General features: G+C 42.8%; 1 protein-coding gene across 16 annotated transcripts; it reads left to right on the top strand.

The window, feature by feature from the left end:
• The first annotated feature begins 238 nt into the window (after positions 1-238).
• On the top strand, positions 239-45338 carry ZNF195 (zinc finger protein 195). Of its 16 annotated transcripts, none has more exons than XM_073008223.1 (8): positions 239-379; positions 9517-9673; positions 12337-12463; positions 12958-13085; positions 23700-26645; positions 28421-35872; positions 37507-37640; positions 38136-40463. In XM_073008223.1, exons 1-5 carry the CDS (start codon positions 377-379, stop codon positions 25145-25147), a joined length of 1863 nt encoding a protein of 620 aa, XP_072864324.1. In that variant the 5' UTR covers positions 239-376; the 3' UTR covers positions 25148-26645; positions 28421-35872; positions 37507-37640; positions 38136-40463. The 16 variants fall into 16 exon arrangements, with proteins under 16 accessions (XP_072864324.1, XP_072864440.1, XP_072864415.1 ...); XM_073008339.1 differs by having other exon boundaries at positions 23700-28517; positions 35789-35872; XM_073008314.1 differs by having other exon boundaries at positions 23700-28517; positions 35144-35872.
• The last annotated feature ends 15610 nt before the right edge of the window (positions 45339-60948 follow it).

Raw genomic sequence — 60948 nt, 5'->3', positions numbered from 1 at the left:
TCACACGTGAAATATAAATATCCTCTAGGTGGGGCCGGACAGCGCAGGTAGGAAGCCCTGCCCCCAAAAACCGCGGCCAGCACCTGTCCTTGCTGTCTCATTCGGCCCATTGTCTGATTACAGCTCCTGTCACTCAGGGCCTGAGGGGGCGGGGCGTGATACCCTATCCAATCAGAGGAGCAGGGGCGGGGACTGTCCAATCAGGCACGCGTCTGGAGAGGAGAGGCCGGCTTCCGGGATCTGGCGGGGCCTTTGTCCAGACAGAGTTCCACTTCCTGTCCCCGCCGCTCTGCGTCCTCTGCTAGCCGTTGGCCGTGTGACCCGCAGGCACCGGGAGATCCAGAAGTGAAACGTCAGGCTCCCTGGAGACCAAGAGATGGTGAGTGTAGGGGCTAGGCCTCCTGAGAGACAGGCAGGGGCGGGCTGGAACCCGCGGTACCGGCTGGGGAGGAACCGGGCTGCCCGGGTGGGTTCCGGGCTCCGCGAACCCGAGGCCCTTCCAGCTGCACCATGGCGGCCGGGCCCCGCGCGCCTTGGCGCATCCCTGCAGAGCGGCTTTGGCCCAAGCCCAGAGCCGTCTCCCCGCGGCTGCTCTTCGCCCGCAGACCCGCATCTCCCCAAGTTAGGAAGGGAGAATCCCGACTCCGCGGGTGGTTTGTGCATAAGAGGATGATCTGTAGCCCGTGGGGGCCCCAGTCCCTCCTGTCTCCCGAGGGAGTCCTTGCAAAAATGTGAAACAGTTTTATTTGAGCAAAGAGTGATTCATGAATGGCAGAGGACCCAACCATGTTTTTTTGGTTTGGCGGTCCCACCAGCAGGCCTTGAAGGAAAGGCTTTTATCAGGTGCGTGAGGAAGCAAACCACATTCATTAATTAGTTTGGTACAGTTACGTCATCTCCTGATTTGAGCTAGCTAGGTTGAAATTTTCTGGTCTTGTACTCAGAGAGTAATTAGAGATTTGTGGTTGATGAAGCCTGAATTTTGTTTCTGCAAGATAGTCGTTTGCAAGAAACGCATTTAATTTTTTTTTTTTTAACATAAGAACCCAGGGCACTAGAGCCACCTCAGTCGGATTGCCTGCTATTTAATTATTCTTATTATCTTTTTTGAGACAGAGTCTCGCTCTGTCGCCCAGGCTGGAGTGCAGTGGCGCCATCTCGGCTCACTGCAACCTCCGCCTCCAGGTTCAAGTGATTCTCCTGCCTCAGCCTCCCGAGTAGCTGGGATTACAGGTGTAAGCCACTCCGCTGGCCTAGTTAATTATTTTTAACACTCCAGGGAAAACTGGTTTTTCCGCTGCATTTTCCAAATGCATTTCAAGCAGGGTCTCAAAAACACCACCATGTTCTTCAGGCCTAACTCTAGCCTGCAGTAAAATACTAAATTTCCTGTACCTTCCAGATTCTCCCAAATGCTAACTTCCCCTTTCTAATTCACAACATTATTAACTATTCATCCTTGGCTGTAATTTTAGGCACAGTATTGTAATGAATCATTTTTTCACAATGCATTGGATGGCTTTTTTTTTTTTCTTTTCCTTTTTTTTGAGACGGAGTCTTGCTCTATCGCCCAGGCTGGAGTGCAGTGATGTGTTCTTCGCTCACTGCAACCTCTGCCTCCCAGGTTCAAGCAATTCTTCTGCCTCAGCCTCCCGAGTAGCTGGTTTTACAGTCCTGCACCACCACACCTGGCTAATTTTTGTATTTTTAGTAGAAATGGGGTTTCACCATATTGGCTAGGCTGGTCTTGAACTCCTGACCTCATGTGATCCACCCACCTCAGTCTCCCAAAGTGCTGGGATTACAGTCGTGAGCCACTGCGCCCAGCCTGGACAGCACTTTTTAAGAGATTTGTTTTCTGTTTGTAATCATTCCACATGACAAGAAAGCAGAGAATCATACTCTGACACTATTGTAAAAAATCTTTGTGCCTCTTCTTTTTATTTTCCCTAGGCACAGACACCGTACCAGAATGTCTTTGGTTTGAGGTTCCACTTTGGAAACTTGACAGGGTGATTTGCTCTCAGCCACCCTCTGGACTTTCTCCTCAGTTTCAGTATTGTCTAGGGATAACACAGGATGCCCACCATGGCCGTGTCTGCTGCAGCATCTAGTGAATTTCAGGCCCTGGGTTATTTCTCAAAGGACAGCCTGAGGTATGAAGTGTGGCCTCTCCAGGGAGCAGCTGGATGCCCTGGGCTGAGAGAAATCTCCTGGTCCACTCTTCCTCTAACGCTTAGGACGTTAAGATTGTCTTCACCCAACCCAATTTTCAATCCTTGGAGATACATGGCTGATCAGCCAATCAGATGCTGCTGTCAGAGGGAAAAGACCGAAATCATTTCTGCCCTTTGGACTCTCAGATTTGTGAAGGGAGACAGAGTGTTTCAAAGGACAAGAAAACCCCACCTCCATGAGATGGTGCAAAAACCTGTGAAGCAAAATTCACCTGGGACACTCAGTGGGGCACAGTGCAGTGTATCATGGGGGGTGGCCAGTGAGCACTTCAGTGAACAGGATGGAGGTGGGAGAATCTCTCAAAGAATAGAATAGCCTGACTTAACACAAGTCTTTAGCTGTGTCTGTGTTCCAGTCGGCACTGCCACTCTCTGTATCTCCTTGAAATAATTTGTTCACTTACTGCAACTTTGGTTTTGTAATTATAAATTTACATTTTATCAGTAGCGCTTGAAAGGTAAGAAAATACTTACAAAGGATGTGAAATAGGTCAATTTCAGGAAAAAAGTTAAATATCTAGTCATACATACCTTTTTCTTCTCCTGATTAAGGGTAGAAAGTTACTTAGGTCTGTTCTTTTGTGGAAGATGATTTCCAACAGAATCCCAGGGCTTTGGGAATGCTACCAGGGAAAATAAAATGCTTCTTGGATGGCTGTGGAGAATGTTTACATTTTCTACAAAAAAATTATGGTAGATTACTTGGTAAATTACATAGATTCATCAGAACATGAGCTCCTCTTTTTGCCAGATGAATGTGTTATTATGAATATCTGTTTTATATCCTGTTCTCTACATGTCTGAGCTTAATGCTAAGTTGTGGGAGACAGAACTTAGCACTTCTAAAAGTGTTCCCATATGACTGCTTACTATATGATTTGTTATGGAAATAGTTAAACAACAAGTTTATTGTCTGAAAGCAATAAATAATTCTGCTTTTTCTGTGGAGGTGAAAGCGTAAGTGCCTTACAGTTTCCTTTTCTTTTGTAAATGCTGTTTGAGTGATTTTGTTGGATATTTCCAACAATGGGTATTACTTAAAACTAAGTGGATAGCCCAGATTGGGAAATTGAAGCCCAAGGACAGTCATTCCAAGCTAAGGCCAATATTCAGCCTGCAAAAGAAAGCAATTGAAGGCCTGGCTCAAGCTTGTCCAACCCACAGGCCTGGGCCACATGCTGTCCTGGGCTTTGAATGTGGTCCAACACAAATTAGTAAACTTTCTTAAAACATTATGGTATGTTTTTGTGATTTTTTTTTCCAGTTCATCAGCTATCGTTAGTGTTAGTGTATTTTATGTGTGGCCCAAGACAGTTCTTCCAGTGTGGCCCAGGGAAGCCAAGATTGGACGCCCCTGGCCTAGCTAGTGCTTCCCGAGGAGCCTCCCCTGCAGGTGCCCCAGCCTGCTCACAGCAGCCATGGAAGGAGAGAAGCTGCAGAGCCTGGGAGCATTGGGGACCCACAGGCAGATGCAGTTAGAGTTGGGATGGAAGGGATTTGGGGAGGTCTTCCTGGGTATGGAATCGTTATTATCCTGGGGCTGTTTCTAGACTTCGTCAAATAAATTTAGCTTTAGGTAGGAAGTTACCGAACTCTAAAGGAGGATTGCAACAGGGAGAAGGTGGCAACTATCATACCTTTGAGGATCTCAAAAGTTAGGCAGACACGGGCTTTTTTGTGTTTTTATAGGGAGGAGGGAAGACAGGATAGAGGGTGGGAAAACCAGATTCTAGATCCTAGAATGTTTTACTCTGAAATCTGTGTGTTCTTAGGAGGGGCAAGAAGGAGGGGTTGTATGCTGGCTCAGACTGAGGGTAGTTCAAAATTCAGGGGCTAGAGGGAAGGAGAGAAATTTTAGCAAGTTTTGATAGAGAAGTGTTTTGACCACTGAAGACAGAATTGTTCAGCTGTTTATGAGGAAAAAATGGGGATTTTCAAGAGTCTGTATCTGGTACTGTGGTAGGTAACAAAGTGAGCGTCGTCTGGGTCATATTATAGAGGGGTTTCTCTTCATTCAGCTGCTCCTGGAGAACACAAAGAGGGAGCAATTCTGCTGCTCAGGCCTTTTGACCGGAATCCCTTAGGCACTCCTCCTTCCCCACCCTTTCCCTGGCTCTGTGCGGCTGTTCCGTTTGGCCGTTGCTGATATGTATCTTTTATAGTAAACCAGTAAATATAAGTACAGTGTTTTGCTGAGTTCTTTGAGTAGTTTTATCAAATTACTGAACTTGACAGGAGGTTATGGGAGTACCCTGTTTATAGGCAGTAGACATCAAAAATATAAATATTCGAAGTATAAATGGGTGCCCAAGGCTTGTGACTGGCATCTGTAGTGGCAGTGTTGTGGGACTGAGCCCTGAACTTGTGGGGTCTGGGCTGGCTCTAAGTGGTGTCAGAATTACAATATTCAACACTTGGCCAGGCACAGTGGCTCATACCTGTAATCCCAGCACGTTGGGAGGCCAAGGCAGGTGGATCACTTGAGGCTAGGAGTTGGAGACCAGCCTGGCCAACATGGTGAAACCTCATCTCTACTAAAAATACATCACCGGGCATATGGCACATATGTGTAATCCCAGCTACTCACATCTGTAATCCCAGCGACCCAGGAGGCTGAGACATGAGAATCACTTGAGCCTAGAAGGTGGAGGTTGCAGTGAGCCAAGATCACAACACTGCACTTCAGCCTGGGCGACAGAGCAAGACTGTCTCAAAAAAGAAAAGAAAAAGTTAGACACTCATTGGTGTTGAAGAATTGCTTGGTGTTTAGCAAACACCACACACTTGGAGTCTGAAGAAAGACATCACAGGGGCCCGGGCTGGAGGGAGACTCTGGATGTCTGGGGAAGCAAGGCTGTGTTCTGCACACAGGCTGTCGCGTGGCACGTTGTCCTGTGATTCCAGGTCCCTGAGGGTGAGAGGGAAAAGTTCTTAGAACTGACACCCTCCTCCCCAGCTGTCATCACATGATTCCCGCCCACTTAGGAACATGGACTTGCCGTGCCCCTTCGAAGAGGGGGCATCCCCTTCCAGAATTCACTGCAGCACCTTTGGTTTTAGAATTCCTCACCCAAAACCCACACACGTGCCTTCAGGACTGCTGGTGTATCCTCACCCCCAGAAAGGGAATCTGCAGCAGCAGCTTCTGCCACCAGCCCATGCCCCTGGATCACCCAGTTGTAATCTCTTCCGCCTGCAGCACAAAGGGATCGGTCAGATCATAGCCCCACCTGGGCCGCTGTCAGTCGGATCGTAGCCCCACGTGGGCCACTGTCTGTAGCACAACCAGTTTTGCTGCCAACTTTGCACTGTCTGTCACCTGTGGATTCTTGAGAGCACCTTTCTCTCCTGATTTTTTTTGCACACAAACCCCTTTTATGTGCACATGGTGTGCCCAAGGCCACCCCTTCGGTGCCTGAATCCAGTGCCTGCTGTAATTAACAAGTTCAGAATTTCAGGTCCATGGCCCTAGACCTGGCTCTTGCAGGAACAAATACAAATTAGAAATAAGAGGCTTAGTTCTCTCACTTGAAAATAAGGAGATGCCGGGCGCGGTGGCTCAAGCCTGTAATCCCAGCACTTTGGGAGGCCGAGACGGGCAGATCGCGAGGTCAGGAGATCGAGACCATCCTGGCTAACACAGTGAAACCCCGTCTCTACTAAAAACACACACAAAAAAAAAACTAGCCGGGCGAGGTGGCGGGCGCCTGTAGTCCCCGCTACTCGGGAGGCTGAGGCAGGAGAATGGCGTAAACCCGGGAGGCGGAGCTTGCAGTGAGCTGAGATCCGGCCACTGCACTCCAGCCCGGGTGACAGAGCAAGACTCCGTCTGACCAAAAAAAAAAAAAAAAAAAGAAAAAGAAAATAAGGAGAAAGGGCCGGGCGCGGTGGCTCAAGCCAGCACTTTGGGAGGCCGAGACGGGCGGATCACGAGGTCAGGAGATCGAGACCATCCTGGCTAACACAGTGAAACCCCGTCTCTACTAAAAAATACAAAAAAAAAAAAAAAAAAAAAAAAAGAAAATAAGGAGAAAGATTTTTTTCTTCTCCCAATTCTGAAAGGATTTACTTTAGGACACTTTAACATGCAAATGTTTTCTCTGCTTTTTTGAAATATATGTAAGTCATTTAAACAGCTAAATAAGTCTTTTGTCATTCTTTTTAATTCATGATTATCTTTATTTAGGACCTGAGAACCATTGCTTAGTTTTTGTTTTTAATTTGGCAAATATTTATTTTTTTCCATTTTCAGTCTTTTAAAGTAGACGCAGATTTGCTTAGAAAGAAGCTGATTTTAAGAGTACACAGCATAGGATTAAGCTCAGCGATACGGAGGGATGAAGGGTAAAGGATGCCAACTGCCTTTGACAGAAAGCCAGTCATCCAAGGTGATTGCTTCAGGTCTGGAGGCTGAAGGACACACACTGCAAAGCAAGGACAGCTCAGTGTGTCAGCTAGACCGTGGGGTTTGCGGCCATAGCTTGCATTCTATTTCTTACTTAGGAACAACTAGCATAGTTATGTGTCATTTTTAGTAGACAACTTGCATCCACTTAAACAGTATTTTCTACAATAATGTGAATATAAAGGAACAGTATTTATTTTAGAAAAACCTCTTAAACAGTAATTTTAATACCAATGTTATTCATTCTTTTGAAATATGATGTGTTTTAACTGAATTAAAATTACGGAGAATTTTTAAATACAACATACATCATGACCAGTATATTAAAGTTATTCATACTGAGATACTTATATTTAATATCCAAAGAAAGTTCGCTCCCAAATTTTTCCATTTTCTACTCAGAATCAGCCTGCATCTCTCCCACCCGGGTGGCCATAGAGGGCATCCGTGCAGGGTCACCAGGAACTCTCTCACCAGCGCCTGGAGTCTTTTGGACATTCGGGAGTGCACTGTGCAGACGGGGCTCAGGCTGACAAAACGGTCTATCTGTGCTTCTTTCATAGAAAAAGAGAAACGAGTCACCCAGGGTTTGTTCCTCCCCTCAGAGAAGAAACCTCGTTGGTATCCACATGGGAATTACTCCAGTTTTCTGGTACTTGAGTAAAAAACAAAAATGAGATCTGGAGATTCAAACTGATAAACTAACTGATTCCATCTTGTGTAGCCATTAGGAAAACAGAAGGCAGCCATGGTCCCTGCAAGCCAGAAACTTTCCATTTCCAGTAACTGGATAAATCATTGAATTCAGCATCGTGGGGTTAGCATGAAGAAGGGAGTGGTCAAAGGGACTTTGGCTTCATTTGGGCCGTTTTCCTGATGTGGTCGTTGTGAGTTCTGATGTCGCGTTGAAGGGATATTCGGATAGAAAAAGTGGTGGTGGTATTATTTCTGTTGCTTTTGCCCTGCTAAAAATAAATATTTAGCTTCTACCATATATATCCTAGAAAACCCTAAAGGTTTGGTTTAAATTCCTTGTTATTTTGTGTTATAAAATAGGGAAGTGGCTAACATAGATTAAAATTATACAAATCCTGGGATTTAAGTTTTTGGGGGGCAGTTTTAGGAAAAACAGAATTGTAAATACTCTAGTAGCATAGAGAGCAGAATCCTGCGTGCGGCCCTCTCCCTGCCCAGACATGCCCGCACTCCCCTCCTCTGAGCCTCATCCAGGTCTGGCCTCACCCTGGACTCTGCTCCAACAGTTAACTACAGAGTTAAATCAGAGTTTGGGGTTTAACTACAGAGGTAAATCAGAGTTTGGGGTTTAACTACAGAGGTAAATCAGAGTTTGGGGTTTAACTACGGAGTTAAATCAGAGTTTGGGGTTTAACTACGAAGTTAAATCAGAGTTTGGAGTTTAACTACAGAGGTAAATCAGAGTTTGGGGTTTAACTACAGAGTTAAATCAGAGTTTGGGGTTTAACTACAGAGTTAAATCAGAGTTTGAATCAGAGTTTAGAGTTTAACTACAGAGTTAAATCAGAGTTTGGAGTTTAACTACGGAGTTAAATCAGAGTTTGACTCCTGCTGCCTCTCCAGAACTAATACACAGAATTTTCTGAAACCCCAAAGCAGATAAATGGAATAAAAGAACTCTCTGTTTTAGGGCCTTAATTTTTTTTCTTTTTTACTAACACCAGTGCTTTTAGAGGCATCGCATCCAGCAACCTGTTTCTCAGTCCTGTGGGTCTAATAGTTGCTTCACAAGCCCCAAGAAAGTGAGGATAAATGCAACAATGGAAAGTGCCTCTGCACTATACTTCATCCTCTCTGTATCCCTTCCATCGGTCTATATGGAGCTTTTATCATTACACTTTTAAAAAGTTAATTATAGGAAAATAGAAGAAGAGCTGCAAAGCCTGGGTCCTTCGTCTATATCTTGAGAGTTGCGGGACACTTGGTTCTATCACCCAGGGTGTGATGAGGATTGGCTCACATGACGTGAGGTGCCCAGCACAGTGCTGTCACATACTTCTGAGCACATAGTGCCTGCTTAATAAACGCTGCATTTATATGTGTGTACACATTGTTTTCCAAATGCAGACAGACTCAGACATTGCTTCCTTCTCCAGCCCTGGAAAACTTTCAAGAGCCAGAAAATAATGTAATCTTTCAGAATGGAGATTGACTGTCTCCATTCGCACCACAAGAACTTGTGTTGTGGTCAGAGGGTTGGGTGTAAGGGACCGTGCTGGGGCTGCTTTGTTTAGCTGAGTGTTGATGATCACAAGTCTTGGGGGAGCAGCATCACCATTAATGGCGGAACTGTTAAAAAATCCAACCCATGAACCCCTTTGAAATCTTCAGGATCACTTGACTCAGGGTGGGGCCAAAATTACCAGAAGATCCATATGCACATTGAAGCTTGAGAAGCAAGGCTTAGCTAAATGGTTCTCAACCTGGCTTCTAAGTAAATCACATGGACAACTCAAAAAAAGGCCCTCACCATTGCCTCCCCACAGATTCTGCCTATTGGTTTGGGTGGAAGCACCAGTGCTGTTTAAATCACATGCCTCATGGGATTCTAAGGTGTGGCCAGAATCAGTGATGGGGGATTTCAGATGCATTTGTACAAGTTGAGTTCAGCCTTGGTTCCAAAGGGAGGTCACAGGGCCTTCTCTGCCTAGGTTTCAGAGGCTGGCTCAGTACAGCTTATGCTCCAGTTGCCAAAGCAGAATTGCTTTTGTTTAGCAGGGGAGGGAACCTGAGAGCCGGAAGAGAGAAAGTCACATTTTGATCTCCACGTAGAAGTTTCCTGTTGCTGAATGTCTTTTATAAAGAACAGAAAAGCGTGGACTTTTTCTGTATTTCTAGGTCTTTCCGTTGATGGGTGTGGTGGTCGCAGGTGAAGGGGTTGTGCTGACACCTTTAAAGGCATATTCTCATGATGCAGGTGTGATTTTCCAGAGATCTTTCCTAAGAGGAAATCCCAGAGAAGCAGGAGAAAGAGAAAGAAATGGCTGGTGCTCAGGTAAATGCATCTCAGGTCAGGGGTTGTGTCCACTTTTGCTCCTGAAATGTCATGTGTTTAGAATTTGGAAACCTTTACTTCTCTACTTGTGGTGTTTCTGCATAAATTTGTTTCAGCTACTTTTTTTTTTCTTGTAATAATGAAGGGTCTCTGAACATATTTTTCTGCATACCAAAGCCGTCTCTCTGTTATCTTCACCTTGACTTCTTATATGCCATGAAGAATTCTCACCATGACTTTATGACCTGCAGTATTAAAAACGTTCACTTCGTGGCACCGAACGTGTGGATACCCAGCATTCCTCTCGAGGATGAGGGGCGGTTTTTGGATGTCAGCAAAGAAGGGAAACGTGCACTGTTTAGGTTTCATCTGGATGCTCCATTAGCTGTATGCAGAACAGGACTAAGAAAATAAACATTTAAACCTGATGACATTTATTGCCCAGAATAACTCAGAGCATTCTGGAAAAGAGAAAAATGAAAAGATACTTGCTTTTTAGAATGCTAAAGAAAGACTATTTTAATACACTATTAGAGATTACTGCTGGGCGCAGTGGCTCACGCCTATAATCCCAACACTTTGGGAGGCCTAGGCCTCCACTAGAGACCAGGAGTTCGAGACCAGCCTGGCCAACATGGTGAAACCCCATCTCTACTGAAAAAATACAAAAATTAGCCAAGCATGGTGGCACATGTGGGTAGTTCCAGCTACTCCGGAGGCTGAGGGACGAGAATTGCCTGAACCAGGGAGGCAGAAGTAGCAGTGAGCTGAGATCACACCACTGCACTCCAGCCTGGGCTACAGAGTGAGACTCCGTCTCAAAACAAGAGAGTACAGAACCTGGGAGATACTTGTCAGAACCTGGGAGGTATTTATTTGTCAGAACCTGGGTGTAGGGAGACCCCCTGAAACTACTGCTACAGAATAAAAGATGAAACGCTCCTAATTGTTGTAAATACAAAACTGCATGCAGGATTGTGTAAAGACAATGCCGGGTTGGGCTGCCAGAATGAGCCAACAGCACGTGATGTGCTTCCCCCTGCAGAGAGCCTATGAACGGACGTGCAGTCAGAGAGGTTTCACATCACCAAGATTCCTATCCCAGAAAAACAGAAGTTCATAGCTCTGGAAATGGAATGCGACCCTTGTGGAGAGCCTATAAATGGACACATGGGGGGCACCTGTCCACATGGATAAGACAGGGCTATAAACGCCCTTATCTTGCCACAGCTTTTCTAGGTCTCTTTAGGGTGAAGGCATACTACCTTCTGAGAATTTGTGGTCTAACCGTTTGTCTACTTCTACGTCCTGCTTCCATTGATTGTTCGTAACCAGCTTTTGCCGCCATTATTACTGCTGTTTAATATCTTGCTAATCATAGGTTATGGATAGACTGTGTTTGTGTTTTAAGGCTCTGTTAGAAATTGCTGATGCACACACTGTATTGTAAATTCTTATCTCTGTGTACTGTACTTCTGCACACCAATGTTATGTTAAAGAATTACTTCATTCCCATGTGACCATCTCACCTCATAATCAAACGACCCTAAATCCCTCACTAACCTACCCCCATCCTCACTAAACTTAATAACAAATGCTGGTATATCCAGTGCATTGGCAGCATCGCAGGACCAGAAGGTGGTGACCCCCCCGGACCCAGCTTTCACTATCTTGAGTGTGTCTTTTATTTCTCGACCTGCTGATCCACTTGGGAACAAAGAAAGAGCCCCGTTGGCATTGCAGGCTGTTGGCCAGATCCCGCAATACCTGGGAGATATTTATTTGTTGCTTGAACTTTGCATAACAGTAAGTTTCAATATGATTCGATTCAGATTATAATTGACCTTTTGGCCAATATCACACCGGTAATATGTCCTTCTCTGTGCGTTGGCACATGATAAAAATCTGTCCTATTACAGTTGATATTAGTTTTATTCAGTTGGTGAAAGAGCTCTCTGACAGATTTTTCCATTGTAGAGTTCATTTTTTTCTCTTTAAGTACCTTGAGGAGATTTACTAATTAGTGTGCATAAATAATCACATTTAATCTGAAAGGTCTTTGCTTCTTAGATTCTTTTTGCATATGCCTTGCTTTAGAAGATGAAGAATCTGATCTCTTTGTGGTTCAGAAAAACTGGGATAAACCCATGCTCTGCCACTTACAGGATTTTGACAAAATATTGTCCTTGGGCCCAAAGGACTGGCATCACTGGTGAGCGCATTAGAAATTCGGAAACTCAGGCTTGACCTCCGATTTCCTGAACAAAATCTGCACAAGAGCTCTAGTTTATTGGACACATTAAAATTGTAGAGACAGCTTCTAACTCACCATGACTTTTGCACCTGAGAAATATACACACTTTATTCATGTGACGTAAATGTAGCACTCAAAAATGGACATGCCTTTGTTGACGCCCTTAATTTTATACTTCATCATCCAGAAAAGTATTGTATGTACACTGCTTATGTGGATCTTAGGCAATTCTCTTTCCTCAGAGTTAGAGAATATTCTTGTGCTAAAAATTACCTTATTTTATAATTCCAGTCACTTGTGTAAGTTAGAACCAGTTCTCTTCACTCGCTCATTTCACCTTGAATCCAGTTAAGAACTCTGCCCAAAGCCACTTGGTAAGTATTTGTTGTTGTTGTTGTTTCTTCTTCAGACACTGTTGACGTTCAGGGATGTGGCCATAGAATTCTCCCTGGAGGAGTGGAAATGCCTGGACCCTGCTCAGCAGAATTTGTACAGGGATGTGATGTTGGAGAACTACAGAAACTTGTTCTCCATTGGTGAGGATAACTTCAATACGTAATTCCTCATATGCCCTAAAGAGTTCCTTTCGTTCCTTTGCGGAATGGTTTTTGGGAGTTTCTGCATTGCATGAATGAGTTTCAGATCCCTGCTTTTAAGAAAAACATGGGGAATTGTTGATGTTAAAAAAAATCTTCAAAATGTGGTTCATTTTGACATAAACTTCCTTTTTTTTAACTGATTTGTATCTTTCACTCTAGTGATAATTCCAGAGATTCAGTGGCATGAAATATTGTTGCCCACACCTTAAAGTCAAATTTCCACTACCAGTGTTTTATTTCAGCAGTACTGAGTGGTGAAACTGAGAACCCACAGATTTACAATACTTACTGAATATTGTTTATGTCAGGAAGCATCATTTTTGGATTAATTTTCTAGAATCTTCTATAATGTTCACTCTACTAAGCACAGTACAAGGTTGGTAATTGGAGAATTTCAGCAAGAGTAATGTCACTTTTTTCTAATAAAACAGGTCTCACCGTCTCGAAGCCAGGCCTGATCACCTGCCTGGAGCAAAGCAAAGAGCCCTGGAATGTGAAGAGACAGGAGGCAGCAGACGGACATCCAGGTGGGTGGGCGTGAACGAAGCAGGTAACCCAGGTGAGAGGTCCAGAGGTCGAGGAGGAAACCAGAGCCAGAGCTTAAAATGTGGTTTGGGAAGCTCTGCTCTAGTGGAGATGGTTTCTGAGAGCCTGAGTGTCTTTCTCTTGCTGTCCCCTAGGAGCGTCTTCTGTCTCATTCTCTTAAATTTTCTACAGACTCCACTTCCTGTTTAGTGATCTTCCTTTATAAAAGTTACAGTAAAAATCAGATCCTCCTCCTGACGAGTAAGGGCCTGTATGGTCTCATGTCTTGCTCTGCCACTGCTTTTGGGAACACGCATGTACCTGCCTATGTTTGAGGAACTCTGTTAAAGGTTTTTTGATTTCCTTTTTGCATCATGTCTGAAGTGTGCAAGAGGCGTGGTGATGGTGTTTGGTTCAGAAATCCCAGAAGTCCCATAAACAGATGTTGTGTGCTTTCTGCTTTATGATTTCGTATCCCACAGAGATTTCAAATGGGAGTCTACAGAAATGTATACTCAGCAGTTTTCTCCAAACACTAGGCATCTGCCCAAATATGAGATGATCTAATGTTGTTGTACTTCAAAATTTTATTTTTTTTTTTTTTTAGCGTGAACTGAGGTTGGTCATTTAAACTCTATATTCCCTAATTCCCAACTGTAATAGTTATAATATTATCATTTTATAATTTCTTCTTTTTTAGTATGAGGCTTATCAGGACTGTGTCATTCATATGTATGTACGTGTATGTGTATGTATATATGTGTGTGTATATATCATATATGTGTGTATATATCATATATCAACATCCTTTTGAAATGATAGGATTTCACTTTTTATGCTGGAGTAATATTCTGTTGTCTATTTACATCGTATTTTCTTTATCCATTCATATATACACACACACATATATATACAGGTGTGTCTATATGGGCATATGTGTAACAGATTATTTTAGAAATAAAAACTGTGTATATTGTGTACAATGTAATAATTTGATATGTGTATACATTGTGAAATAATTAGTACAATCACATTAAGGAATAAATCTATCACTTCACATAATTACCTTTTCTTGTAGTGAGAACAGTTCATGTCTACTGTTGGCAAATTTTAAGCATACAAAAGATTATTAATTGTGTTCATAAAGCTACTCATTAGATTCCCCAAACTTACTCATCTTACAACTGAAAGTTTGTACCTTTTGAACAACAGCTCATTTTCCCCAACTCCAGGCCCTGGCAACTGCCATCGTCCTCTGCTCCTGTGAGTTCAGCCATGACAGATTCCACATCCGAGGGGGAACGTGCAATCTCTGTCTTGGGGCCTGGCTGAGTTTATTTAGCATCATGTCCTTCAGGGTCATCCATGTTGTTGAATAACAGGATTTCATTCCTTTTTTATGGCTAATATTCTGTTGTCTATTTATATCACATTTTCTTTATCCATTCAGCATCCACAAACGTTTAGCTTGTCTTTGTATCTTGACAATTGTGAATAATGCTGCAGTGAACATGAGGGAGCAGATAATTCTTCAAGCTGCTGCTTTTATTCCCTTCAGTTATTATGTACACAGAAGTGGGATTTCTGCATTGTAGACTAGGTTTATCTTTTTTTAATTTTTAAATAGCGCCCCCTCCTGGTTTTCATAATGACTCTACCAGTTGAGAACTCTACCAGTTGAGTGTTCAGAATTGTTTTTTCTTTACATCCTTGTCAACATTGTTGTTAGGTTGCTGCAAAAGTAAGAGTGTTTCTTACTATTTAGAAGGCAAAAGCCACAATTACTTTTGCACAGCCCTGATATACTGCTTATTTTTTATATTAGCCATCCTAATATCCAAAAGTTTGATTGTAAATGGTCTTTGGCGTGCAGAAGCTTTTTAGCTTAATGCAGTCCAGCTTGTTGATACTTACTTTTGTTGCTGTACTTTTGGTGCCATATCTAAAAAATGATTGCCAAGACCAATATCAAAGAAGTTTTTTCTCAGAGTTTTTAAGGATACATGTTTTACATTTAAGGCTTGATTTCAGGTTAATTTTTGAGTATGGTGTAAGAAAAATTGTGTGTTTCATTATTTTGATTGTGGGTATTCTGTTTCCCCAGGACCAAGTGTTGAAGAGACTATACCATCTGTGTTGTGTATTCTTCGTGCACTTGTGAAAGATTAGTTAAGTGGATATGCATGAGTTTAATTCTGGGCTCTCCGTTCTGTCCCGTTGGTCTCTCTGGCAGTTTTCTTCTCTGTTCAGATACCATCCTGTTCTTACTACTGTAGTCTTAAAATGTCGCTTGAAATCAGAAAATATTATGTCTCTTGCCTTGTTCGTTTTCCTATAGATTCCTTTGGCTATGCCAAGTCTATTGTAATAACATATAAATTTTAGAATTCTGTTTTCATTACTGTGAAAAAGGCCGCTGGAATTTGATAAGAAGTTTGTTGAATCTGTGGTCTTGGTCTTTAGCAGAATTTTACAACCCCCTTCCTGGATTCCAAAGCTCTCTTAAAGGCATTTTTTTGAGATGAGGTCTCTCTGTATCACCAAGGCTGGTTCTGAGCTTCTGCCCTGAAGTGAGCCTCTCACCCCAGGCCTGAATAGTTGGGATTATAGGCGTGAGCTGTGCTGCCTGATTCTCTTGGAAAGGCATTTCTGCACACAGAAGACTGACACGTTGTTGTTGTTGTTGGGGGATATATAAGCCTGGTCCACTTATTTCACCATTTTTCTATGTCACTCTCCTGTACATTTTCACTTTCTCTTTTGCTCCATTTCAGATTTATCTCTAATTTCAAATTCTAATGTGCAGAACAATATGCTAGAATTAACGTGTTATGTCTGAATTAAATTATTTCGTAAGCACTATTTATTTGTTTATTTATTTATTTATTTTGAGATGGAGTTTGGCTCTTGTTACCCAGGCTGGAGTACAATGGCACTGTCTTGGCTCACTGCAACCTCCGCCTCCCAGGTTCAAGTGATTCTCCTGCCTCAGCCTCCCGAGTAGCTGGGATTTACACACAGGCATGTGCCACCACACCTGGCTAATTTTTTGTATTTTTAGTAGAGACGGGGTTTGTCCATGTTGGTCAGGCTGGCCTCAAACTCCCGACCTCAGATGATCTGCCCACCTCAGCCTCCCAAAGTGTCGGGATTTACAGGCATGAGCCACCACACCCGGCAAGCACTCCATATTTATTAAATTATCCTATTTCTTCAATCCGTATATAAATAGTAATATTATTTATTCCCAAATGTTTATTTTATATATCAGTGACTCTCACTATACTTTACATAGTTTATACTTTTCTCTTTCTTTAGAAATATAAAGCTATTCTTTGCTTCTAAAACTTGGATGGCAGCATTTTAATTTTGCATAAGAATCGCATCAGTATAGTAAACATATAATAAAAATTATCTTTAGTATCTTCTTACTCATTAAAATGTTCTCGGTAGAGTCTTTTATTAATGATTGTAGTGCATTTTCTGTGAAGTGTCACTGCTGTACACTGCATGCCAGTGATTCAGAATACCTGCTTTTCATGATTACACAGTCACAGTTAAATATTGTAGTTATCTAGGCAAATTCTTTTTTAATGGTACATCAGTGTTTCATAGCAGATTTTATGACTAACATCTTAGTGTTTTGTAACTCCGTATTACTGTTTTTATGGTTGAATAATATTCCTTGTATGCAGATGCCACATTTTTTGTGTGTGTTCATCACTTGAGGCTTCCCCCATTTGACTTTTCTGAATAGTGACACAGTAAACATGGGTGTGCAAATATCTCTCCTAAGTCCTGAGTTGCAGTGTGTACTTTTGATATAGATCCAGAAGTGGGATTGCTGGGTCATATAATTCCATTTTTAATTTTTTGAAGAACATTTATGCTATTTAAAAAAAAAAAAGTCTCACTCTATCACCCAGGCTATAGTGCAGTGGCGCCATCTCAGCTCACTGCAACCTCTGCCTCCTGGGCTCGAGCCTTCCTCCCCCTTCAGCCTCCCGAGGACCTGGAAGTACAGGTGTCCACCACCACACCCAGCTAACTTTTGTATTTTTAATAGAGACAAGGTTTTGCCATGTTGCCCAGGCTGGTCTCGGACTCCTGGGCTCAAGTGATCCACCCGCCTCAGTCTCCCAAAGTGCTGGGGTTCCAGTTGTGAGCCAGCGCGCCTGGCCTATGCTATCTTTCATCATGGCTGCATCCTTTCTTTCCTACCAGCAGGTTACGTGGTTTTCAACGTCTTCACATCCTTGACAGATCTGAATTTTTTTTTTTACAGTGGCCATTCTAATACGTATGAGGAAATAGCTTAATTGTCCTTTTGTTTTGCATTTCTCTACAAATTAGTAATTTGAGCATTCATTCAGGTGCTTGTTGGGCGTTTCCATATCTTTTTTGAAGAGATTTCAGTTAGTCCTTCATCTATTTTTAAATCAAGTTATTTAATTTTTGTTGTTGAGTTGTAAAAGTTCCTTATATACTCTGAATATTAAGTCCTATCAAATGTGTGATTTCCAAGTATTTTTACCCATTTCCTAGGTGGCATTTTCACTTCACTCATTATTTTCTTTGATTTGCAGAAAGTTTGAAGTTTCATGTAGTTCAGTTTTTCTGTTCTTCTTTTGTTGCTTATGCATTTGCTCTCCTATATTTTCTTCTAAGAGTTTTATTCTATTTCTATGTCTAAATATTTCATTTAAAATACTTTTGTATATGGTGCATGGAAAAGATATCACTTCATTTTTCCATGTAGATATCTAGTTTTTAACATCATTTGTTGAAAGGACTCTTCTCCATTGTGTGGTCATGGATACCTTGTGGAAAATTATTTGATTTTATCCACAAGAGTTTATTTCTGGGCTCTCTGCTTTGTTTCATCATTTAGTTATCTGTCTTTGTGTCAGTACCACATTGTTTTTATTTTCGTAGCTTTTTATATGTTTTAAAATCAGAAAGTGTAATGCCTCTTTGTTCTTTTTAAAGATTTTCGACTAGTTATTGTTCTTAAACTAATTTTAGGATTAAAAAACCAAAAAGTACCATTGGGAATTTGATTGAGATTACACTGAATGTGTACATTAGTGTGGCCATTATTGACATCTTTAAAAAACTAAATTATCTGACCATTGAGCAAGAATGTGTATGTTCAAGGGTGTTTAATTTCCATACATTCTTGGCATTGCCAGTATTACTTTTGCTTTTGATTTCTAGTTTTATTACATTTTGGTTAGAAAACATGTCATGGGACTTTCATCTTTGAAGAGTTATTTGTTGTAACAGAATGCACTTTGTGTATTTGAGAATATTGTATGTTATGCTTTTTTTGACTGGAGCATTCTATACGTATCTGTTAAGTTGCTCTTCTGTGGAATTTTCTCTGTGTGTATGTGTGTGTGTGTGTATGTGTGTGTGTCGGTGTCTCACTCTGTCACCCAGGCTGGAGTGCAATGACATGATGTCGGCTCACTGCAAGCTCCGCCTCTCGGGTTCACGCCATTCTCCTGCCTCAGCCTCCCGAGTACCTGGGACTACAGGCGCCCGCCACCATACCCGGCTAATTTTATTTTGGTATTTGTAGTAGAGACAGGGTTTCACCGTGTTAGCCAGGATGGTCTTGATCTCCTGACCTCATGATCCGCCCACCTCGGCCTCCCAAGGTGCTGGGATTACAGGTGTGAGCCACCCGACCTGGCCTTGATCTTCTGTGTAATTTTCTATTCTGTGTTGAAAATGGGGTCTTAGAGTCGATAATTATTGTATTTCTGTGTACGTCTTGCTTCACTTCTCTCCATATTTGCTTTATGTATCTGGGAACCCTGATGTTAGATATAAATATAGACAGATAAACAGTTACAGGTTCCTGGTTAATGGACACATTTTGCCATTACATGCTATTAATCTTTATCTCCTGTGACAGTTTTGACTTAAAGTATATTGTGTCTAATATAATGATAACCACCCCACCTGACTGTGGTTACTAATTGCATGGAATTTTTTTTTATTCTTACTTTCAGCCTATTTTTCTATTTAAAGCTAAAGTCTTTTGTAGCTAGCATATTGTTCTTAATTCAGCTATTTTATTTCTGTTAAATAAGTAGGTTAATTTATATTTAAAATAATTTCTGAAGGAAATGAAGTTACTATCACTATCTTGACTGTTAAGTTTTTCTGTGTTTCTTGTAGATATGTTATCCCTCATTTCCTCTTTGACTGTCTTCATCGTTTGTTTTGTTGATTTTGTGTGGACATGCTTTCATTCTTTTCTCATTGTGTTTTGCAGACCTTGTATAGGTATTTTCTTCGTGATCGCCTTGAAAAATGGAGAGGACATCAAACACCTTAAAGTTATAGATTTTAATCTCACAACTTCATTAAATACAGAAACTGTAACACCCTCCAGTGTGCTATTAATGTAACAAATTATTGTATATTTTGTATCTGGTAGCAAAGATTTATGCAGATTTTTTTTTCAGATATTATGGCAGAATTCTGAGTTTTTTACACCATCATTATGATAGTAAAGTATTATATATCTGCTTATATGCCTTTAACAGAGTTTTATATTTTCATATGGTTTTATAATGCTGTCTAGCATCATTGTCTTTTTTAACACGATGAAGTTTTTTCAGTGTTTTTTCTGTGTTTTGTAGAGATTGGGTCTTGCTCTGTTGACCAGGCTAATTCCTAACTCCTGATCTCAGGCAATCCTCCTACCTTGGCCCACCCAAAGCTGGTATTATGGGCATGAGCCACCATGCCTACCCAGCCTTTAGCATTTCTTATAGAACTATACTAGTGGTAGTGAACACCCTCATCTATTTATTTATTTTGGAAAGTCTTTATTTTTCCCTTGTTCTTTTGAAGTGAAATTATTCTAGATCAGGTGTTCTTGGTTAGTAACATTTTTATCATATTGAAATTTGGAAAGTTAACAACCTTTTTTTCTTCGAATAATGCCTCTGCTGCTTTTCTGCTGTGTATTTTTTGTAAGACTTCTTTCATGAATATATTGGTTTAGATCATGGTGTTCAATGAATCCCATATTTTAGCTATTTGTTCTACAGTTTTATTTTTCTGTGTTTTATTTTTAAATCTGTGCTACATTCTGTTTTATTGTACTATTTGTCTGCCTTTATACCAATACCAAACTGTTTTAATTACGGTTGCCTCATAATGTGTTTTGAAGTCAGACAGTGTGATACCTCCAACATTGTTCCTCTGTTTGAAAATTGTTGGGTGCTTTACAGTCCCTTGAGATGTCTTAGGATTTTTAGGTTGTTGCTTTTATTTCTGCAAAAAGAGGATTCAAAATTTGAAAGAGATTGCGTGGAGTTTGTAGATTGCATTGGACAGCGTGAACATCTTTGCAATATTGAGTATTTCAACCCTTGAACAAGAGCATGCTCAGATGTGTTGTTTAATTTCCATATATTTGTGAATTTTTTTGTTTTTCTTTGTTATTTCCAGTTTCATTTCATTTTGGTCATATATAGTAATGCAGAAGACTTCCGTTTTTTGAAATTTGGTAAGACGTGTTTATTTGTTTAACAGGTGGCCTGTCCTGGAGAATGTTTCCTGAGCTCGTGGGAAGAGTGTGTCTCCTGCTGTGTTGTGTGGAGTGTTGTATCTGTGTCTGTGAGGTGGAATTGCTTTGTAGTGCTTTCAGGTCCTCTCTACAATTGTTAAGTCTTGCTTTATTATTCATTACTGAAAGTGGGTTCTAGAAGTATGCCACTATTATATTGCTGTCTGTTTCTTGCTTCAATGCTGTAATTATTTGTTTATAAAGAACTTGCAAAATTGAAGCAAGAAATAGCAATATAATAGGAAATTACTTCAATACCCAAATATATATACAAATATGCACCCACACTTGTCATAGGTTCCCAGTTCATTCCCCCTTCTATTATTGTTTTATGTTCTTGTTTTTTGTGAGCTCTGACTTAAAGTATGCTTTATGAAGTATGACATTTTTGACTTAAGATGTATTTTGCGTAATATAATTGTAACCTCTTCTCTCATTTCATTAACATTTGCATGAAATGTCTATTTCCATCTTGCCACTTTCAGTCTCTTTTTGTCATTAGGTCTCAGGTGAATTTCTTGTAGGTCAGCTATAGTTTGATCTTGGTTTGGTTTTAAATTATTTAGCATATGCCTTTTGATTGAGTAGTTTAGTTCCTAATAATTTACTGAAATGAAAAGATGTACTTTAGCCATTGTATTTTTTTTACTTGATTCTTGTAGCTTTTTCTTTCTCCCTTTCTTTTTTGTGTCTTGTACTTTGTGTAATAAGCTTTGACTCCTTTTTAAATTTTCTTTTGTGTGTCTTATAGACATTTTCTTTGTAGTTACCATGGAAAGTATATAAAACATCTTAAAGTTACAGCAAGATATTTTACACTGGTAAATACTTAACCTTAGTTGTATACAAAAATTCTTTCTTATTAAATCTGCCCTCAACTTTGTTACTGATGTCACTGAATCATTTAATGTTATATATCCATTAACAGATATTTATGATTATTTTTCTACTTTCATCTTTCAAATTTTAGATAATTAAAAGTGATTTCTGGCTGGGCGCGGTGGCTCAAGCCTGTAATCCCAGCACTTTGGGAGGCCGAGACGGGCGGATCACAAGGTCAGGAGATCGAGACCAGCCTGACTAACACGGTGAAACCCCGTCTCTACTAAAAAAATACAAAAAACTAGCCGGGCGAGGTGGTGGGCGCCTGTAGTCCCAGCTACTCGGGAGGCTGAGGCAGGAGAATGGCGTAGACCCGGGAAGCGGAGCTTGCAGTGAGCTGAGATCCGGCCACTGCACTGCAGCCTGGGTGACAGAGCAAGACTCCGTCTCAAAAAAAAAAAAAAAAAAAAGTGATTTCTGCACCATCATTATAGTACCACAGAATTTTATTTTTCTGTGTATGCGTATCTTTTCCATGTATTTATTTTGATATGATTATATATTATTTTCTAGCATTGCATTATTTTCAATGGAAAGGACTGTTTTTACCGTTTCTTATTTGACATGTGTAGTGGTAGTGTAGCCCTTGGTTATGTCAGAAAGTCTTTATTTTTTATTATTTTGTAGGACACTGGTTATATTATTCTTGCTTGGAAGTTTTGTGTTCAGCAATTAGACTATCTCATCCAGTTCCCTTCTTGCTTCAGCTTGTACTTTTTTTGAGACAGGGATTTACTCTGTCACTCAAATTGGAGTGCAGTGGTGTGATCATGGCTCACTGCAGCCTCAACTTTCCAGGCTCAGGTGATTCTCCCACCCCAGGCTTCTGAGTAGCTGGGAAGTGCAACAGCATACACAACTAATTTTTTTTGTACTTTTTGTAGAGATGGGATTTCACCATGCTACTCAGGCTTATCTCGAACTCCTGGGCTCAAGCGATCTGCCTGCCTCAGTCTCCCAAAGTGCTGAGATTACAGGTGTGAACCACCGTGCCCAGCCTGGCCTCAAGGTTTCTGTGGACAAATTCACTGGTAATCTCCTAAGAGCATACACTTTGCTTTTCACTTGCTGCTTTCAGGATTATTTTCTCCTTTGACTTTGGAAACTGTGGTTATAATGTGTCTTATGTCCCTTTTGTTTATACTAGTTGATGTGTTGAGCTTCTTGATTTTTTAATATTTTTTTCTTTCTTTTAAGAATTTCTCAGTAATTATTTCCTTTCATACCTGTTTCTCAGTTTGTTTTTCATACTTTATATCTTTTTATTGATATCCTCATTTTCCTAATTTTACTTAGTTTGCTGTTTTCCCATTTTTACTCATTGAGCATTATTCAAATGGTAATTTTATTTTTTCAGTTAATTTATGCATCTCCATTGTTTTAGGGTTGATTTTTGAACTTTTTTTTATTTCTTTGATTGCTAATACTTTGATTGAGATTCAGGCATTAACAAAAAGCCTCCTGCCACAACCTTTATAATGTGGCTTTCTCCTGGGGTAGTCTAAAACAAATTGGGCCGGATTCTAGAGGCCGCTTAAGCCTGTTCTGCAGCTGTGTCTTGTGTGGGACTGTGTGTGTATTTTTCAGTTAAAGAGAGTTTCTCAGGTTTCTTCACAGTGCCCTGTAATCACCCAATACACCTGTTGCCTGGTGCTGCTGCTGCAGCCTTCCTGCTGCTGTCACAGGTATTTCCTTTCGGTCTCAGCAGACCCAGCCTGTCACTCAGAGTACCGCCATTTCTCTCCGCCCTCTGTCATGGGGGCAGAAATCAGTCTTTGCCAAAGCTTCAAAAGGCCAAAAGTAAAAATACTTGCGCCAATACTTTCTTTCTCTTTTGAAGGAGAAGCCAGGAGTTGAGGATGTACTCTCAAAGGCATTGTGCTGTACTGCGGAGGAGCAGGGGCTGTGGGGGGTAAATGTAACACACTTTTTTTTTTTTATGTGACTCCTAGCATTGTGCTCACCTGGGGTGCTGCAAACTCTGAAGTGGTTTTTAGAGTTCAGATGCATTTTCTCACTAGGTATTGTTACATTTATATGTTTATACAGAAATTAGGACCTGTGGTATTTTTTATGCCATTTTGCTAATGTATTTGGCATTATTTTACAGATTAGATTCATAAAATATATTCATCTGTGTCTAGTAAGTGGGATAACTTTTTTTTTTTTTTTCAGCTATGTCTTCTCATGTTACCCAAGACCTTTTGCCAGAGCAGGGCATACAAGATGCGTTCCCAAAATCAATACTGAGAGGATATGGAAATTGTGGCCTTGATAATTTACATTTAAGGAAAGACTGGGAAGGTTTAGATGAGTGTAAGTTGCAAAAAGATTATAATGAACTTAACCAATGTTCATCAACTACCCATAGCAAAATCTTTCAATGTAATAAATATGTTCAAATCTTTAATAACTTTTCAAATTTGCATAGACATAATATAAGTAATACTGGAGAGAAACCTTTCAAATGTCAAGAATGTGGCAAATCCTTTCAGATGTTCTCATTCCTAACTGAACATCAGAAAATTCACACTGGAAAAAAATTCCAAAAATGTGGAGAATGTGGCAAAACCTTTATCCAGTGCTCACACTTTACTGAACATGAGAACATTGACACTGGAGAGAAACCTTACAGATGTCAAGAATGTGACAAAGTTTTTAAAACTTGCTCAGTCCTCACTAAAAATGGAATTTACGCTGGAGGGGAACATTACAAATGTGAAGAATTTGGCAAAGTATTTAACCAGTACTCCCACCTTACTGAACATGAGCGTAGTACTGAGGAAAAACCCTGCAAATATGAAGAGTGCAGCAGTGTCTTTGTATCTTGCTCAAGCCTTTCTAATCAACAGCTGATTCTTGCTGGAGAGAAGCTCTCCAAATGTGAAACATGGTACAAAGGTTTTAACCACAGCCCAAATCCTTCCAAACATCAGAGAAATGAGATTGGAGGGAAACCTTTCAAATGTGAGGAATGTGACAGCATCTTCAAATGGTTCTCAGACCTTACTAAACATAAGAGAATTCACACTGGTGAGAAACCATACAAATGTGAAGAATGTGGGAAAGCCTATACACAGTCCTCACACCTCAGTGAACATAGGAGGATTCACACTGGAGAGAAACCCTACCAGTGTGAAGAATGTGGGAAAGTCTTCAGAACTTGCTCAAGCCTTTCTAATCATAAGAGAACTCATTCTGAAGAAAAACCCTACACATGTGAAGAATGTGGCAACATCTTTAAGCAGTTATCAGACCTCACTAAGCATAAGAAAACCCATACTGGAGAGAAACCCTACAAATGTGACGAATGTGGAAAGAACTTTACCCAGTCGTCCAACCTTATTGTACATAAGAGAATTCATACTGGAGAGAAACCCTACAAATGTGAAGAATGTGGCCGAGTCTTTATGTGGTTCTCAGATATTACCAAACATAAGAAAACCCATACTGGAGAGAAACCCTACAAATGTGAAGAATGTGGAAAGAACTTTACCCAGTCCTCAAACCTTATTGTACATAAGAGAATTCATACTGGAGAGAAACCCTACAAGTGTGAAAAGTGTGGCAAAGCCTTCACCCAGTTCTCACACCTGACTGTACATGAAAGCATTCATACTTGAGAAAAAAAATAAATATAAAAATAGGCATAGCCTTTAGTATCTGCTCGCATCCTACTTTACATCAGTTTGGATGTAACAAAGTTATTATAAATTTAATTACTATTGAAAGACCTTTCATGAAATATAAGTCTCCAGAGCACACAAGAGTATTTCTTCTGAAAAAAAATGTTACAATTATATTTTATACTAGATGGAAGACTTGCAACAGTTGCTTAAACTTCCAGAGAATTTGTAGAGAAACCCAACAAATATCATAACTGTGGAATAACATTTGTTCAAAAATGATAGCTTAGAAAACATCAGAGTTCATACTAAAAGATATTTTGCAAATACAGTAAATGGGAAAAATAAGCAAAATTCAATTTAAGTAAACATTGGAGGATTTGAAGAAGAGAGGAATAGAGCACGGACACGTTCGGAAATGACAGTGAATCCGTGTGTTGAGTCTACAGAGACATCTCGACTTGAAATAGATCGTTCATTCTTATTTAAGTTTAAAAGGAGGATGAGACTGAGTTTTTGTAGAGTTATAATTACATTCAAAATACACTTTTTTGCATTGAAAAATGTTAAATTTTTGAAAAGCGAATATTGATGTCTTTTAATCCTCGAATCAGTTCATGCTGTGTCTTCATTTCTAGTGCTGATGTGAAAACACATGGTCAGTTGTTGCTGCATCAGAGATGTGAGAAATTCTCTTCTATTAGGTGTGCATCACTGATATACTTGTCCATGAAAGGTGAAAGACACTGAAATGTAAGATGCGTGAGTAAAATCTTGGTAGAGAGGCTCTTTGTGGTTGTTTTATATACTTGTAAGTGATTTATGAGCTAGGTGTTTAGAATAATACTCTTCTGTTAGGGTCACCCTGACCAGAGCATTCCCTTCCCCTCCCACAGGCCTTACAATACAGTCCCTTGCGCTCTCCACACAGCTACCCCAGGGCAAAAGACAAACCCGCCCTTCACTGTCCCCTCCAGTAACTGTTTGTCCAGATAGTTACAGAATGCAGTTAACATGTCTGTTCACTTCACATAACAAAGCTGGCAAAAAACATCTCCAGGATGCGGACAAGATACCTACACCCCCAACTCAGCTCCCCCACCCCAACCTAGTTCTCCTGCACCCCCAGCTCAGCTCCCCCACCCCGACCTAGTTCTCCTGCACCACCAACTCAGCTCCCCAGCCCCGACCTGGTTCTGGCCCTATAAAACCCTGCTATAGTCTGTAAGCGGAGTTGCCTCCTCTAACTGACAGAGCAGCCAAGCAGCTCAGTGAAGCTTGCTTGCCTGACTTTGGGTCTCCTCATCCTTTCTCTCAGCTGACCTTAGATCTCTGGTGCCAAAACCCAGGATGATGGTAGAGTTTGGCCTCCCTTTCTCCCTTTCTCCTTCCCTCCCTCCTTCCCCCAGCTAAACTCCCCCTTCCAGAACCTGCTGGAGACCCAAGGATCTTTCCATTGCTGGCGAACACATCGAACACCAAGGCCACCTCAGGGGTGAGTAAAGGAGACTTTTGCCTTATTTCTGGAACCCTTGTCTATTCTTTCCTTCCCAAAAGACCCAGCGCTGGGCCAAGGGTTTCCTCCTCCTCCCGGCCTCCAGGAGGCCCTCGATATCTCCCTATCAGGGGTGGCTGAACCGGGGATTATCGCACTTCTCCAACTTGAACCATGGGACAAGGGATGCCTTCTCCCACCATTCTAGTCTCTGGTCAAGTCTCCCATCTCTACCCCTCCCTTTCCCATTCCACTGTGGGAGCCTCCCAATCCACTCCCTCAAAGACATCCGCCGCTTGGGTGTCTCCTCCGTAACCTTAACGCCCTTAGCCTCCATTCCGAAATTCAGCCAAAAATAACTCATCTTTTATTGGAACACTGCCTGGCCACAATGTAAAGTAAACAATGGCTCCCAGTGTCCTGAAAACAGCACTTTCAATTTCAACATTCTCAGGTACCGAGACAACTTCTGCCATTGCAATCAAAGTGGTCAGAGATCCCTTATGTTCGGGCTTTCGTTTGCCCTCCGTAGCTGTCCCTCCCTCTGTCAGTCCTGCTCTACTTTCCAAATCCTCCTCACCTGCTCCACACCTGACCCATTCTCAGACCCCCCACACGCGTCACCACTCCTCCCAATGATTCTTCCTCCTTTGACCCTGCCGACTTTTCACCAACAGCACCATAATCCTCCCCCAAATCATCACAGTCCTCCACCATAGACTCCCGCTGCTGTCTTCTTTCTCTTCCTCTCTCCAACCACCCAGCTTCTGATTCCGATTCCTCCCCATCTCCACCTCATACCCACTCTCAGACTCAGCATGCCCAACAGTCGGCCCCCTTACTTCCCCTCTGAGAGGTGGCTAAAGGAGTCATTCGCGTCCACATTCTCTTCTCCCTCTCTAACCTTTCCCAAATTAAGAAACGTCTCAGGTCATTTTCCTCCAATCCTGACACTTATATCAGATAGCTCACTTGGCATGATCTCTATATTATCCTCTCTTTTACTCTCCTGGAAAAAAAAAAAAGGAAGAGTGGCTTGCAGCTCAGGCGCATGCCAGTGATCTTCATCGGCAAGAGCCTACTAAGCCCATAGGGGCCGCTGCAGTTCCCTGGGAAAAACCCTCCTGGGAGTACCAGCCCACAGAACCTGGCCAGGCATCTCGTGATCACATGATCACTTGCCTTATCAGAGGCCTTAACAAAGCGGCCGTAAGGCCGTAACTTTGAAAAACTCAAAAAAATCTCCCAAAGGGCCGACAAAAATCCCACTAATTTCTTTCCTGCCTTACAGAGACCTTCCAAAAATACACCCACGTTAACCCCACCTCCCGGGAAGGAACTATTATTCTTAATATCCATTTCATCTCTCAGTCTGCTCCTGACATACGGCACATGCTCAAAAAAGGTAGAAGACGGCCCTGAAACCCCTTAACCTGGCCTTTAAGGTCTTCAACAACAGAGATGAGCAAAATAAGATAAAGCCCAATGAGATCATGCCAAATACCAGCTCCTAGCAGCAGCTATTCATCAGCCTGCTCAGGCTACCTGGGGCACAAAAGACCCCATAGCAGTGACCCTCCCGGGCCCTGTTTTAAGTGCTGCAAACAAGGCTGTTGGGCCCAAACATGCCCTAACCCGTGAATGCCAAAAACTCCTTGCCTAGCTTGCCAACGAACTGGTCACTAGAAGTCTGATTGTCCTCAACAAGCAGACTAACAGGCCGGTTCCTCAAGGCCCTGGCAAAGCAAAGAGTGAAGAGTCACTCACTCCCACAGCTCCTTGGCTTGGCCACTGAAGATTGACAGAGCCCAGGGCCCCCGGCCCCATCTGCCATCACTGCATTGGAGCCCAGGGTAACTCTGCTAATAGCAGGTAAGCCAGTCTCTTTTTTAATTGATAGTGGGGCCACCTACTCAGCTTTACCTGAATTTTTAGGACCCACTTACCCTTCCAAGGTCTCTGTTGTGGGGGTTGATCGACTCATCTCGCATCCACATGCTACTGAATCCTTTACTTGTTCCCTATTTAATACTATTTTTTCACACTCCTTCCTTATGCCTCATTGCTCCACCCCAATCCTAGGCCAAGACATTTTAACCAAATTCAAAGCTTCTATCACCTTTTCCTGTCCCCCTCAACCAGAGTCCCTCCTGTTCCTCTCTGCTAGTCCAGCCCCTGACCCCCCCTTCCCCAGCACCTGCTACCCGCCTCCCTCATTAACCCAGTAGTGTGGGACACCACCACCCTTTCCATAGCTGCTCACCAGGACCCCATCAAAATCCCATTAAAAGACCCTCTAAATTTCCCAGCATTCTCCAATACCCTATTTCCCTAACACACCAAAGGGCTTACAACCCATCACAAACAAGCTCTGCTCACACAGTCTGCTTAGACCAACACACTCTCCATGTAACACCTCATCCTCCCTATTGAAAAATCTGACGCTCATACCAACTCGTTCAGGACCTCCGAGCTATCACTCAGGCTGTTCTCCCTATTCAACCTGTAGTCCCTAACCCCTATACACTTCTCTCATCCCCTCCAACACCACCCACTACACCACAGTTGACCTAAAAGATGCCGCCTTCATCATTCCCCTACACCCTGATTCCCAAAACCTCTTTGCTTTCACCCAAACTGACCCCGACAGCCTCCAGTCACGACAACTCACGTGGACTGTCCTCCCTCAGGGCTTCAGGGATAGCCCTCATTTCTTCCGGCAAGCCCTAGCCCAAGACCTTGCCTCCTTGGATCTTTCACCCAGCCGCCTTCTTCAATATGTAGATGACCTCCTTCTCTGTAGCCCTTCTTTAAAAAACTCCCGGACTCATACTGCCTCCTTCTCAGTTTCCTCACTAATAAAGGCTATAGGGTCACCCCCTCCAAAGAATGGCCCAGATCTCGAGCCATGACCCTGTCACTGGCAGCCTTAATAGACAGCCTATCTCCACCTTCCTCAAAACACTAACTCCATTCCTTCCTAGGGCTAGCAGGCTTTTTAAAAATATGGACTCCTGGCGGGGTGCGGTGGCTCAAGCCTGTAATCCCAGCACTTTGGAAGGCCGAGACGGGCGGATCACAAGGTCAGGAGATCGAGACCATCCTGGCTAACACGGTGAAACCCCGTCTCTACTAAAAAAAAAAATACAAAAAAACTAGCTGGGCGTGGTGGCAGGCACCTGTAGTCCCGGCTACTCAGGAGGCTGAGGCAGGAGAATGGCGTAAACCTGGGAGGCGGAGCTTGCAGTGAGCTGGGATCTGGCCACTGCACTCCAGCCTGGGTGACAGAGCGAGACTCCGTCTCTAAAAAAAGAAAAAAAAAAAAAATAGACTCCCAACTTTGCCCTCCTAGCTCATCCCCTTTATAAAGCAGCCAAAGGCCCCCTCAATAAACCCCTAACCTCCTCACATCCACCAACTCCAAACCCCTCTCATCACTGCACTGGCTCTGTCCTAACCTAATAGCTCCCAACCTGTCACTCTCTATACTGCCGAAAACCAAGGAATAGCCCTTGGTGTCTGAAGACAACAGAAATAAAATCCTCCTTCCTTTGCTCCTGTTCCTGCCTCTCTAAACAACCCAACAACACAGTCAAAGGTGGCCAGCCTGTCTTACAGCGCTAGCAGCAGTGGCTGTTTTAGCTCTGGAAAGCAGGAAATTGAACATTCAGTCCAAATACCACAATCTATATAGTCTTCATAATCTACAAGATCTCCTCTCCTGCCAAGCGTTAAGCTCTCCTCCTCCTTCCCAGATTCAATTACTCCATGTCCTCTTTATCAAAAATCCCAAATTCTGCCTTACCAAAAGTGTTCCCCTCAACCCAGAATCCTTACTCCTGGTGTGCTCTTCCCTTCCTACTCATTCTTGCACTGACATCCTAGACCACCTGCACACTTCCCAAACGTTTCCTCCAAGCCTCTCACCAACCCCAATGACCAGCTATTCACAGAGGGCTCCTCTTCCAGGCCCACTGGCTCCCCCAGAATTGCTGGATATACAGTTGTTTCTCTTGACCAAGTAATTAAAGCCAGGCCCCTACCTCCAGGAACCTCCTCCCAAAAAGCAAAACTTAAAGCTGTCACCAGAGCGCTAACCCTTTCCAAATATGCCTATCACATCCTTCATTCGCATGCTGCCATCTGGCAAAAGAGAGGATTCCTTACTGCCAAAGGAACTGCCATCACTAAGGTCCCCCTTATTTACCAACTACTTCAGGCTGCATACCTTCCAACCGAAGCAGGACATCAAACGGGATCAAATAAAATCTCAAAAGGCAACAAAAGCCGATAAAGCAGCAAAAAAGGTCTCCCCTGGCTCTCTCTTCCTCATTACCCCTGCAATGCAACCCCAGAATTCCCCCACTAAAAAAAGCCTCACTGCTACAACAAGGCACCTCCTTCCAAAGGAACTAGATCATCAAAAAAGTCGTCCTCCCCCAAAAACAAATGAAAAAAAAAAAATCCTAACATCCCTTCACCAATCTTTCCATGTTGGGGTGTACCCCCCTTACCTTCTCCTTTGCCTGTATTTCTCTTCGCCCCACCTATCTACCTTGCTAAAAAACATAACTTCAAACTGTCATATGTGCTCTGTCACTTCCTCCCAAGGGACGCTCCGCTCTCCATCTATTCCTACATACCCAGTAAGAGGAACCTCATTATCGTATTTCCAGGCACTCTACAGACTTACAGGCTTCCCTGAAAAAGAAAAAAAAAAAACTGTAGACTATGACCCACCTCCAAAACCAACTAGACTCCCTAGCAGCAGTTACCCTACAAAACCGCAAAGGCTTGGTTTACTTACTGCAGAAAAAGGAAGTCTCTGGATCTTCCTAGATGAGGAATGCTGTTTCTGTTTCAATCAGTCAGGCCTGGTTCAGGATGCAGTCAAAAAACTAAAAGACCAAGCCCCCCACCCCACCAAAAAAAAAAAAAAAAAAAAAAATCAGCTCCTCTGCCTGGCCCTGTTGCCCCCTTGGTCTCTCATCTCTTAGGCCCTCTGGTTCCTCCCACTCGTAGGACCCGCCATAACCATTCTCCTTCCAGTCTTTGGGCCGTGCCTCTTACGTCTCTGTACCCAGTTTTTACAGAACCACGTCCGAACTTTCACCCACGGAACCATACAAGACATGACGCGACTACAGGAATACTGGCAATTTCAAAACCAGGACCAACCCCTACCTTCCAGCCTTTCCCCTAACCACTGCGCCCTCTCGGCTTGAAGTAGCCAGACGAAAAATGGCATCCCTTTTCCTATCATCTATTAAAAGGCTAAAATGTTAGAGTCACCTGACCAGACCATTCTCTTCCCCTCCCACAGGCCTTACAATACAGCCCCTTGCACTCTCCACACAGCTACCCCAGGGCAAACGACAAACCCTCCCTTCACCGTCCCCTCCAGTGACTGTCCAGATAGTTACAGGATGCGGTTAACATGTCTGTTCACTTCACATAACAAAGCTGGCAAAAAACATCTCCAGGATGCGGACAAGATACCTGCACCCCCGACTCAGCTCCCCCACCCCAACCTAGTTCTCCTGCACCCCCAGCTCAGCTCCCCCACCCCAACCCAGTCCTCCTGCACCCCCAGCTCAGCTCCCACACCCCGACCCAGTCCTCCTACACCCCCAGCTCAGCTCCCACACCCCGACCTGGTTCTGGCCCTCTGAAACCCTGCTGTAGTCTGTAAGCAGCGCTGCCTCCTCTAACTGCGGCAGAGCAGCCAGGCGGCTCAGTACAGCTTGCTTGCCTGACTTTGGGTCTCCTCATCCTTTCTCTCGGCTGACCTTACACCTTCTGCATTATAGGAAGAGGGAAACATTTTGAATTTTGTAAATTAATTGTTTTACCAGTATTTTATTAAGGTAATATACCATAAAGTTTGAAATGCTTTTTAAGATTCTATGTGAACTTAATTTGTTTTTAATTAAACACAACTGTGTTAAATGTGTTAAGCCTGGTGTTCATAAAGTGTTATCCTACCAAAAACCAATTCCATCTTAGTGAAAGATGTCAATAATAGATAACAATGTACCATTGTTATTGGATGGGACATAGTGGAATAGCATCTCCCAGGGATTTTTTTAAATCCTTTCCCTCTTTTGTAACTACAGAGTCATTATTACTGCTATAATAAATATTATACAGGTGTATAAATAAAATACATATATTTCTGAGTATTTTTTAATTTTTTTCTATAGTTTTTGTTGGATGTATAACTTCTCTGCCCTGCAGAACACATAGATTCAACTTTGATTTACATGGAGTTAAATCTACAAATATATTACTGTAAAGATAAACTAGCCGGGAGCAGTGGCTCACGCCTGTAATCCCAGCACTTTTCGAGGCCAAGGCGGGTGGATCACCTGAGGTTGGGAGTTCGAGACCAGCCTGACCAACAACGAGAAACCCCCATCTCCACTAAAAATACAAAATTAGCTGGGCGTGGTGGTGTATGCCTGTAATCCCAGCTACTCAGGAGGCCAAGACAGGAGAATTGCTTGAACCTGGGAGGTGGAGGTTGCGGTGAGCCAAGATTGTGCCATTGCACTCCAGCCTGGGCAACAAGAGTGAAACTCCATCTCAAAAAAAAAAAAAAAAATCGTAGACTATTTTATATAGTTTATATATATACACATATATATATACACACACATATATGTGTGTGTGTGTGTGTGTGTGTGTGTGTGTATATATATATATATAAAAACTAGGCTGGGCATGGTGGCTCACATCTGTAATCCCAGCACTTTGGGAGGCCAAGAAGGGAGTATCACTTGAGCTGAAAAGTTTGGGACCAGCCTGGGCAACATAGTAAGACCTTGTCTCTACTATAGATTTTTTAAAAATTAGCTGGGAGTGGTATGCACACTTTCAGTCCCAGCTACTCAGGAGGCTGAGGTGGAAGGACCATATGAGCCTGGGAGATCAAGGCTGCAGTGAGGTATGATCATGCCACTGCACTCCAGCCAGGACAGCAAAGTGTGCCCTTGTCTCGATAAAGAAAGAAAAGAAAAGAAAAAAGAGGGGAGGGGAGGGGAGAGGAGAGGAGAGGAGCACAGAGAAATATTTAAAGTCAGATTTGCAAACATCCCAGCAGGGGAGAGCCCTTTTTTCTCCCATCTAATGGGCTTCTGGAGCTCCCATCGCTCTGATTGGACATGGACTCCCTGGAGGCAGCTCCCAAGAGCAGATGACTCAGAAGTTCCTAGAAAGTCATCAAACCAGATGACACAGAACTCAAACGACATTTCACTTCGTTTTGTATGAGACAAGGTCTCTGTCGCCAAGGCTGGAGTGCAGTGGGGCGATCCTGGCTCACTGCAACCTCCACCTCTGTCCTGGCCACCTCAGGGTGCCCTGAGAGGACGAGGACATGCGGCTGCAGTGGCTGCTCTTTTGGCTTCTCGTGCTGGGGTTTCCCAGCCATCAGTCCAGCTACATGAGTAGACAGTGGACCTGCGGAGTTCTTTCCTTTTCATTGGACTGTCATGGAGTGTGAAATGACACAGCTCACGCCTGTAATCCCAGCACTTTGGGGGCCCAAGGTGGGCAGATGGCTTGAGTCCAGGAATTTGAGACCAGCCTGGACATCATAGCAAAACCCCGTCTCTACAAAAAACTCAAACAATTAGACGTGGCGGTGAGCACCTATAGTCCCAGCTACTTGAGAGGCTGAGGTGGGATGATCGCTTGGGCCCAGGAGGTGGAGGTTGCAATGCGGAGTCCCCAGGAGTGACATGACCAGGATGTGAATGAGGACTCTATTGTCCTTTGTTCTGTAAAATGTGTCTTGTGCAGATCGTTGATGTACCCAAAGCAGAAAGGGTCTTAAAGTCCTTTTGATTGTCCAAATAGGAAGAAATCACAGGTTTCCACTTTGAAAGGTTTCACCCTCACATTATAAAACCTCTCCACTACGCGCAGGAGAGGGCACCTTACGGAGATGAGAGTATTTGTTCCGAGTGGCATGCACCAGATTCTCAGAGAGGGAGCTGGAAAAGTCCAGTGATGGGGAGCAACCGCCGCATCGAGGCGGAATCGCCCCACATGAGTGCCTCCAATCAGAGAAGAGGCTCTTGATTCTTTTGAGTCTGTGAAGGAGGAAATGTCTTGATAATCTTGGTTGGAATGTTCTTCCCTTTACCTGGCTGCATTTCATAGATCAGTTACGCTCTCTTTCCCTACCTCACCTTTGAAGACTTGGATACATTTTCCTCATTGCATTTTCCACGTCCACCCTTGCTCATGGTCAACTGTCAGAACCTAAGCTTTTTCCTGGACACATTGGACCTAATCTGGGTAGGAGCCCACTACTGATAACCTGATAATTGTCAGATGTGACAAGAGTGCCCAAGATGGAGGATGTTTTCCTGGTCAGTGACAAGATGGTCTTTGTCCTTCTTGTGCATTTGATCCACATCTTTAATCATTGTGCCCAGAGCTCCTGCTTCCTTTCAGATGGAGGCTACTCAGTGACAATGCCTCCCTCCCAGGAGCCCGGGCTGCGCTCATCTCCACCGTGAGGCTGAAGACAAAAGTGCCGCAGAGCTCAGAGGCTGCTTTCTACAGAGGTTTGATTTGCACAAAACTGAGTCTTGGTATGTGGATTGGTCTCAGTTGCATTTTGTATTTATTTTCTCCCCCAATACTTGTAAATCCAGTGATTGTAAAATAATATGTGTGCCTCGTGTGGTGGTGGCCATACATTCCAGGAAGTTTGGATTGCCTTCCATGTGGATTTCCAAGGTGCTCCTGAGTGCTTCAGGTGCTTTGCTCTAAAATATGAAGGTGAACTCTTGTTAGTGGTTACTTGGTACTGTGTTTTTGACTGACTTCAGTTCTCACAGTTTTAATCATAATTCCAAGGAGACTATGTTATGCAAATCTGTATGGACTTTGAAAATCTGACATGAAGTGCCCCGTTTCAGCAGTAGTGAACAGTGATTTTCAAAAGTGAATGTTTTTAGAAACTCGGGCTAAACAACAATCTGTGATTGTTTTTGTTGGAATATAACCTAGGTATTGTTATAGCAGCTGTCCACTCTCAATTTGTGTATATGTAAATATATCTTTATGTAATATTTTCATCTATAACTTTGAGACTTTTTTCTTATATTTTTTCTCATTTTTCCATACAGTGTGGACGTATTTTTGCATATATATCAAAGAATGTAATACAAATTTTTAAATATATAAAAGAAGACCTTGGCTTCCCAACCATTGTGAGTTTGTATTTCTTATCTCCATTTTAAATTGAATTATGCATTTGTAGGTAAAGTTCTATAATTTTTAAAATATTTGCAATGTTTTTGTCAGATAAATAAAAACTAATAATTTGTGCCTCAAATTTCCTTCCTACTTTTTAAGTGATATAAAGTTCTGTATATTAACCGCCCCTTTATAAAGAATACAATTTGCTGGCTTTTACATATGGACACAGCAATGAAAGCATCACCACATTCCAGATTCAAGACAATAAGCACATTCCTCCCTCTTCAAAGTTTTCTCCTCCTCCTCTTGAATCCGTCTGTCCTTCTCCCTCCATCTTACTATCCTCCCCCTGCACTGCCATTGCATGTAATGGAGTCATACAGGAGACATATTCTTGTTCTGAATTCTGTAAAATCAGCAGAATCATGTTCACACTGATTCATATTGTTTTAAATATTAATAGTTTGTCTTTGTTATATTGCTGAGTAAAATTCCTTTGTATGGTCATATGACAGTGCGTCTGTCCTCTCCCTTGGAAAGAAATAGAAGGCTTATTTTTCCCATTTGGTCTTTGTCCTGAAAACAAAAACCCATAAAGCAGCACCTCTGCAAGCTTTTCCTGTGTCCTTGCATTTTACAACGCCGGGATCAAGTGATACAAAAAACATCCAGTTGATATTATGTATAAAATTGTTCAAACATGTAGAACGTGAATAATAATTATTTTGGAACTCTTGTTTAAAGGGGAAAAAATTACACGACACAAGTGGTTTTGGCAATTACCATCAACATTTTGCTATAAAAATGTTTGTAAATACAGCATTGATGTGTTAACATTTTAATGAACATGACTTAACATGTATCTGCCCATCTTTCCATCCCTCTATCCGTCCATCAGTCCATCTTATTTTAGATGTATTTCCAACTGTGTTGGAGACATCAACATACTTCCGATGAATAGTTTAGCAAAACTAACATTAACTAGAATTCAATGTTTCTTTATAAAATTTTCTTCTAAACAAGAATTACACTGAACAAACTCTACAAATCTTAGGTGTAACATTGCTCACTTTGGAAAGCACACACACTGCATATCCAAAGCCCCTTTCATGATCTACAGTATTACATTGCCCCAGAAAGTGAACTCTCCCTCTTCCCAGCCAATCCCTTTCTCATCATAGGCTGATTTTGTTTCTTCTGGAATTTCACGTATATAGATGCGTGCCATGCCATAGATACTCCTTTGTGTCTGATTCTTCTCAACACCATGTTTTTTGAAATCATTTCCATTGTTGCACAGATCTCTAACTCAGTCTTTTCCATTTCGGACTCAGTATATGCTGAGTCCAACCTGTTGAATGCCTATCTAATTCACCATCTTGAAAGAAGCACTTAAAATTAAGATGTTTTCAAGAACATACAGTTAAATCCTGAGGAATCTATGTAGGAATGTTATCAGAAGCCATCTGAACTTACTCACGGGAAGTCTTCGTCTTCATTCACATAAGAGTCTAATAGAATTAATATCAAGAATCTTAGAGATTTCCCACACTATTCATGCCATATTCATGATTTCCACTTTGGTTATTATTAAGCACTAAAATTTGATAACTTATTTCTGAATGAAATCGTCTCTTTATTGCAGTTTTTTGACTTACGGCGATCTTTAAATGGCAGAGACTCATTCATTCATAATCCAAGAGAGAAGTGTGATTCACAGGGATTCTTTTATCGTGTGATACATGATAAATATATCCAATGTTTATGTCAATTTAAAAAGTAAGTAACTTTAAAAAATGATAATTACTTTAAACCTAGCTTGTCCAACCCACAGGTGACAGGCCACATGCAGCACAGGACAGCTTTGAACATGGCCCAATACAAATTTGTAAACTTTCTCAAAACATTATGAGATTTTTTGTAATTTTTTTAGCTCATCAGCTAGTTCTAGTGTTAGTGTATTTTATGTGCAGCTCAAGACAACTCTCCTTCTTTGAATATAGCCCAGGGAAGCCAAAAGATTGGACCTCCCTGCTTTAGACCAAAGAAAAAAGACACCCCACATTTGCAATGCTTAAAAACACTACCAGCCATGCAGGAAACATGAGACTGTCAACTTCCAATCCTTCTTGAAGCAGTGGAATTTGCTGGTGATATCTGAGGGGTGTGGTTACTTCTTGGAGGAGGTTGAGGGTTTCTAAGGGTGAGTCTTTGTGACTGAAATATTGTCAATATCATTGAGCCTTCTCATTATTTCAGCTCTTATTATTCCAGGTCCTCAGTGTTCTGCCGGACCGTTTTCATCCCGGCCTGACTTTCCTGGAATTCCCTGGATGCTTGTTATTGTTTCCCTGGGAATTTGTTCACTTGGCATTTTCTTCTGGAAAACTAGCCTTGGTGTGAGTATACTGACTTCCTGTAGAGGTATACTTGTAATCATAAATAAGAAGAAATTATTTAGAACAATTCATGGTTCTGGACTTCATTAGGAATATTGGGTTTTACCAAAAAAAAAAATCAGGGAAGTGATATATTAGCATAAGAATTATGAAAATATCTACCATTTACATTATGAAAATTAAATAGGTTGGTGTTTGTCTCATAGAATGTCAACAGAGCTTTTGGGCGAAAATCCTTTTTTTGCCTTTGTACTGTTTATCAGAAATGGATAAAAGGTAAATGCTGGAGTCATTTTCACTCTGCCTATTTCAGGACACTTTCGTCTTTTCCCACAGCGCCCTCTCCTGGCCGGGCCTCTGCTCTGTGGGTTCTGGGGTGCCTTTTCTGGGTGGAGTTTTTCAAAAGCAAAATATTCCCCATGAGCTTCGAGACTTCTCCGTTCCCAGCTGGTCATCTTCGGTGGCACCTGCAGAAGCCATAAATGCTCAGGGGCCAAGGGCTGAAGGGTGTTCACTGTTCTGTTTGCAGAAATAACATGAGGAGATGCCACTGAGCTCCACTGCTGTGGGTCTCATGGCCCAGGGGACCCTGACTGACCCATTTTACTCCAAATATGCTGGGGTCCCCTTTCCAAAATACGTAAGGTGTTCTTTTTTGCGTGACTTTATTTCTCTTCTGCCATAAGGTAGGTGATTAACCTTTAGAATATCTGCTGTAATCTCCGAAGTGAAAAGACTGAAAACTCATTAATCCAACATAAGTATGTGCAATTTTGAAAACTCTTTGACAAAGTCAATTCCATAATTCATCATAGTCCCAGCTCTGTTGGTAACTGTGTTGTGCAAAATCACCCCACCCCCACCCAGTGGTGCCCTTGATCTCATATTCTGGGTTTCAGAGTTTCCATATTTGCAACAGAAAATGTGCCCTGGCTGTGAGGTAGTGAAGAGTGAATGCCATTCATTACCTACAAGGACAATTCCCAGTGAAGACCTTCAGTGATGCTCAGGGAAGCTGGTCCTCATGTGGCCTCTGTAGTCTCGACAGCTGCTGCGTCCTCTGATGACACGTGATGGGACTTGTACACTTGAAATCAAACACATTTTTAAAACTTCTGTTGTTTAGAATTCCTCCCTCATTTTTCCGTGGACAACCTTATTTTTTATGTCATACTGCACTGAAAATTTGGTATAACCTGGGAGTTAAAAGCAACATGATAGCTGTGCCCCGGATGTGTAAAGGCTTTGGATCAGGGTGAGTAAATGCCTCGAGGTCTGGGAAATTTCACTTGGTTGTCAGGGAGCCCTGTCTCCCTGAGTTTTTAGGGCCCAAGGAGACTAACAATGAGGATGGGTTGGGTTCGGTGGAGCTGTGGCCTTGGCCTTCAGAATGAGACCACCTCTAGTGGGGAAATCAAGGCCCATCCTGAGCTGCTCTGGCATCATCTCATCCTCAGCACTCTCTCCTTCCCACCCGCAACTCCCAGCTTTGCATCTCCCAAGCTTGGTGTGCAAACTCCTCCCTTTCCCTGTGTCCCTGCTGCCTGAGCCTAGACACCAACTCTCAGTGGGGCTCAGAGCCCCAGCTTCCTTATAAATGAGCCAGGAATGATGTGGTTATGAGGTCATTGTGAGGACTAAGAGATCAAGCCTATAAAGAATCTTGCAAAATAGCTGGTGGGTGTTAGACCCTCACCCCTCTCACTGGTTAAATGAAAATATTCCCACTCAGAAGATCAGCAAAAGATATTCACCAAAGTTCATTAAATAAACCTTAGGGTGTAACAGCTCAGGCCCGGGATTTCCAATCTCTGTTACAAAAGATAAGGGAAAGCGCCTGTCTCCAAGATGAAAACTCAGATCCTTACGAGATGAGGACATGGTAGGAATGCATACGCAGTTCCCCTCTGAGATCTATGTCTGTGATCTGTAGATAATATTCTGCACGACATACAGACACAGATGCAGCCACCCACTGATCCATTCAGCAGGGGCACAGATATTTTATAGAAGACAAAATGTGTATTGGGCAAAAGAAGATCACATGGAATAAACCAAATCCTGTTACCTACAGGACAATTGGAAGACTCTCCTGAGCCGTGATATCTTGGAAGAGTATCCAACATGTTTTATGCTCCGTGCCTGGTGCTGCCTCCTCTCCCTCTCATTTCCATAGTGTTTCCTTAATAAACATTCGCAGTCCTATCTGTCTGGGTGTCTGCTTCCTGGAGGCCCAGCTCACATCCCAGGGTATACTGGGTGTGACTCCTCATACACTGTTCAAACCCAGGCAGATACTGCCTTGCTGGCCATAGAAGTAGGGTTAGCCTTTGGGTAGTGTTGACTGGGAGGGGCCCGAGTGGGCCTTCTGGGGTGGGGGAACATCCTGTATCAAGCCATGGGTGGAGGTTGTGCTCATTCATTCTAGATATAGTCACTGTGTGCCTAGTGGCTGCCAGTGGTGCCTTGTGAGCGGATAGACAGGAAGATATCCCCGTGAGGTGGCCAACTTCTCATGACAGGGAATAGGAGGGGGCCCAGAAGCAGCTGTGGAGCCAGCGAGGAGCCCCACAGAGGCTCAGGGTTTGTCAGAGCCCTTTCCCCACTGAGCCAGCTGCCCCCAGCAGCACCAACTCCAGGCAGCTCTGAGGGAAGCTGAGCTGGGAGCAGACATTTCTCAATAAGTCCTCTACCCCCACCATCTTTCTGTAATGTTTTAATCACAGCATCTGCACACTTGTGGCCCGCACCCATGCTGCCCCCAGGTCCATGTAGAGTGCACCAGCCAGTGCCAAAAGCCACCTGTGCTGGCTCCATGCTTCAGTGACACCAACGGTCATGAGCATAGCCACAAATTTCCACCTCTTGAATGCCACCAATGGCTGGGAGCATAGCCACCAATTTCCACCTCTTCAATGCCACCAACAGCCGTGAGCGTAGCAACCAATTCCCACCTCTTCAATGCCACCAACAGCCGTGAGCGTAGCAACCAATTCCCACCTCTTCAATGCCACCAACAGCCGTGAGCGTAGCAACCAATTCCCACCTCTTCAATGCCACCAACAGCCGTGAGCGTAGCAACCAATTCCCACCTCTTCAATGCCACCAATGACCATGAGCATAGCAACCAATTCCCACCTCTTCAATGCCACCAATGGCTGTGACCATAGCCACCAATTTCCACCTCTTCAATGATACCAACGGCCGTGAGCATAGCCACCAATTTCCACCTCTTCAATGCCACCAACAACCGTGAGCATAGCAACCAATTCCCACCTCTTCAATGCCACCAACGGCTGTGACCATAGCCACCAATTTCCACCTCTTCAATGATACCAACGGCCGTGAGCATAGCCACCAATTTCCACCTCTTCAGTGCCACCAATGGCCGTGAGCATAGCCACAAATTTCCACCTCTTCAATGCCAACCATAGCCACCAATTTCCACCTCTTCAATGCCACCAACAGCCGTGAGCATAGCAACCAATTCCCACCTCTTCAATGCCACCAACGGCTGTGACCACAGCCACCAATTTCCACCTCTTCAATGATACCAATGGCCGTGAGCATAGTCACCAATTCCTACCTCTTCAGTGACACCAACGGCTGTGAGCATAGCCACCAATTTCCACCTCTTCAATGATACCAATGGCCGTGAGCATAGTCACCAATTCCCACCTCTTCAGTGACACCAACGGCTGTGAGCATAGCCACCAATTTCCACCTCTTCAATGATACCAATGGCTGTGAGCATAGCCACCAATTTCCACCTCTTCAGTGACACTAACGGCTGTGAGCATAGCCACCAATTCCCACCTCTTCAATGATACCAATGGCCGTGAGCATAGTCACCAATTCCCACCTCTTCAGTGACACCAACGGCTGTGAGCATAGCCACCAATTTCCACCTCTTCAATGATACCAATGGCTGTGAGCATAGCCACCAATTTCCACCTCTTCAGTGACACTAACGGCTGTGAGCATAGCCACCAATTCCCACCTCTTCAATGATAGCCACCAATTTCCACCTCTTCAGTGACACTAACGGCTGTGAGCATAGCCACCAATTCCCACCTCTTCAATGATATCAATGGCTATGAGCATAGCCACCAATTTCCGCCTCTTCAATGATACCAACAGCTGTGAGCATAGCCACCAATTTCCACCTCTTCAGTGCCACCAACAACTGTGAGCATAGCCACCAATTTCCACCTCTTCAGTGCCACCAACAGCTGTGAGCATAGCCACCAATTTCCACCTCTTCTGGTACTATGAAGATGAATCTTGACAGTGAGAGTTTTTTTTCAGAATGGGAATCGGCAGAATGACTACAGAGACCTCTTTCTGCACATCAGAAGACCCACACAGAAGCCCCTCTGGAAGCTACCATCTCTTCCGAAGGATCCCGCTTGGCCAGCCTGACGAGCCTCCTGAGGCAGATGCACTCTCTCAACACAAAGTGTCTGCCAGACTCTAGCCTCCACTTGAATGGAGGCAGTTACCCCAGTGAGTGATTTCCTCTGAGCTGGAATAGCAAACTGAAGGAAGAGGCCCTCAGTGAAATATGGATGACTTGCCTGCATGATTGCTGGGGCTGGAGACTCCAATCACAAGCACTTCATACTCATTAGATACCTGTAGCTTCATATTTGTTATGAGCAATTTTTCTTTGTCAGATGTATTTTGAAATTTTTCATCTAAGGGATTACTGAAAATATTTAGTCCCATGAATATCAACAATATGGTAAACATATAGTAAAGTGCACCATATGTCAATTCTGAAATAATTACAGAATTTACATATTTGAGGAAAATCTCATAGCTCTAATTAGGTAGAATTCACATGGAGGCATGTATCTTCATGCAAACACATATAAGGAAACAAGCCGAGCACAGCTGTGGTGTGAACCCCAAAAGTTGGGGCGGAGATGAAAGGACGAAGGGGAGTGTGGTTATGGACGTTGATTTAAGGGGTTCCAGGAAAGACTCACTGAGAATTAGGAGGTTTTAGTAATTATAAAGATGGAGAGCAACTGAACAGTTACACAAAGAGTAATCACAAAAATATAAATGTAATTTGTTGTAAGATTAAAATTTGACGACACTGCTAAATGAAGTATTAGGTCTGTGCAAACGTACTTGCTGTTTTTGCCATGACTTTTAATTGCAAAACCACAATTACTTTTGCATCAACCTAATATTAATTCATCTACTCCAATAATTGCCATATTCTCATCATTACTCTTGTCTCAGTTAACTACTATAGATAAATTGTGTTACCACCAACATTAGGATATTATTTCTATCTCTACTTCATCTAACTCTCAATAACAAAATAGATCACCTGTTATGATTACTCTTGTTTTACAGATGGAAAGAGCGAGGCCCAAAGAATCTGAGTGATTTGTCAAAGGTGTCTGTTTAATTATCAAGATTTGTTTCAGGTCGCTCCTCAATTCCACCTTCCTCTCTTTTTAACGTCCTATCTATTTTGTCACATTCTCAGCCATAATTCCAGAACTGTCTACATCTTCAATTCCCATCACATGGATAATCTGATGTTCCCTTTTTTTTCTGTAGTTCTTCTGAGATGCCTCTTATCACAATCAGGACTTACACCCACATCGCCACAGCTGGTGATCACTTTCTTGTTCTCAGCTTATGGGGCTCTCAGAAGCTTTCAGCACAGTTGCCAACTCTCCCCTGATGATATGGTTGGATTTGTGTCCCCGTCCAAATCTCATGTTGAATTATAATCCCCAGTGTTGGAGGAGGGGCCTGGTGGGAGGTGACTAGATCATGGGGGTGGATTTCCCCCTTGCTGTTCTTGTGACAGTGATGAGTTCTCACAACATCTGGCTGTTTAAAGGCATGTGGCTCCTCCCCTTCACTCTCTCTTCCTCCTTCTCTGGCTTGTAAGACTTGCCTGCTTCCCCTTCACCTTCCGCCATGATTGTAAGTTTCCTGAGGCCTCCCCAGCCATGCTTCCTGTACAGCCTTTGGAACTGTGAGTCAATTAAACCTCTTTTCTTTATAAATGGCCCAGTCTCAGGCAGTTCTTTACTGCAATGTGAGAACAGACAAATAGAAGCCCTCACTCAGGCCTGCTTCTCTCTCATCAACACTTCCCCATGCTGCATCTGCCTCTCACCCAACTCTCATGCTCATGCTGACAACCAATGTTGATCCAATGTTTAACCTACAATCTTCTCCAATTTTGCCTCTAAAGAAATGCAAATCCTACTGGCATTGATGATTCATCTGTCTGGTATTCAATCCCACTTGGATCCATTAATTCCCCTTCTTGATATACATCTAAAGGATTTGAAATTAGCATGTCAAAGACATCACTAGACTCCCGTGTTCACTGCAGCACTATCCACGATCGTCAAAATATGGAATCAACCTAAGTGTCCATCAAGGCATGAACAAATGAAGAAAATATGGTACATTTGCACAATGGAAGACTATTCAGCTTTTAAAAAGAAAAAACTCCTGTAATTCACAACAACATAGACGAACCTGGAGGACATGATATTAAGTGAAATAAGCCAGGCACAGAAAGACAAATACCACCTAACCTCACTCATCTGTGGAAAATTTTTAAAGTTGAACTCATCGAAGCAGAGAGAAGAATAGTGGTTACCAGAGGCTGAGGTATGGGGTGTGGTGTAAGAGATTGGGTAAATGTTGGTGAAAAGATACAAAATTTCAGTTGAACAGGAGGAATAAATTCAACAGATGCATTGTACAGCATGATGCCTCTAGTTAATAACAACATATTGTATTTTCAAAAATAAAAGAAAAAAGAGTGAAAGGGTGTATAATACAATGATAAGAAGGACATGCCTCGAGGTCTGACCTTGCCCAGCAGCGCCGGAAACCCAGAGGCAGCCTCCTCCCCAGCGTGATGCCTGCGCATGAGGGCCTGGGTCCAGGCTGCAGATGTAGCCACTGTTGTACCCTGCAGTGGTGCAGATGGGTAGCAGCTGCCTAGTGGCCCCTGCAGGGGTTCAGTCTTAAGCCAACTCTTCCCTCTTCCTCTTGTTCAACTTCCTGCCAGGAAGGCAGGTAAATGTTTTGTACCAAAAAAGCACTAATTTCCGTTGAGATAGGATTTTAAGTTTTAGAGGAGAGAGGAGTGGAAAATAGATAATATAAAAAATGAAAATGTGAATAAAGATTTAATCCCAGTGAGGCTAGAATGTGCAGGGCTTGGCCTTGAAAGAGACTGAGCTGCATGCTGACTCACCAGAGGGGCAGGTAGATCCTCCAAGCCCGCTGTTGAGGAGTGCTGTGGGTGGAGGCTCCACTTTGCGGGGACCGGCTTCCTGAGTTTGCCTTCCTTGCTGTCAGCATGGCCTCATGGCCCTAAAGAAGCAGGGCTCGCAGGGCTCCCAGGGTCGCCAGACAACATAAATGTTAACACCGTTGTAGGGATTATAGCTGTTGGTTTTCAGTCATGCTTTTACACACACTCTGGATGCTTTTGAAGTTCATTTGAATTCTACCCCTCAGATAAATGGACTCTCCTGAGAAAGACAAACACTTTCCTAGGCTCACTAGCAACAGCACAGTGCTTGGATGGTGGTGGTTGTTATTATTGTTTGTTTTAATATTTACCTAAGGTCATAGTCACATCTTATAATTTATTATATCTGAATTATTTAGAGTGATTATAAACTGTCAATCTCAGGGTTTAATGTTAATGAATGCTTCGGGGAAATGAACAGAATGATAAATTCAGGCCGATGCAGGCACCTCCCCACTTTTATGGGAAGAAGGGCCCCACACTTGTCCTCTACACCCAGGAGGAGCCCTGACCCATCGACTCACTTCTCATTCTCTTGTCATTACAGATCTCTGCGTGGTTCCTCACACAATAACAGAGGAGATGGCTGAAACGCTGCCTTCTGGGAGTTTATAAACCACGGTCGCTGCCTATTTTCAGGCGGAAATGCTCCTGGAGCTGAGAGGGCTGTGCTGCCCTGTGAGGCTCCCATCCCCTTAGTTGCCAGCCCACCATCTTCCCTGGGGACCACACGCTGTGCAAATCTGCCATCCATCCATTACCGTCCATTATCAGATGGAAGCCTTCCAGCCCCCTGGTGAGAAGCCAGAGAGCACTAATGTCCACATGGGGACAAAATTATTGACCATGAACTGAGGAAATGTATTTTTTTTTGCTTCTTCCCACTTTGATCGGAATTACTAACTTGATCAACATGAAATTAAAATGAAACACTTGGGGAAGAATCTCTTGAAGTCCATTTTTTTATCACTGGGCTGAGACCATATTATGCAGTCAAAATGCCAGGTTATTTCAAATTAGTCAAATTCACGAATCTAACTCAGTCCTTGGCTATATTATTCATCTGTTTTAGGATATTATGAGAGAAAGTGTGTGACTTTTTCAGCAAGTTACACATTAGAAAATCGAGACGAGATGTCCAAGTGCACAGTCATCTCATCATGGTGGAACAGAGGGATAATCACAGGAACACATTGTTGCTTCCCTGGAACACTGAATTTCTATGTAATCAGGTAAAATTAGGCCATTTCAGTTGTCACCTGCCTACACAGGGTGTGGCTATAGCTGTCATTTATAAAGAAGGGGCCGTGTGGAGGGGTAGAAGCCACTGGAGAGCAGCTGTGGCTGGTGCTTACTTCCGGGCTCCTGGCAGGGTCTGAGCTGGGTGCCAAGTGCAGCAGTGGAAAATGGCCTGGACTCTGTGCCGGGGGCTCTGACCTCTTCCCCAACTTGGCTATCATCTTGAGTCAACACCGCTGGGCCTCAGTTCCCCAGAGGGCTGTGCTGCCCTGTGAGGCTCCCATCCCCGTAGTTGCCAGCCTGTTGCAGGTCCTGTTGGAATTTGGAATCGGGGACTGGAAAGGACTCAGGGGTTTATACCGTTGCACTGATTTACAAGAAGTGTTGACAGCTAGAAGGAGGATCTAAGTTCAGGGACAGCACACAGCTGTGTGGAGACTCACCTCCTGGGGCCCTGAGCAGGGTCTCCCACTCCAGAGACTGTGGGAGTGCCGTGCCTCCCAGGGAGATGGCTGCTCTATCATCTGGGTGCTCAGTCCCACCCTTGGAGACTCTCCTTGTGATGTTTCAAACCAGCCCAGCAATGGTCCTGGGTCCTGAAGAGTCTTTGTCAACAATAGGCAACCCGTTTGGGATATTGGACTGCCCAGACCAGGCAGTTTCTTTCCAGAGGCAACGTGGCTTTGTCCTCACTGAGCGTGGAAAGTCCAGCCCTGCCATTCTTTAACTCGGCAACCTTGGGGATGTTGCTGGCTGCTCTGAGCCTTGGGTCTCTGTTGGTTTCCTCAGTGAGAATCAGCACAGACAACTGTATTCAAGGCATTTGGTAACCAGGAAAGGTGTAAATAAATATCTGGCATTATTATGACACCAGGGGCAATTATTTCTGCTGCAAAGATGGAGATGTTTATTAACTTGGATCACAACTAGCTTTCTGAGATTTTATAATCATTGTAACTATATCACTTTTTAAAACATATCATTCCTTACTTAGCTTATTGCTTGACAGGTCTCATTTAATGTCGTTTTGTATTTACAAAATTCTATTACCTATGTGATCTCATGTAATCCCCACAGCAACACTGTGAAGAGGTCCCACCACTTCTATTTGCAGAGGAACATGATGCCCCATGAGGTTTAAGGTTGTGTCCAAGGTCACACAGCAGCAGAGCTAGAGCCAAATGCAAGATTCCCAAATTCCAGGCCAGTGACCTCTATGGCAAACCCCCAAACCTTAACTTCCTCAGACTGGAAGATTACCATGGGCATTTGCTGCTTTACCTTGAGTGATCTTGGGCAAGTCACTGCAAGCTGAGGACTAGGCAAGCTGGGGTTCAAGGGATGCAAAAGTTCTCTCCAGATCGAAAATTCTGAATTTCTCTGGTGTTGTGTTTGCAGATTTTGCTCTTGCCAGTGCTTTTATAGGGTCATGCCTTCCTGCTATGCCAGAAATAAAAGTAAGGACAAGAGCTGAGTCTCGGACACATTCTGTTGTACCTCTTTTCACCCAGAGTAGGCCACACAGAATATGCTTCTTTTTTATTAATTTTAAAGGCCAGAGGCTTATTACTTATTAGCCATTCCAAGACAGTTTATTTTGAGCCCTTATTGCCTATTTTACAAACACGCATTAGCAATATGTACATACATTGCAACGTGTGACCTGCAAATAAGAGTTTATTATCTTCAAATGCTCACACTGCCTGTATAAAAAAGTGACATTAATAACTTACATTTTCCCTCCCCGTGGCTACTGCTAAACCAGCAATCTGTGTTAACCATTTGCTGACGTTCTCACAGGGAGGAAGAAAAAGGACCTTTTATGCTTCTTGCGAGTATGAAAAATGGCAGAAAGTTGAAGGAAAGGTAAACAGTTAAGGTTTTAGGTCTTTTTTCATTTTCAGATATGCATGTTAGAAATAAATTTTCGGTGCCAAAAAAGAAATAGCACTTGAACATAAATGTAATTTTCTCAGCAAGGCAATGTTACTTCTATAGAAAGGTGTGACTTACGGATGGAGCAATGGCAAGAGCACACCTGAACAAGGGAAGGGAAGGTGTTTTTATCCCTGATGCAGGCAGCCCTACTGCTGTGCCGTTCCCCTATTGGCTAGGGTTGGACTGCACAGTCTAAGCTAATTCTGATTGGCTATTTTAAAGAGAGTGAGGGTACGAGTCAGAGTGGTGGGGTGAGTAATTTGGCAGGAAGGACAGTTCCAGAACAGGTGACTCAGGATGACTCAGGTCAGAGCAGGTGACCAGGAGTGACTCAGGCTGAAGCAGGTGACCAGGGGTGACAAAGATCAGAGCAGGTGATAGAAGCTAGGAGGGGATTGTTTACTGAAACTAGGGGCAAGGAGACAAAGAGAATGAGGATGTTAAATTTTAAAATGAACAACAAAGAACAGGGAAGCTGAACACACTGATGCACTGGTTCTTTGGAGAGGATCTCAGAACTCATTGTACTTGACAATTTACAGGCTAAAACCTTTGAAGAGGAATTTATTATATCCTACATGCAGAACCCTCATGGAAATTCTTGCTGGGCACAAGAGTGGGAGTAACCACACTTCGGAGTGCTGGGTCTGACTTTACACAAACTTATTGCCCAAACTTGGCTTTGACATGGGATGTCCAGACATGTGTTAGAAATGCAAAATGCTTGTTCCTCGGTGTCACAAAGAAATAGCACTTGAACATAAATTTAATTTTCTCAGCAAGGCAATTTTTACTTTCTGCAGAAGGGGTGCTCCTCACAGATGGAACAATGGCGAGAGCACACCTGGACAGGGGAGGGGAAGAAGTTCTTATTCCTGACACAGGCAGCCCCTACTGCTGTGTCATTCCCCTATTGGCTAGGGTTGGACTGCACAGTCTAAGCTAATTCCAATTGGCTATTTAAAAAAAGAGCAGGAATATGAGCCAGAGTAGCGGGGTGAGTAGTTTGGCAGGAAGGCCTGTTAGAAACAGGTAACTAAAGGTGACTTAGGTCAGAGCAGGTGACCAGGGGAACATATGTGAACTACTGATTAAAACTGGTGGAAAAGGTTGTTTACTGAAACTAGAAGCAAGAGGGTGAAGAGAACCAGGAAGATAAACTTTAAAGTGGAGAATCAAAGAATAAGAAAGCTGAACATACTGGCATACTGATGCTTTGAAGGGAAACTTGGGGTTCACTATTTTTAACACATGGACGTGAAAAACCATCTACTGAGAAGTGCAAACCCAGAGTCTACTAAACACCAGCCATTGTCCTGCCCAGAGTTGTTCTGAGCTCTCTGGGGCTGAGTAATGCCAGTCAAGGACATGAGAGGCTATCCAGGCACCAGACCTTCTGGAAAGATTATGGAGTGACTTAGCAATCTAGAAGTGGGTCAGGGGTTTTGGGGGAAGGTCATATGTAAAGCCTGTAGCATTGAAGAGGCTGGGCTTAGAATCCCAGAGCTCAGGCAACTGGACTTGAAATCTCAGAGAGATGTTGTAGAAAGTAGAAAAGTGCCTCTCCAAAGTTCATCTTGGTTTTAAAATAAAATAATAGACACTAGGAATAATAGCTCCTTACTCTAAAGCCTCCTATCAACTATTAGTTCTTACACTTTAGCCCAGTTAGTCACTTTGGCTTACTCAGGCATGTCTGGACAGGCCCACGCAAGTCTTAGCTCATAGCTTATGCCCCTTCCTTATTTGGAAATGTTATTGCTTCCTGAAGCCTTTCGTAAGCAACTTCCTCTCCTTCTTTGTTCTCCCTTGCACTTACCTAGTTAGGAAAGTTTTAGGTTATTAGCAAATCGGGTATCAGTTTAAGACCGTGAGGTCCTGCTCCAGCCAATGGATGCAGGACACAGCAGTAAGGATGACCCAAATGCGTAAGGGATAAATATGTCTGTTTTCCTTTGTTCAGGTGTGCTCTTGCCATTGTTCCGTCTGTGATGGGCACCCTTTCTGCAGAAAGTAAAAATGGCCTTGCTGAGAGAATTAAATTTATGTTCAAGTGCTATTTCTTTGTGGCACCAGGGAACAAGCATTTTGCATTTCTAACAGATGTAGCTATAGTTGTCAACCTCCACGCACACCACTTCAATCAGTTGCCAAAGCTCTTCCAGACAGGTTCAAATACAATTCAGTTACAGCCTTCCTCTAGATTAACTGTATACTTAACAATACAAAGTTGCCATATTTGTGGGTCCAAAACAGTCCAGTATTGACAATTTTATGCAGTTAAACCTAATCACTTTTTTTTGGAGTTTCTATTTTAAATTAATTAGGCAAGCAAAAAGTGGCAAAAACAGTACAGAGAGGTCCATGTACCCATCACCCAGCTTCCCCCAATGGTGGCAGCTGATGTAATATGGTATCCTAATAAAAAACAGGCCTTGCTTGGATGTTACCAACCTAGCAGCTTTTGGGAGCTACCTCCTAGTTACTTCCACACTGACACATTTAACAATCTTTTAAGATCTGTTTATTTAACAGGTGAGAGATCATTCATTTTGTTAAGTTTTGCAAACATTATATTCTCAAGATAAAAAATTCAATTGATATAACTTTCTTCCTCACTCTTGTCTCTCATGCTGTGGAAGAAGCTGTTGTTGAAAATTTGAGGTAAATATCTCTTTACCTTCTCCTATGGGTATATATATAGTTACACATCATTTCTTTTACAAAACGATCATATTTTATAACCCTTTTCTCACTAGTATGTTATCCCAGGAGGGTTCTTGGCTTCACCCCAGAAAGAATTCAAGGACGAGCTGGTGGTGTTAGACAGCAACTTTGATTGAAGCAGCAGTGCACAGCAGCAGCAAAGGTGCTGCTCCTTGCAGACAGGGACACCCCATAGGCTGTGTGCCCAGAGCAGAGCTCAGAGTTCTGCATTCACATTTATACCCACTTTTAATTACACATGAGTTAAGGGTCTCACATGTAATTTCTAGTTATGTAGAAATTTCTAGGAAAAGCGTGGTAACTTCTGGGTCATCCGGTCATTGCCATGAAAAGGAGTGGTAATACTAGGTGTTGCCATGGCAATGGTAAACTGACATGGCTCAGTGGTGGGCATGTCTTATGGAAACCAGTTTTTGCCTTGTCCCTGTTTAGCTAGTCCTCAATTTGGTCTTGTGTCCAAGCCCCGCCTCCAGAATCAAATCCCACATCCTGCCTACAAAGGAGAAATTATATAGACAAAACTAAATGGATAAAAAGACAAAGGAAAAGGTGGGGAATGAGAAACGTTTGACTCCTGGGTGGCCACATGGTTCCCCATCTTAGGGAGCTACAGCTAGACTGCATTCAGTTACTAAAGGTGAAAGTCACCAGTGGAATTTAGAGGTAGATCATACTCCAGGAAGTGGGTTCACTGGATGCATAAGGAAACGCAAACTAATAAGGAAGAAGCAAAATATCCAATCCCACGGCTATTGTTATCTGTGATAGGTAAAATGACAGTGATTGAATGTTGGGTTTGGCCTCAAGGCTGGACCAAGCTCAGATGTGGGTTTGTCTCAGCTCAGGCCTCGAGCCTCAAAGCTACCCACAAAAGGAACAATTAAGGGCAGCAAAAGGTACCTCTGGAATCTGTGGTTACCCAGAAGATAGTCACCATTGGAGAAGGGCAAAACCAGGTAACAAAACCAGGTGGTATAATGTAAAGGAACTGTTCCATTTTGTAGATTGGTATCATCAGCTTCCTAAGAAACCTTTACTAAAATGGACTGTAAGAGTAACTGCTTTAAGGACAGTACCCTTAATTTTAAATGCTATAGAATGAAAGAGCATGTTTGAGTTGATATAGACCCACAGCTCACTATTAAATAATTGCTGATGAGTATATGTGATCCAAATGCACAGGAGGTTGTTCCTGAGAACGACCAGCCTATTGGGCCTGATAAATGCCACTGTAAGGGCTGTTTACCCTGAGGGGACTGCCCAACTCTCCCTATAAAATACTAAGTGGATCACCCCAGAGGAAGCAGTTGATATGCTTCATAAACAAGTCATGTGGGACTGACTTTGTGATAACCAGATATTCACCCACAGAATATGCCTATTACTCAGGTCACAGTCAATGCTGTGGTTGAGGGGACCCCTTCTCCATGGGCACCCCAGGTGACATCACTTCTGCAGAATCGAACAATGACTTGAGAAGCCTTCTCAAATTTGCTCTCCTTCATGGGTATCACAGATGCTAGTAAAACATTAAGATAATTAACCAAAAAAAAAATGGGAAATGCAAAAGGGAGTCAGGGGACTCAACCCAGAAGGGTGGAAATCTTCCAATGGTTATTAAAAAATGAAACAAACGAAATGAAAATTGATGGAGTTAAAACAAAGATCTTTACAACACTATCAAAGCTTGGGCGGACCAAAGGGAGCTCCTGCCACTCTCCCAACATTAAAAGGCCCCATACTAATTGTTCGCGGCATTTGCCCCAGATTGGAGAAATTTAAGAAAAATCAAAAGGCAAAGGTGATAATGAGAAAGCTGACATTGCCTGGAGCTATGCTGAGGAAAAATAAGATAAAGATTCACAAAAGGGCCTGAATCCCCTGGCTCAATCCCCTGCTGGGAACCCAAATCTTTTTTCACCAGAAAAGGTAAAACGGTCTGGGGGTAGAAAAGAAAAAAGTTCCTGGGACCAGAACATAAGAATATAAGGGATGATAGAATTATAAATTTTTAGATGTTTAAACAGGTTTATGTAAAGTAGTCGTCACTCCTTTACCTAAATGTCTTATGAAAATGGGTATTGTATCTATAAACAAAAAATAAAATTCTAGGTCAGCCACGATGGCTCATGTCTGTAATCCCAGCACTTTGGGAGGCCAAGATGGGCATATTACTTGAGCTCAGGAGTTTGAGACCAGCCTGGGAAACATGGTGAAACTCCATCTCTACAAAAAATACAAAAATTACCCAGTTGTGATGGCACATGCTTGTAATCCCAACTACTAAGGAGGCTGAGGTGGGAGGATCACTTGAGCTTGGGAGGTTGAGGCTGCAGTGAACTAAGATCGTGCCACTGCACTCCAGCCTGGGTGGCACAGTGAGATTCTATCTCAAAAAAACAAAAAAGGAAAAAAGAACAGAGACCTTAACATTGAAAAAACAGACCCTTTAAGTCTGATAAGAAACATTTACAATCTATTCTCTCCGAAGCCTGCTACCTGGAGGCTTCATCTGCATAATAAGAACCTTGGTCTTGGCCTGGCGAGGTGGCTCACACCATATTCCCAGCACTTTGGGAGGCTGAGGCAAGCAGATCACCTGAGGTCAGGAGTTGGACACCAGCCTGACCAACATGGCAAAATCCCATCTCTACTAAAAATACAAAAAATTAGCTGGGTATGGTGGCTCACACCTGTAATCCCAGCTACTAGAGAGGCTGAGGAAGGAAAATCACTTGAACCTGGGATGTGGAAGTTGCAGTGAGCCGAGATCACACGATTGTACTCTTGCTTGGGTGACAGAGTGAGACTCTGTCTCAAAAAAAAAAAAAAAAAAGAAAGAAAGAAAGAAAAAAGAACCTTGGTCTCCACAACCCTTATCTTAACCCAGACAGTCCCTTCTATTGAATCCAAATCTTTAGATCAACTCCTTCAACCAATAGCCAGTATGACAATTTTTGCATCTACCTATCACCTGGAAGACCCAGCTTTGAGTTGTGCTGCCTTTCCAGACCAAACAAATGTATATCTTACATGTATTGATTGATGTCTTTGTCTCCCTAAAATGTTTAAAACCATGCTGTAGCCCAACCACCTTGGCCTAATGTCATCCAGACCTCCTAAGGCTGTCATGGGCACGTCCTTAACCTCGGCAAAATAAACTTCTAAATTGATTGAGATTTGTTCCAGGTACTTTTTGATTTGTCTATCTGACTGGGGGATGTTTCTCCCCCCTAGTACTATAAAACTGAAGACATGTAAATCTCCCCTGGGAGAAATGTTAATTGGACACGTTAAATGGGAACTGGTAAGATTGCCTGAGCCCACAGAATATAGTGTAGAAGCTGGAGTGCAAGCCAGAAAAAACCCTCTACTTCATAGTCTGCCATGGAGTGTTCATTGGGGTTTACGGCAAAAGGCTGTGAGCACTTCCCAATGAACTGCTGGGACTTTGGACTCAAGAATTTCCACCTGAGGGGCATTTTCTGGCTTGCCATGCGATGTTAAGTGAAGCTAACCCCATGTGAATGGAATCAGTGGTGCCCAAAAGAGTTCTATGGTAAAACAAAAATGGTTTATATAGGATCTGGCTGCCTGGGGAATGCAAGGAGGAGATACTCAGGAGCAGGGAGCCTGTTTTTCCTCTAGGAATGACTCGATGTGAGGAGCTGCTGGGTTCTACAGTGTCCGACAACTCTCATCTCACTGACAAGAGCTGCTTAGTGTATGACAGCTCCAAGGTGAACACACGACATGTTGTTTGAAAGCTGCTGCTCTGGTTCAGGAAAACTCAAGGAAAGCCTTTCCTTTCTTTTTTTTTTTTTTTTTTTTTTTTTTTTTTTTTTTTTTTTGAGACGGAGTGTTGCTCTGTCACCCAGGCTGGAGTGCAGTGGCACGATCTTGGCTCACTGCAACCTCCACCTCCCGGGTTCAAGCGATTCTTCTGCCTCAGCCTCCTGAGTAGCTGGGATTACAGGCACACACCACCATGCCCGGCTAATTTTTGTATTTTTAGTAGAGACAGAGTTTCACCATATTGGCCAAGCAGGTCTCAAACTCCTAACCTTGTGATCCACCCGCCTCGGCCTCCCAAAGTGCTGGGATTACAGGTGTGAGCCACCGCACCCGGTCAGAAAGTTTTTTCTCTTGAGTTATTTATAGTTTAGAGAAATCGGGTAAAGTAAGTTTTTATGAGTAAATATATCTTTCTCTCTATCTGAATTCTTCAAAATTCAGACCCTATTAGTGAATATTCTGATTTTATGGCATTTAGTTGTTTACATAGGTTTAGTAAGAATGTTTTCTTTTGAAACGGGACACAATTGGAGACCTGGGTTATTTTACCAAGGCTTTGACTAGAATAATATATTTTTAGGTAAAGTTCCAGCAAAGTCAACTTGAAAGGAGCCTGTATGGCCAATTGGTTCTTGCTGCACTTTATAATCAGGGAAGTATAATAAGCCTAAAACTTGTTTTGCACAGAGATTGGTCTTACTATAATTTCTCTTTAGTAGAAAAGGAAGGCTAGAGAGAGGGAAATTTTTTCAAAGGAAAACTATAATACACCCATTACTAGATTCCAGCCCTGACTTTTGTTTGTTAGTGTGGATTGAATCATGAATTATTTCTTGGCTATAATAATCCTCTAAAGATGAACCAGGTTATAATTTTCTTCATGATGCTTTTAGCCAGTGCCCTAATGGAATAGATTCCTTTTTCTCTTCTGACACACACACATTCTCTTTTGATTGTCAAATTATTAATGTTGTTTATCTCTCCTTGTTTTACTTCTGAGGAAACCAGAATATGGTATTCTGAAAAACAGAGATGCAACTCTCTCTCATTGGCATCCCACTGGGCTCGATCTGTTTTTCACTGCAGATACCTGCTGCTAAAATCATACCAGCACTCTTCCTCTAAGCCCAGGGACAGCTGCAGGTGAGGCAGGCATAGGAGATTGTAAGGGCCAGTTTGGGGGGATAGAGTTCGTTCAGATCCTCTAAATCAAGGATGGGCACAGAGATGCCTAAATCAGTGGCAAAAAAAAAAAGGGACTTTGCCTCCTGAGTTACTATGTGACCTGTTTTCATCCATCTCAACCATAATTTACTGCTTTCCATAGAATTCAAAGAAAATTACTGAGAAGATATGAAGATACCTCATGACAAAGCCTCTTGGGTATAATACTCCCAGTTATGAGATGTATGCAGTTGGATATATCTACATAAATTTATATATACACATATGTATGTATTTGTGTGTGTGTGTCTGTGTGTACATATTTATACATATAAAAAAAGTTTGGTGGAATTTTAAGGGTTGATGAATGCCTATCTACCTCCATTCCCTTCTGGCCTAGAATATTTAAATTGGCTGTAAGACTTTTGGCTCTAAGCCCCTTGGTCATAGGGGTCCCACTGAGGGTCACGATAGACCCAGGACAGGCAGCCATAACACCCCAGCAATGCTATGGGACAAAATAAAGTTTGGTGGCCATTGATGTTGCCTCTGGCAAGTCTTGGCCAGAGGAGGAGAATATAAACCAAAAATAAAATGCCAGGTCCCCCAACCAACTAAATGGAAGCGCATTCATTCTAAAGTAAACTTGAAACATTAGTTCAGGCCCTGATGAGAATGAGTGGTCAGACATGCCTCATACCTTCCTCCCTTTGGAATACAGGCACAGCTGACCAGCATTCACATTAAAACGGAGAACTTAAGGCTGACAAAACAGACTTTTTGTAGCCATAAGATACCAATGTCATGTCAGAGAGCAGGCCCTGATAGAAATCAAAGTATTTTACCCCTTATCTTAACCCAGGCATCCCTTTCTATTGATTCCAGGTCTTTAGATAATAACTCTTTTAACCAGTTGCCAATCAGAAAATCTTTGAATCCACCTATGATCTGGAAGCACCCTGTTGGAGTTGTCTCGCCTTTCCAGATTGAACCAATGTACATCTTACATGTATTGATTCATGATTGATGTCTTAGGTCTCTCTAAAATGTATAAAACCAAGCTGCACCCCAAACACCTTGGGCACATGTTCTCAGGATCCCCTGGGGCTGTCACAGGCCACTGGTTATTCATAATTGACTCAGAATAAATCTCTTCAAATATTTTAGAGTTTGATCCTTTTTCTCAATCATTGGTAGATCAGTGCAATGGCTAAATAATAAGGAGGAACTCTAGGAAGTTTTTGAAAAGGCTCAAGAGGAAGAGAGAAGTCTTCTTTGGAAACAATACAGTAGAGGAAAAGGTGGGGGGGAGGCGTCTAGTATTTTGCAAGACAAAAAGATCAAAAGTCTGCAGGACAAAGAAGTCTCCTCTCTCACTGTGTGTCCCCCAACCTGCTCTAAAAAAAAAATCATGTTTTCCAAGACAGACCAAAAAAGAAGCTCATAAACTGACATGTTTGAAACCACTCTATCTTGCCATCCTTACACACAAAAATGCAGAGACATAGTCTTCATCTATACAAAAGTTCTGGAAGAAAAAGCAGGAAAAAGTCCAAACAATTCAACCGATATAAATTCCCTCCCATTTAAAAAAAAAAGCAAAATCCCAGCTGCACCTTACAAATTCTTTATCATTCTAAGATAAACTCAAATGGCTTACAATTCTTCCCTATATTATATGAAGTGTTCTGAGCCTATGTTCATGACAATATTGGTCTGTAGTTTTTTGTTCTTAGAATGTCTTTGTCCAGTTTGTATATTAGATTATTAGATTCATGCTGGCTTCCTAAAATGAACTGGAGTGTTCCTTACTCCTATTTTCTAAATTAATTTCGCGGGGTTGGGATTATTTATTTTTTGTCTATCTTATAGATTTGCCAGTGAAGCAATTTGGAACTAGAGACTTATTTGAGAGAAAGTGTTAAATTATGAGCTCACTGTTTTCATATTGAGAACTATCCATGTTTTCATTGTGTCTTTCAAAGAATTTGACCATTTCATCCAAATTGTCAAGCTTATTGGCATACAGTTTATTTTTATATTCCACCTTTACCATTTAAGTATCTGGGACCGGTAGTGGTATCCCCTCTTGTGTTACCAATATACACGTGATTTGCATTTTCTTTTTTTGTTCTTTTCTTTTTTTTCTTTTCTAGAGACAGAGTCTTGCTCTGTCACCCAGGCTGGAGTGCAGTGGCCTGATCTTGGCTCACTGCAGCCTCGACCTCCCAGGCTCAAGCCATTCTCCCACCTCAGCCTCTCTCTCTTGAGTAGCTGGGACCACAGGCATGCACCACCATACCTAGACAATTTTGGGGGTTTTTTTTGTGTGTATTTTTTGTAGAGTCAGGATTGTGCTATGTCACCCAGGCTGGTCTCAAACTCCTGAGCTCAAGCACTTTTTATTTTCTTAACCAGTCCAGCCAAGGTTATTCCATTTTATTAATCATCTTAAATAAAACATCTTTGATGTCATTGCTTTTCTCTACAGCTTGTCCATTTGCTGTTGTCTTGATTGCCAGTCTTACCTGTATTGTTTTCAACCTTCTCCTGATCTGGCACTTAACCTGCTGAGCCCCTTTGCCTCTTCTGGCCTGTGTTGCAGTCTGGAAGCCACCTCCGGACAGAAAGTCAGGGTGAGCGTAGGGCATGCCCATCAGCTTCCATTTTCTTGGGACCACGGTCCTGCTCAGCCTGTTGTCTAAATCCACAAACCTTGTTTTGGTTTCTAGATTTTTATAATGGGAGGGTGATTCCAGGCCCTATTGCCCCTTTAGAACCAGAAGTAGAAGTCGTCATCCTCTTTCTGGAAGCTCCAATCCTGTCACATGCCACAGTGCTCCCTGTGTTATGATGATCAAGTCCAACAGGCAAATGGTCTGCCAAGGCGCCGACTTCAGCATAACCCATTACAAGTGCTTGTTTGATTGACGATGAGTCACAGCATGGCATGGATCGCCAGTGTCACTGACCAGAAACTCATCACAACAGTCAAGGCCAAGGACGTGACCAAACCAAGCCCAAATTACCACGTTTCCCCTAGGACCTTTCTGGGACCAGTTTCAGTACCAGCAGGGACACAGTCAGTAGGCAGAAGCTACCTATACTTTTGAAGGAATGAACTTAAAGAATTGTTCACTAGATATTGAAAAACCAAACACGTACAAAGGGAACACTAAGGTATTAGAGAAGAAACAACTGCAAAAAGACCCGCCACCCAGGGCACAGGCAACAAAGGAAGGAAGTTAAAACTATTGAAATGTAGGACCAGTGGGGACCACTAGAGTGTAATTCAGGCACCTGAGCAGACTTCCAGGCAGTTAGTGGCCAGTGTCTCCAACAGGAAACGATGGGTCTGGATTTTCAAGTGCTGAGAAAACTGCAAAAGTCCATTGCTGCTACCAGGTGGAGAAAGTAGATGCGGGCCAGGCATGGTGGCTCAAAGCTACAATCCCAGCACCTTCGGAGGCCAAGGCAGGAGGACCACTTGAGCTCAGGAACTGTAGACAGGCCTAGGCAATATATTGAGACCCTATCTCTATAAAGTTAAAAATTTAAAAATTAGCCAGACAAGCTGCTGGTAGCCTGGCACTTGGTGCATGCCTGAAGTCCCAGCTACTCGGAAAGCTAAGGAAAAAATGCTTCAGCTTGCAAGTTGGAGGCTACAGTGAGCTGTGATCATGCCACTGCACCTCAGCCTGGCCAACAGAGTGGCATTCTGTCTCAAAAAAGAGAGAGAGAGAGACAGAGAGAGAGAGAAAGAGAGAGAAATTTGCTGTGGCAACACTGACAGGGAGTGAAAATGAAGCTAGAAAACATAAAGGAAGATGGACTAATTGAAAGGAGTCAGACAATTGGAGGGGTGGGGGAACTGGAAGGAGTGGGACAATAGGAGGGGTGGGACAACTGGAAGAGTGGGACAATTGGAAGGGTGGGACAACTAGAATGGTAGGACAACTAGAATGGTAGGACAATTAAAAAGGTAAGACAATTGGAAGGAGTGGGACAATTGGGAGGGTTGGACAATTGAAACAGTGAGACCATTGGAAGGGCGGGACAATGGAAAGAGTGGGACAATTAAAACCGTGGGGAAATTGGAAGGTGGGACAATTGGAAGAGTGAGGCAGTTGGAAGGCAGTACAATTGAAAGGAGTGGGACAACTGGAAGGAGTGGGACAATTAAAAAGGGACAATTGGAAGGAGTGGGATAACTGGAAGGAGTGGGACAATTGGAAGGAGTGGGATAACTGGAAGGAGTGGGATAACTGGAAGGAGTGGGAAATTGGAAGTTAAGACCATTGGAAAGGTGGGTCAACTGAAAGAGGGGGACAATTACAAGGGTAGGGCAATTTAAAAAGTGGGACCATTGGAAAGAGTGGGACAACTGGAAGGAGGGGGACAACTGACAGGTGGGAAAATTGGAAAGATGGATCAACTAAAAGAGTGGGATAATTAAAAGGATGAGGCAATTGGAAGACTGGGACAATTGGAAAGAGTGGGATAATTAAAAGGA

This window comes from Chlorocebus sabaeus, chromosome 1 (assembly GCF_047675955.1).
Source record: "Chlorocebus sabaeus isolate Y175 chromosome 1, mChlSab1.0.hap1, whole genome shotgun sequence".
Taxonomy (NCBI): Eukaryota; Metazoa; Chordata; class Mammalia; order Primates; family Cercopithecidae; genus Chlorocebus; species Chlorocebus sabaeus.
Note: the sequence above shows the minus strand (reverse complement) of the source record. Positions and strands in the feature narration are given on the sequence as shown.

Coding starts and splice junctions, on each gene's coding strand:
- ZNF195 (XM_073008182.1), top strand. Junction 12,464..12,957: donor CAGAAACTTGTTCTCCATTG/GTGAGGATAACT, acceptor CTAATAAAACAG/GTCTCACCGTCTCGAAGCCA. Junction 13,086..23,699: donor GAACGAAGCAGGTAACCCAG/GTGAGAGGTCCA, acceptor TTTTTTTTTCAG/CTATGTCTTCTCATGTTACC.